This window comes from Apodemus sylvaticus, chromosome 19, assembly GCF_947179515.1.
Source record: "Apodemus sylvaticus chromosome 19, mApoSyl1.1, whole genome shotgun sequence".
Lineage (NCBI taxonomy): Eukaryota > Metazoa > Chordata > Mammalia > Rodentia > Muridae > Apodemus > Apodemus sylvaticus.
Genome location: NC_067490.1, coordinates 30,142,279 through 30,214,367, shown reverse-complemented (window position 1 = coordinate 30,214,367; position 72,089 = coordinate 30,142,279).

Genomic DNA, 72,089 nt, shown 5'->3' with positions numbered 1-72,089 from the left:
AATAGAAACAGAAGGAACACTACGAAATTCATTCTATGAAGCCACAATTACTCTGATACCTAAACCATGCAACGACCCTACAAAGAAGGAGAACTTTAGACCAATTCCCCTTATGAATATCGATGCAAATATACTCAGTAAAATTCTCGCAAACCGGATCCAAGAACACATCAAAACCATCATCCATCATGATCAATTAGGCTTGATCCCAGGAATGCAGGGATGGTTCAATATATTAAAAGCCATCAATATAATCCACTGCAAAAATGAACTCAAAGAAAAAAACCACATGATTGTTTCATTAGATGCTGAAAAAGCATTTAACAAAATCCAACACTCCTTCATGATAAAAGTCTTTAGAAAGCTCAGGAATTCAAGGCCCATACCTGAACATAGTAAAAGCAATGTACAGCAAACATACCCAACATCAAAATACATGGAGAGAAACTTGAAACAATCCCACTAAAATCAGGGACTAGACAAGGCTGCCCTCTTTCTCCATATCTATTAAATATAGTACTTGAAGTTCTAGCTAGAGCAAGTAGACAACAAAAGTAGGTCAAAGGGATACAAATCGGAAAAGAAGAAGTCAAACTATCACTGTTTGCAGATGATATGATAATATATATACTTCAGTGACCCCAAAGCTCCACCAAAGAACTCATACAGCTGATAAACAACTTCAGCAAAGTGGCTGGATATAAAATTAACTCAAACAAATCAGTATCATTCCTATACTCAAAGGATAAAAAGGCTGACAAAGAAATTAGAGAAATGACACTCTTCACAATATTCACAAACTATATAAAGTATCTTGGTGTGACTCTAACCAAACAAGTGAAAGATCTGTATGGCAAGTCTCTGAAGAAATAAATCAAAGAAAACCTCAGAATATGGAAAGATCTACCATGCTTGTGGACTGGCAGGAGTAATATAGTAAAAATGGCCATCTTGCCAAAAGCAATCTACAGATTCAATGCAATCCCCATAAAATTTCAACTCAATTCTTCATAGAGTTAGAAAGAGCAATTCTCAAATTCATCTGGAATAACAAAAGACCCAGTATAGCTAAAACTATTCTCAACAATAAAAGAACTTCTAGTGGAATCACCATCCCTGACTTCAACCTGTACTACAAAGCAATTGTGATTAAAAACTGCATAGAACTGGTATAGGCAGGTGGATCAATGGAATATAATTGTAGACCCAGAAATGAACCCACACACCTGTGGTCTCTTGATCTTTGACAAAGGAGCTAAAACCAGCCAGTGGGGAAAAAAGGTAGCCTTTTCAACAAATGGTGCTGGTTCAACTGGTGGTTAACACGCAGAAGAATGCAAATTGATCCATTCTTATCTCCTTGAACAAACATCAAGTCCAAATGGATCAAGGACCTCCACATAAAACCAGACACACTGAAACTAATAGAAAAGAAGGTGGGGAAGAGCCTCAAGCACAAGGGAAAAATTCTTGAACAGAACATCAATAGCTTATGCTTTAAGATCAAGAATTGACAAATGGAATCTCATAAAATTACAGTTGTGTAACATTCTTGAAATCTAGGATTTCAAAACTTAATGGGAATAGTAATCCCAGAGAATGGTAGCTCAGATGGCAGGTAAATGAAACAGAAAGAAAGCTTTAATAGTAAGACACAAAGCCACACAGTGGTTGTTAGACACGGGGACATCATGGAACAGTTTTTGGGAATAAACCGCAATATACTGATTTCCATTACAGAAAATAACTTTGAAGTATTTATGTGAAAATTCACTTTAATGAAAGAATTCATTCCCCTGATATACTTGGTATTTTGAAAAATAAAGTATTTCTTCATTCACTTGGCTCCAACAGTAGGCAATGAATTTGCATTTGCTTTGTCAATCCAGTGGCAAGTGTCTATACTTAGATCCAACTACTAGACAGGTCATTAAAATTTCTTTAGTCAGCCAGAATAAAATTTTCATTTACCTCTGATTCTGAAAATAGTAAGTAGACTCAAATAAAATCCCTCAGTTCATTCCATAAAGTTCTTTATCAGTGGCCAAATGGATTTTGGAAAAAGAATCTAAAATATTAACTACCAAAGGAAAAAATCTCAAATTTACATTTTCCTTCTCTCAGTGCTGAGTGATAATATACTGAGACTATTTAGAGTATAATAAATACATTATGTCTACATGGGTCATAGAACAACTTAATTAAGTCTATGACTTAAACTTTCAGAAAAAAATATTTTAAGAAAGAAAACTTTGGAAGGGATCATAATGTCATAGAGTATATGCGAAGTGACATTGGCAAGCTACTTTTGTGAAGACATTTCTGTGTTGAACCAACAGCCATCTTACAGCCCTCACTTTGGAAAACTGAACTAAACAAAACAAAACAACAACAAAATAGTAAAACCACTTTCTAAATTATCTGCCAGTGACTGACTAGAAGCAAAAGATAATACAGAAATGCCACACCAGAAAAATACTGTGAAAGTTTCTGTAAATATAACTTTTATTTCCTGAGATGAAGTGATGAGAACTGTTCCAAAACTGTTCAAATACACAACTTAGGCTATTCCCAGAACATGTCCATCTCTGTTCTAACTATCCCTAGCTGGCTTCCATACAATCTAATCTTCCAACCTGACTGGTGCCAGATGTAAAAGTAACGTTTATTCATTAGATGTAGTTGTTATCACAGAGGCTTACTGCTGAATATGCTCACATTTTCTAGTCTTTCTGAACTCTGGCTGGCTGTTCTGACCCATATTTATCTCCAAGCTGACTGATTCAGTCTGGCTTCTCTTGGCTTCTTCACTAAATTGTTCTGTTTGACCACAAACTACTTCTTATAATCTGTTCTAATTTTATGACTCCTTCCATTAGAAATCACTTTTAAATATGGCTGCTTCCTTTTATAAACTGACCTTACTTTCATTGTGTGGGATTAAATGTAGCTACCAAGTGCATCTCTCTATTCCAGCCTCCAGGAGGTGTTTGCATTTCAGCCAGATCACATGGATCTAGAAATCTTTGGATAGGATCTCTTTCCAGAGTAGCTATGTTGCTAGACTAAAAATTCCCCTCTATAAGTTTCCATTCATCCAACTTGAATGTATCTGTTATGTGATGATCCCTTAACAATTTTCAGTGTGCAAGACAAGTATTGATGAGAGACAAGACCTAAAAAAAAAAAAATAACTCTTGAATTTGTAGATTTAACATCACCATCCATAAAACTATGACCTAATTTCTTTTTTTTTAATTTTTTTATTCGATATAATTTATTTACATTTCAAATGATTTCCCCTTTTCTAGCCCCCCCCCACTCCCCGAAAGTCCCGTAAGCCCCCTTCTCTTCCCCTGTCCTCCCTCCCACCCCTTCCCAGTTCCCCGTTCTGGTTTTGCCGAATACTGTTTCACTGAGTCTTTCCAGAACCAGGGACCACTCCTCCTTTCTTCTTGTATCTCATTTGATGTGTGGATTATGTTTTGGGTATTCCAGTTTTCTAGGTTAATAACCACTTATTAGTGAGTGCATACCATGATTCACCTTTTGAGTCTGGGTTACCTCACTTAGTATGATGTTCTCTAGCTCCATCCATTTGCCTAAGAATTTCATGAATTCATTGTTTCTAATGGCTGAATAGTACTCCATTGTGTAGATAATACCACAATTTTTGCATCCACTCTTCTGTTGAGGGATACCTGGGTTCTTTCCAGCATCTGGCAATTATAAATAGGGCTGCTATGAACATAGTAGAGCATGTATCCTTATTACATTGTGGGGAATCCTCTGGGTATATGCCCAGGAGTGGTATAGCAGGATCTTCTGGAAGTGAGGTGCCCAGTTTTCGGAGGAACCGCCAGACTGCTTTCCAGAGTGGTTGTACCAATTTGCAACCCCACCAGCAGTGGAGGAGTGTTCCTCTTTCTCCACACCCTCTCCAACACCTGCTGTCTCCTGAATTTTTAATCTTAGCCATTCTGACTGGTGTAAGATGAAATCTTAGGGTTGTTTTGATTTGCATTTCCCTAATGACTAATGAAGTTGAGCATTTTTTAAGATGCTTCTCTGCCACCCGAAGTTCTTCAGGTGAGAATTCTTTGTTTAACTCTGTACCCCATTTTTTAATAGGGTTGTTCAGTTTTCTGGAGTCTAACTTCTTGAGTTCTTTATATATATTGGATATTAGCCCTCTATCTGATGTAGGATTGGTGAAGATCTTTTCCCAATTTGTTGGTTGCCGATCTGTCCTCTTGATGGTGTCCTTTGCCTTACAGAAACTCTGTAACCTTATGAGGTCCCATTTGTCAATTCTTGCTCTTAGAGCATACGCTATTGGTGTTCTGTTCAGAAACTTTCTCCCTGTACCGATGTCCTCAAGGGTCTTCCCCAGTTTCTTTTCTATTAGCTTCAGAGTGTCTGGCTTTATGTGGAGGTCCTTGATCCATTTGGATTTGAGCTTAGTACAAGGAGACAAGGATGAATCAATTCGCATTCTGCATGCTGACCTCCAGTTGAACCAGCACCATTTGTTAAAAAGGCTATCTTTTTCCATTGGATGTTTTCAGCCTCTTTGTCGAGGATCAAGTGGCCATAGGTGTGTGGGTTCATTTCTGGATCTTCAATCCTGTTCCATTGATGCTCCTGCCTGTCACTGTACCAATACCATGCAGTTTTTAACACTATTGCTCTGTAGTATTGCTTGAGGTCAGGGATACTGATTCCCCCAAATTTTCTTTTGTTGCTGAGAATAGTTTTAGCTATCCTGGGTTTTTTGTTGTTCCAGATGAATTTGATAATTGCTCTTTCTAACTCTGTGAAGAATTGAGTTGGGATTTTGATGGATATTGCATTGAATCTGTATATTGCTTTTGGCAAAATGGCCATTTTAACTATATTGATTCTACGGATCCATGAGCATGGGAGGTTTTCCCATTTTTTGAGGTCTTCTTCCATTTCCTTCTTCAGAGTCTTGAAGTTCTTGTCATACAGATCTTTCACATGTTTGGTAAGAGTCACCCCAAGATACTTTATACTGTTTGTGGCTATTGTGAAGGGGGTCATTTCCCTAATTTCTTTCTCAGCCTGCTTATCCTTTGAGTATAGGAAGGCCACTGATTTGCTTGAGTTGATTTTATAACCTGCCACTTTGCTGAAGTTGTTTATCAGCTGTAGGAGCTCTCTAGTGGAGTTTTTTGGGTCACTTAGGTAGACTATCATGTCGTCTGCAAATAATGATAGTTTGACTTCCTCCTTTCCAATTTGTATCCCTTTGACCTCCTTATGTTGTCGAATTGCCCGAGCTAGTACCTCAAGTACAATATTGAAAAGATTAGGAGAAAGGGGGCAGCCTTGTCTGGTCCCTGATTTCAGTGGGATTGCTTCAAGTTTCTCTCCATTTAGTTTGATGCTGGCTACCAGTTTGCTGTATATTGCTTTTACTATGTTTAGGTATGGGCCTTGAATTCCTGTTCTCTCCAAGACTTTAAGCATGAAAGGATGCTGAATTTTGTCAAATGCTTTTTCAGCATCCAATGAAATGACCATGTGGTTTTGTTCTTTGAGTTTGTTTATGTACTGGATTGTATTGATGGATTTCCGTATATTGAACCAACCCTGCATTCCCGGGATAAAGCCTACTTGATCATGGTGGATGATCGTTTTGATGTGTTCTTGGATTCGGTTGGCAAGAATTTTATTGAGTATTTTTGCATCGATGTTCATAAGGGAAATTGGTCTGAAGTTCTCTTTCTTTGTTGGATCTTTGTCTGGCTTTGGTATCAGCGTAATTGTGGCTTCGTAGAAGGAATTGGGTTGTGTTCCTTCTGTTTCTATTTTGTGGAATAGTTTGAAGAGTATTGGTGTTAACTCTTCTTTGAAGGTCTGGTAGAATTCTGCACTGAAACCATCTGGTCCTGTGCTCTTTTTGGTTGGAAGACTTTCTATGACTCCTTCTATTTCTTTAGGCTTTATGGGACTGTTTAGATGGTCTAGTTGGTCCTGATTTAATTTTGGTATTTGGTATCTGTCAAGGAAATTGTCCATTTCCTCCAGATTCTCCAGTTGTGTTGAGTACAGGCTCTTGTAGTAGGATCTGATGATTTTTTGGATTTCCTCAGTTTCCGTTGTTATATCTCCCTTTTCATTTCTAAGTTTGTTAATTTGGATACTTTCTCTGTGCCCTTTGGTCAGTCTGGCTAAGGGTTTATCTATCTTGTTGATTTTCTCAAAGAACCAACTCCTGGTTTTGTTGATTTTTTGTATGGTTCTCTTTGTTTCTACTTGATTGATTTCGGCCCTGAGTTTGATGATTCCCTGCCTTCTACTCCTCCTGGGTGAAATAGCTTCTTTTTGTTCTAGGGCTTTCAGGTGTGTCATTAAGCTGGTAATGTATGCTCTCTCCATTTTCTTTTTGGAGGCACTCAGGGCTATGAGTTTTCCTCTTAGCACTGCTTTCATTGTGTCCCATAGATTTGGGTATGTTGTGTTTTCATTTTCATTGTGTTCTAAAAAGTCTTTAATTTCTTTCTTTATTTCTTCCTTGACCAAGGTATCATTGAGTAGTGTATTGTTCAATTTCCACGTGTATGTGGGTTTTCTACTGTTTCTGTTGCTATCGAAGACCACTTTTACTCCATAGTGATCAGATAGGAGGCATGGGATTAGTTCTATCTTCTTATATTTGTTGAGGTCTGTCTTGTGACCAATTATATGGTTGATTTTGGAGAAGGTACCATGAGGTGCTGAAAAAAAAGGTATATTCTTTTGTTTTAGGATAGAATGTTCTATATATATCAGTTAAATCTAATTGGTCCAAAGCTTCAATTAGTTTCATTGTGTCCTTCTTTAGTTTCTGTTTTCCTGATCGTTCCATTGAGGAAAGTGCAGTGTTGAAGTCACCCACAATTATTGTGTTAGGTGCAATGTGTGCTTTGAGTTTTAATAAATTTTCTTTTATGGAAGAGGGTGCCCTTGCATTTGGAGCATAGATGTTCAGGATTGAGAGTTCTTCTTGCTGTATTTTTCCTTTGACCAGCAAGAAGTGTCCCTCAGAGTCTCTTTTGATGACTTTGGGTTGAAAGTCAATTTTATCTGATATTAAAATGGCTACTCCAGCTTGTTTCCTGAGACCATTTGCTTGTAAAATTGTCTTCCAGCCTTTTACTCTAAGGTAGTGTTTGTCTTTGACCCTGAGGTGTGTTTCCTGTAAGCAGCAAAATGTAGGGTCCTGTTTATGTATCCAGTCAGTTAGTCTGTGTCTTTTTATTGGGGCATTAAGTCCATTGATGTTAAGAGATATTAAGGAATAGTGATTGTTACTTCCTATCATTTTTGACGTTATTTTTTAAATTTGATTGCTTAACTTCTTTTGGGTTTGATGAAAGGTTACTATCTTGCTTTTTCCAGGGTGAAGTTTCCCTCCTTGTATTGGTGTTGTCCTCCTATTATCCTTTGTAGGGCTGGGTTTGTGGATAGATATTGGGTAAACTTGGTTTTGTTGGGAAATATCTTAGTTTCTCCATCTATGGTGATTGAGAGTTTTGCTGGATATAGTAGTTTTGGTTGGCATTTGTGTTCTCTTAGAGTCTGCATGAGATCTGCCCAGGACCTTCTAGCCTTCATAGTCTCAGGTGAAAAGTCTGCTGTGATTCTGATAGGTCTTCCTTTATATGTTACTTGGCCTTTTTCTCTTACTGCCTTTAATATTCTTTCTTTGTTTAGAACATTTGGTGTTTTGATTATTATGTGACGGGAAGTATTTCTGTTCTGGTCCAGTCTGTTTGGAGTTCTGTAGGCTTCTTGTATATTCATGGGCATCTCTCTCTTTAGGTTAGGGAAGTTTTCTTCCATAATTTTATTGAAGATATTTGCTGGCCCTTTAAGTTGTAAATCTTCACTCTCATCTATGCCTATAATCCTTAGGTTTGGTCTTCTCATTGTGTCCTGGATTTCCTGGATATTTTGGGTTACAAGCTTTTTGCATTTTGCATTTTCTTTAACTGTTGAGTCCATGGTTTCTATGGAATCTTCAGCATCTGAGATTCTTTCTTCTATTTCTTGTATTCTGTTGTTAATATTTGCATCTCTGTCCCCTGATTTCTTCCCAAGGCTTTCTATCTCCAAAGTTGTCTCCCTTTGAGTTTTCTTAGTTGTTTCTACTTCTGATTTTAGATCCTGGATGGTTTTGCTTAGCTCCTTCACTTGCTTGTTTGTGCTTTCCTGTAATTCTTTAAGAGATTTTTGTGTTTTCTCTTTCATGACCTCAGCCTGTTGACCAAAGTTCTCCTGTATTTCTTTAAGAGATTTTTGTGTTTCGTCTTTCATGACCTCAGCCTGTTGACCAAAGTTCTCCTGTCTTTCTTTAAGTGTTTTTTGCATTTCCTCCTTGTTGGCTTTTGTATTCTCCTGGATTTCTTTCAATGATTTTTGTTTTTCCCTTGCAAGGGCTTCTAACTTTTGATCCATTTTCTCCTGAATTTCTTTAAGTATGTCCTTCATGTGTTCCTGTACCAGCATCATGACCAGTGATTTTAAATCCAGATCTTGTTTTACTGTTGTGATGGGGTATCCAGGACATGCTGGTAGAGGAGAATTGGGTTCAGATGTTGCCATATTGCCTTGATTTCTGTTAGTGACGTTCCTGCGTTTGCCTTTTGCCATCTAGCTCTCACTGGTGTTACTTGGTCTTGTCAGTGCTGGACTCACCAGTGCAAGCTGCCCCTTCCCCGTTGGCCTCTGGTGCACAGCTTACACCCTGCACTGCCTGTAGACAGGGTGCTGCTGTCCAGGCTGTTCAGATCCAGAAGCAGTCACCTGAAGGCTCCCGCTGGGGCCCGCAGGATTTACCGTCGCACACCGACTTCTCCCAGCTGGCTGTCCGGAAGCCCCCCCCCCCGCTAGCCTCTTGAGGGACCTGGAGATGTGGTGCGGCCTCCCAGGCTGATCTGAAGCGGAGAGAGTTGAGCTGAGGGCTTCCGCCTGAGGCCTTGCTCCAGATTGTGTCTGTGGACCAGACGGAGCCCGTGTGCACCCCCAGGGAGCGCTGAAGGTGTATGCTGCTGTGACCTCCCCTGTGTTCCGCTCACTCCGCTGGGCAGCCGATTCCCCAACCGGGCTGGCGCACACAAGGTTAGCCTGGTCGCCCAGTCCCTGAGTCCAGGCAAAAGCCTGGGAGGCCAAGGTCCGAGCAAAGCTCCCCTAGGGCTATGACTGTTAATTGGGTCCGCCAAGTGACCCAGATGGCCGGCGTGCGCGTGCGCGTTCCCCGAAAGCACCGGGAGAGTCTGTTGTGCTAACAACCTCCTGGGCGGGTTGACACACAGATGGCCCACCAAGCCGCCCAGTTCTTGGGGTCAGTCCTGTGCCTTTTGGGGCCTAGACCCCCGTTTTGTTAGCCTCAGGCTACGCTTGTTAGCTGTCTCTCAAAACTATGACCTAATTTCTATTTCAAAGATAAACACTTAATTTTCAAGGATTAAGTCACATCAGGAATCTCTACTTCACATTTATCTTTGATTAATATAATATAACAATCCAGGAATTATCTGAAAATATCAATAATAACCACAGACAAGCAAGCCTTTAATTACACATGGAAACTCTAGAGCAGTCGTTCTTAACCTAAAGACTTCAACCTATGGAGGTCAAATGACCCTTTCACAGGAATCACCTAAGCTCATCAGGAAACATATGTTTACATTATAACAGTAGCAAAATTATAGCAATGAAGTAGCTACAAAAATAACTTTATGGTTGAGGTCACCACATTAGGAACTCGGATCAGAAGGTATCAGCATTAGGAAGGTTAAGAACTACTGCTCTATAGTTACCATTAATTTCCATTGTCCCATTTCATTTTTCATTGTTCATTCTTATACTTGGGGGGTTATTATTTTATTACTGTAAGTGTGCATATGGGAAGTTCAGTGAATGAACAAGAAGATAAAACAGCTGTTAATGAATTTATTGCTGTATCTTTTTTACCAGTCATAAATCTATTTACAAAGTTCACAGCTCCCAATGGATGTGTGAGTGGAAAAAAATGTTTGAAAAGCAATAAAATACCTACTGTCCTACATACTCTACACTTGGCATGAAACAAGGGAAAATGCTCTCTAAGACAATAAATCCATCTTTAAAGCTGAATCAAATTTTATAGCCAAAAGGAAACTTTTTGATACTATAGTAATTCTTCAATTAAAAACAATAGTAGAGGTGTTGATAGATATCATCAGAAACAGGATGTTGGGCTCAAATACAATTCAACATATCCATTCTTTCCCAATTAAAAGCTACATACTGCAAAGGATATGTTGTTTCCAGTGTGCATCAGACTTCATAATTCATATAGTATTCCTAATAATTCTGAAATTCAGTTGAATTTTGCAATGCTTATCATATACTAAAGATGTAGATTTCAGGTAAGCATTTTAAGAATTGTAAACAGGCCAGTCTGGTAACCAGGTGGAGGTCTCCAGAAACCTGAGCTGAGATTGCAGTGGAAATGTCATCTTTAGTGGAGAGGGAACATGGAATTAAGCTGGCTTATGTGAGTCTCTGCTAGAGTTAAAGAATATTCTTAACTAACGTGTGCATTTGTATGAGATTGTTGGTGTAAGGTGTTTTGTTCTCTCCATCTTGAGGTCAAAGGAGTTTAGAGTAGCATTACAAGATCATTAAATCCACACTTAAATACATGGCTAAAATATCCTCAGTTCCAAAAGCTTTCGCAATAAGTGCATAAGGAAGTGGTGGACTAAAGGCTTCAAAAGAGAGTATCTAATTCTACATTGCTTAGATGAGGAAAACAAACAATAGAAAGAAATTGAACTGTGTTCTTACAATGAAATGAATATTTCCCAGAACAAAAATGATGAGTGGGAATTCCTTCTACATTCTCTTCGTCCATGGACAACTGGTCACGTTCCCCAAATCTATTTTTATGTCCTTTATTCCTTCCTTTCTTCCTTCTTTCTCCCTCCCTCCCTTCCTTCTTTCCTTTCTCTCTCTCTCCTTCCTAATCCCTCCCTCCTTCCCTCCTTCCTTCTGTTTGAATTTTATTCACTTTATTAACTTGTGTTTTTGCATACAAATGACTCAACCTACTAAAGCAGACACTCACACTGGATGTAAACAAAGCCTCTAATCAGAAGCCAGCATCATGGTCCCCACCTGGGAAAGACACAAGGAGTGAATGAACTGAGGAAAGAAATATTTGTAAGAAAAATGAGTGTGTTGTGGTTTCCATATGCTTGGCCCATGGGAAGTGGCACTATTAGTAGTTCTGTTTTTATTGGAGGAGTTGTAGCTTTGTCAGATGAAGAGTATCACTGTGAAGGCATAGCTTTGAGGTCTCATATATATGCTCAAGTCTGGCCAGTATGATCCAGAATCTCTTCTTAGCTGATTGCTGAAAACAATCCCCTTCTGTTGCCTGGAAATTAAAACATAGTGCTCTCAGCTCCATGTGTCCATGTTGCCATGCTTTCTAACATAATGCTAATGAACTAAACATCTGAAACTGTAAGTCAACCCCAATTAAATGTTTTCCTTTATTAGAGTTGTCTTGGTCATAGTGTCTCTTCAAAACAATGAAACCCTAAGACAGAGGAGGACCACAGTCAGTATTCATCTCATGGAAGTAGCAGAAGTGGGAGCTTTAGGCAAATTTTATAGTGATAGACATGGAAATTAGCATCCTCACACAAATTTCTCAACTGTGAAGCTGGGCATTTCTCTGACTTCTCATATTTACTCCATGAACAGTGTCTTAAGATTAGTATGACCAAAAGTTGCTTAGGGAAGAAAGGGTTTATTTCCCTCATAGTTTCATATAAGAGTTCCTGATCAAAAGCAGTGAGGGCACGAATTCAATCAGGAACCTGGAGGCAAGAGCTGATACAAAGGCCATGACAGAGTACTGCCTACTGGCTTGCTTCCTTTGGCTTTCTCACCCTGATTTGTTATAGAGAATCTGGGATCACCAGCCCAGTGCTGGTTCCACCCACAATGGACTAGGCCCTCCCCCATGAATAAATAATAAAGAAAATACCCACATCGTAAAGATAGAACCTTACTTACTGTTCTATCTTATGAAGACATTTTCTCAATTGAAGTTCCCTCCTCTCTGATAACTATAGCTTGGGTCAAGTAGATATAAAACTAACCAGCACAAATTTCCTTACACTTATCTCCACCCACCTCATCACAGAGCTGCATAATGGGTGTGGTTCTACTAAAAATTGCAAGTAAATTAGCAAGCCTGTTGTGGTTTATCAGTCCTTCAAGATAGATGTCTTCTCTCCACCAGAGTTCCAATTATTAAGTTTCACAAGAGGGTATTTTTTGATGAGTCCCATTTTATCCTGGTTAATTTTCTGGACTTATCTGAGAACAGTATAACCCCTGATTCCCCCCGAAAATTGTACAGCTGTGACACTTATCCCTCAATACTTCAGCTTTCCCTAAAATGATGCCAACCACCTCCCCAAATCTTTATCCAGAGTGCTTACCTATCATGATTGCCACCTCTATCTCCATGTACCGTATTATATTAAACTGTCAGATCTGGAAACTACCCAGAATTGGATTTGAGTAATTTTCATAAATTAGTAACTTAGGACCTCATGAAGATTATACAATTGCTGCTCCAAAATTTCTTCCCATACAAAACAAGAAAGGCAAGTGCTGTTCATAAATCAAATAACAGATTGTCTCCTGAGAAAACAAAGCACAAAGCATATGTGGAAAGAAAGAAAGAAAGAAAGAAAGAAAGAAAGAAAGAAAGAAAGAAAGAAAGAAAGAAAGAAAGAAAGAAAGAAAGAAAGAAAGAAAGAAAGAAAGAAAGAAAGAAAGAAAGAAAGGAAGGAAGGAAGGAAGGAAGGAAGGAAGGAAGGAAGGAAGGAAGGAAGGAAGGAAAGAAGGAAGGAAAGAAGGAAGGAAAGAAGGAAGGAAGGAAGGAGAGTCAGAAAAGAGAAGAAAAGAGAAGAAAAGAAAAGAAAAGAAAAGAAAAGAAAAGAAAAGAAAAGAAAAGAAAAGAAAAGAAAAGAAAAGAAAAGAAAAGAAAAGTTTCCTGGTCCACCACCATGAAAAAGCTCTGGAAGAAAGAACACACATCTCTTTAAAAGAAGACTTTCCTGATGTGAACTCCAGCCTTTATACATGCTAGCTTTATGTTTTTGGGGCTTCAGACTCTTGTCTTCTGTTTTTTATTAGTAAAATGGAGATGATATAATAAGAAAGTTTTGTGGATTAGACAAGCACCTCTCCTCTTATCTGTCAACAGTAGTTTCACCACCCGGAATATTCTCTCTACACCTATGAGAATATGCTGGCAATGGTACTTAACCTTCACATCACTCCTGAACAACCCTTTCACTGTGGGTAATAGCATCAATCTTCAACTCAGGTACAACACCTTACATGTCTATGAAGATACTGTCAAATCCTAATTCTTACTGCTTTAGGGATTGTTAAGGCTCAATAATGTGCCAAGGGATGAGTAACAAATAAAAAAAAATGAGGAAATTTTCAACTCTAGTTGGCATTTACTTATAATACATGAAGATAAGTAATAATTGCCCATCTCTTTTGACATTTATGAAGGACATATGATGAGTTAATTATTTGCATATCCATATTCAGCTTGCAACTACTAGGAATGAAAAACACCTCATATACCTAGCATAATTCATACCACATAGCTACAACAACCTTGGCTATTAGGTAGACGCATATTCTTATTTTAAGTAATTGTTTATCTTTATGAATGTTTTACTTGTGCACATGAAATTGCCTCACACATTTGCAGTACGCTCAGAGACTAACAGAGGCCAACAGATCCTATGGAACTAGAATTATGAATGGTGTGAGCCACCATATGGGTGGTAGATACTGAACTCAAATCTGCTACAAAAGCAGCAAGTGCAAGGAACCACTGAGCAATCCCTCCAGCTCCAAGTATACCCATCCTCAAAGAAATGCAACTATGTCTTACAGTGCCTCAAAAGATGTCTAGAGTCATCAAAGATAGAGGTGGAGCCACCTTTAAATAAATGTGATTATCAAGGTATAACATCATACCTATGATCTATAATGGCAGTCTGGAAACAGGGGCAGCAGGATTAGGTGGTCTAAGTGAGCCTCACTTAAATAGGGAGTATGAGATCAGTCTGGGTTATGTGAGATCTTGTCTCAAAAGACACAGTCATGCAGAAGAGGGGAGGTCTGCTAGTGTCCATTTTTTTTTCTTATGTGAGGACATCACATACTTTTCTGAATGCTGTACTAAACTGCCTACAGCTTTAAATGTGGAGGTTTGGTCTGTTGCTCCCTAATGTAATGTTGACTTTGTGCCCCGCCCCAAGACCTGATTGCCCCAGAGACTGTAGATAGACTCAAGTGACACTATGTGACCTCCCTCCAACACCACCAAGTTATTTCTGATTAGTAAATAAAGACACCTACACCCTATAACTTGGCAGAATTGGGATAGTTAGAACTTGGTGTTCCTGACCAGGGAATTGAAGAAGACCACAAGGGTGAAGAAGGAGAGGAGGAAGAAAAGCATGCCATTGGTTAGGAGTCAAGAGAACATGGCCCTGACGGATAGTCAACTGGAGTCCAGAGCAGCCCAGATGAAACAAAATAAGTAGTAATACAGGGTTATCAACAGAAAAGTAGATTCTAATAGTATAAAAAGTAGAACTCTGCCCAGTTCTAGGACTGATCAAGACTGGCAAATATAAAGGTTGTGTGTGTCTTTTATCTGAGAACTAAATGATCAAAGGCTACTAGAAACCTGGGATTGGGATTAAATTTTCTGGGTTATCTTGACTTTATATTTAAAACAGTATTATTATACTTTGGTTGTATGTGTGCACGTGCATGTTTGTGTGACCTGTGTAGAGGTCAAAAAACAACCTCTGGGAGTCGACGCCTCAACATCTGGCAAAAAAAAAATTACTTTTAAAAAGTAATTAATTTCAGATTCCTGAATGAAAGACATATGTTGTCCCTTTAAAATTAAGAGGCAGGGAGAATTGGTTTCTTAGCAAAGTTTGTTTTTTCCCAAACCTTGCTGTTTTTTTCCCAAATCATGTGATTTGGGATTGAAACAAGGGATAAAGTCTGTACTAATTTGGAGTGCATAATTCTGGGGTTCATAGCATATGCTAAGACACAGTTTTGCTCCCAAACCAAACAACATCCTAAGCAGCAGGCTTGAACCTCAGCTGGGGTCTTCTCAAGTGCAGCTTAGTCAAGGAATGCTACAAGCCCCTTCTGTGCAATGCTTTGCTAAATGCTGTACCAAAAAGTGCCTATAGCTTTAAGAATTTGCCATACCACTCTGAAGAAGAGTCAACTGAATGTCATGACTTAGCAACAGGATTCAGTCAAGTTATCCAAGGGCTGGCTTAGTGCATAAACATGCTAGACACAGAAGCCAGACAACCTGAACTTGATTAAGAAATCTTATATAAGAAATTGGATGCAGTGGCATGTGTCTATAATTCCATAACTCATACAGAGAGATGAGAGAGGGATAGAGATAGGAGAACTGGCTGTAGAGTCATGAGTCAGTCAGCCTGAAGAATACAGTGGCAGAAACAAGAGACACTACCACAGCAAGGCAGAAGGTAAGTCCCAACTCCCAGAGGTTGCTATTTGACCTCTACAGAGGTCAAATAACAGGCACACATATGCACAAACACAGTATAATAAAACTGTTTTAAATACAAAGTCACGATAACCCAGAGAAGAAATCCGTGTGCCTGGCTCCTAACATCAGTTTAGGAATCCATGTCATAATGGTCAGAGTAGCCTTTGAAGTAATTTTCAAGTCCATAAAATGGAATCAGAGCTCTTTCCAGAACTGACTCCATCTTGTCACTGATGTGTCCAAATTTAGTAAACACTAATAGTTCTGAGACTTTAACAGGCCAGTGATGCCTTGTGAAACTGTGTGATAATATTCAAATACTTTACTTACAGGCAAGATGTAAGCTTTAATCTTACATCTGAATAAACAAATGTATGACTAAACATACAAACACAGAGGTCTAAAGTGGCACGCTTAAACATTATAGAAATGCTGGCTCTGTTTCTGACATTGAAGTTTAGAGAGAAAATTCTGTTTCATAATTATATTATAATTGTTGATAATGGGAATATTATATTGTTTTTAAACAGGACAAACGTGCTATCACCTAGGGCATGACTAGTCATAAATCTGTTTCTAGGAAGTAAGTATTTAAAAAAACTTGAGCTAAGTAAAAGTGTACTTTCCCATGTTCTTTTGTTTTTTCCCCTATTTAAGGCTCAAAAGTGGTTCCAGTCACTTGGAAGACCCTTGTGAGATCTACCTTTGCAAGTCCGATTAGAAAATTTTTAACAATCTCACAAAAATAAGCAACAAAAGTGAAATCCATTGAATAACAGAATCCTTTCCTCCAAATTATTTTTCCAAATACCCTGCCAGAGCAAACACATGGTCTGTATTAGTCAGCTGGGTCCGCATCAATGTGTCAGCTGTCTGAGCTGCTCGGAATCCTTTGCCAAATCTATTACACTAAATCCCACTGTTTTTAAACCTAACTCCAAACATCCTTTTAAGTTCACAGAGCATTCTAAATGTAGCATAAATGTACAACATTCTAAACCGTCTCCATTTTAGAAACGTTTGAGATTGTTCCTCTTGAATAAATCTCACCCTGGACTTCTTTAGGTACCTGCTGACAGAAAAGAACAGAAACCATTGCCTTTTGGCACAATGGAGAGAGACATGAGCAAGCTTTCTTGCCTTCCTTCTTTCTTCCTTTCTTCCTTTCTTTCTTTGTCAATATATTTTTCAAGTATCCCCTAAGGCAATGGGAGATATTAAAGTAATTCGACAAGAAATGTTATCAGATACTTTAAATGTGTTATTTGAAAGCACAAGTATGTGTTTCACATTTTCTCCTTCGATCGTGTCACTGGGGAAGTCCCTTGTGCTGTCAAAGAACACCCATACCTTTCTAGCCCATGATGCTTTCTTTGACTTGCACTCAAACAATAGTACGCGAGGTAGCATATCTTATTTTCAAATATGAGGTTGATTGTGATCAAAAATTTCCTTATTTCTGAGACATAAAAGGAGAAAAGTACCTTCCTTGTGTATCAGCATTACTTTGACTATAAGAAAAACAATGCAGCTAATTAACCATGTTGTCAACCTACTACAACCCCTAAAAGGCCAATGCCTCATATTCCAGGCATTAATTGAACAAGACAAAATATATGTGGTTTCCCACTTACTTTATATTTAGAGTTCCATGTAGCCGTGCATAAACATTTCACTTTCAGTGAGGGAGAACATCAGAGAACACATCTACAAATACTCAGCTATCACACACAAACACACACACACACAAACACACCTTTTCTACCTACTATGTTTGATCTTGGGTTAAAACAGAAACACTGCTCCTCTCTTCATGCAATGCTCCCAGCAAGCCCAGCGTCTTCACTAAAACTCTAATCTAACCTGCTCTCTACAACACCTAAGCATTATCTCCCATGACAAAAATTTTCCCTTATTCAAGGTTATTCCATCAATGTAAAAAAATGACTTTTATGAAACTAGATATGGCTCATTGGTAAAGAATGTGTATTGTTCATGAAGAGGTCCTTAGTTTGAATATCAACACACACATTAAACAATGTACAATACAAGTACCTGAACTACACAAGCATGTGCGCACGCACACACTCACACACACACACACACACACACACACAGAGAGAGAGACAGAGAGACAGAGACAGAGAGACAGAGAGATAATCAGACAGACAGACAGACAGACAGAAGTCACTCTGGTCTCCTTGGTATGCCTGAGGTACACTGCCATCTTCCACCTGAGGATCTCTGTACTTTTTTCTCTTAGAATGCTCATTCCCTCAGTAGCCATAACAAATAATCTTTGGCTAGCCCCTTTGAGTTTAAACTTAACATGTTGCCTTCTCAGAATTGTTTCTCTGAGTGCCTTTCATAAAATTGCAAACCCTCACCCTCCTTCTTTCTTCCCTGCTTTCTCTTTGACATCATAATCCTTACCACCACACTGCATGCATTCTCACTTGCAATCTGTCACAGGGCAGGAGGCTTTGTGCAGGTCCTTTGCCTCTGTAGCACCAGTGTCTTCGATGTCTAGCACGAGCTCAGTAAGCACTTGTGACATAATTTCCCAAATGAGAAGTGAAATCGTATGATCATTAACAGCGCAGATGGCAGAATGGGGAAGTCCTGAATGTGAGCCCTGGCTCATTCTCTTACTGATAAAGCAATTCTCCTTAGATAATTAATGTCTCTTATAAGATGGGTGTAATGTTGCCTAGCTCTGAAAATGCTTTCTTATCAACCTGATTAGAAATAATAACATATAAACAATATTACCCCAAAATTCTAATGGCAGTGAGTCATAGTCACCATTAGCAAAAAGTATTAAGGAACGATTTCCCAAACAGATATAGCAATGTTTAAATTAGTGAGTAAGTTAATTACTTTAATCAATTCAGTTTTAATAAAAAAAATGACTTTTCATTAAATAGTGCCATTTGGTACTAATTAAAAGATAATTAAGAAAATCACAGTATGAGCTTCTAACTGGTGTTTAATCATATAATCTAATTTTCTAAATGAAATCTAATTATATAGATATAATTTTTATAAGGAGGTCTTTGGTTTTCACATATACATATAGCACTCAACAAATAATTTTTATAAGGAGGTCTTTGGTTTTCACATATACATATAGCACTCAACAACAGCATTGTAAATATTCTTATATTAATTATTCCCGTTATTAGGAATTATGTCAGCTTTTAAGTAGTAGCCTTTGTTTTACCTGATAATTTCCAGCAATTGTTCTGTATGGTGGTTTGAATATTCTTGGCCCAGGAAGTAGCACTATTAGGAGGCATGGCCTTCTCTGAGTAAGTGTGTCACTGCGGGGTAGTCATTGAGGTCCTCCTCCTAGCTGCCTGAGGAGTCAATATTCTCCTGTTTGCCTTCATAACAAGATGCAGAACTCTCAGCTCCTCCAGTGACATGCCTGCCTAGATGCTAACATGCTCTAGCCTTGATGGTGATGGACTGAACCTCTGAGCCTGTAAGTCACTCCCTATCAAATTTTGTCCCTTATAAGAGATGCCTTGGTCATGCTGTCTCTTCACAGCAATGAAACCCTAACTAAGACAATCTGATATCAGAAAATATAGTATTTTACTTTTTAACTGTGTTATTTCTTTACTTAACCACTTTTCATGGCTCAGGCAAAATGGTTACTATGTTCAAAGTTTTTTGATGTACAAATGAGTTATTTATATATGTTCCACTTACATGCTTTATAGACTGATATACAAAACTTCCCAGTGTCAAATGTATTTGTCTCACATAGAACACTCAGAATTGCTTAACAAGGAGAAAAATTAAGTACACATTTACAAATGAAGAATAAAACCTATTGTCCCAAAACAACATAATTTGATTTTCTTTTAATTTGGTGATGTTAGATTCCATTTGAACAAGAGAGATGTGTAAGGATAGAGTAAATAAATGTTACAAAGTCAATAGATAATGGTAAGCAAATTTCACTGAAATTAAGTAATCTAACACTTATCTAAAGGATTTGAAGGAATTTTATGAGAAGTATAAAATTTGCCATTTCTTCCTTTTCCCTCCAACTATGCAAGATTTCCAAATATAAGAAGGCCAAAGAAGAATGTGGTCTCAGAACCTGTTACCTTGAAGAAATAAGAGGTCAAAAAGTGTTAGGTCTTCATTTGAGAAAAAAACTAAGTAAGTACTCTGGTATTGGATAGGCAATCCAGCTCAAAGGAGACCTACCTCCTTCATCAAGCCACCTGGCTACGTATGGCTCAAGGGTCAGAAGGTTATCCTGGTGTACCTGGTAGAAAGTACCTCCTCTAACTGACCAGTTCACAAGACCTTAAACCATCAAACATCTACCAAGTATACCTACAAATACAGTCCAGAGTCAGAGCATGAAACATTGAGGCTGTTGTCACATGCCAAGGAAAAAGGTGATGTTGAAAGGGACAACCCAATGAGAAACAACCTATCCTTCAAGCAGCGGTTAGCAGTATGACTACCTCCGTGGAAAACAAAAAGGCTCACTGGTGATGATTGCTCATGATATACACGCCATCAAACTTGTGGTCTTTCTGCCTTCTAAGTTTATAAGCTTGGAGTCCCTTGTTCTATCAAGAGGAAGGATAAGCTATGACAAGTGGCCCATGGAAAGATACTCACTAATATTATCTTCACACAGCTTAACAGAGATGACAAAGGCACGCTGGCCAGGCTGGTGGTAGATATTAGGACCATAGACATGAGAAGATCCATCCTCACTGGGGAGATTAAAGTCCTATGCCCAAAATATGTGACTGCATTGCTGGAATAGGAAAGCCAAAAGCAACAGAGCTTGTCACCAAATTGGGCTAAAAGTACTTTGCTGAGTTTTCTATATATATGTATAATTTAACCATTGCCCTTCAAAAAAGGAAGGTATAAAGCTGAAATTTTGTTTAGATTATTTGGATCACTAAATTAGTATAAAAGAAAACATTTGGGCTTCAACTTATTATGTATATGGAAAATTTTGCTGTAGTTTCATAGAAAAATATAGACTTTAATTTAAAAATGGAAAAAAAAGACCAAATTGTCACTTAGTGCAGGATGAATTTTGCCAAGAGTCATCTAGGAAAAGCTAAAAAACTAGCAGGTGACCTTCCTGAGATGGTTCTACCATGTACTGTAAAGTTAACGATGGATTTGCATCTTTAGGCTAACTAAGGATATCACATTTGAAGAAAGATTCCTGCTATTAATGCACTTTTCTTTGCCATTATTAAATATGTTACAATTACTAGGTATTATACCATTCTTTGGAGCATATATCTGCAGAACAAGGAAGATGTACTTCTTGTAGTGATGCTATATATACAAATAGATGATTTCTTAATTCTTGATGATCATAAGAACTCCCCAAATTATATTAGTAATTATTAAGATCTTTTATAATACGACTACTAATAATTATTTTCCTATGTCAAAACTTCAATGAGAACTCTGCCAGTCTTCAAGTGTCACTAGTTAATTGCTTCTGAGATAACAAGGAAGCATCTATAACTTAGAGCACATTCCAAGAGGTTGTAAAACAACCAAAGGTCATTAAAAGGGAACCAAAGATTTATCATCAATGTAAGGACAGAAAGTAAAATATTGGCTGGGCTTGTCTTTACTAAACTCCAATAATACCTTAGCCACAAAAATTATGGTTTTTTAACTTTTAGTGAACTTGATGAGCTTGTGATAGATAGTGAATGTTTAGCCAGGTAGTTACTCTAAATGGACATGAATGTAAACATTGTCTGTTGTAAACTTATTGTGCTAGCTGGCTTTGTGTGTCAACTTCACACCAGCTGGAGTTATCACAGAGAAAGGAGCTTCAGTTGGGGAAGTGCCTCCATGAGATCCAACTGTGGGGCATTTTCTGAATTATGATCAAGGGGGGAGGGTCCCGTGTGTGTGTGTGTGGTACCACCCACTGGGCTAGTATTCTTGGGTTCTATAAGAAAGCAGACTGAGCAAGCCAGAGGAAGCAAGCCAGTAAGAAACATCCCTCCATGGCCTCTGCATCAGCTCCTGCTTCCTGACCTGCTTGAGGTCCAGTCCTGACTTCCTTTAGTGATGAACAGCAGTGTGGAAGTGTAAGCTCAATAAACCCTTTCCTGCCCAAATTGCTTCTTGGTCATGATGTTTGTGCAGGAATAGAAACCCTGACTAAGACACTTATTAGTCTATTTATTATTTGAATTTATGTGTAAATTTTTGTGTACTTTTTACCGTGTGATCATGTATTCTGAAAGATGTGTAAGTGCTGACGACAAAAAGAGAGAACTTTTTAAACAGAACTCAAGAAAGTACCGTGTGGAGAGAATGTGGGGGAAAAGGAACTCTTCTCCATTGTTAGTGGGATTGCAAGCTGGTAAAACCACTCTGGAAATCAGTTTGGCGATTCCCCAGAAAATTAGACATAGTACTACCAGTGGACCCAGCTATACCACTCCTGGGCATATACCCAGAAGACGTTCCTACATGTAATAAGGATACATGCTCCATTATGTTCATAGCTGCCTTGTTCATAACAGCCAGAAGCTGGAAAAAACCCAGATGTCCCTCAACAGAGGAATGGATACAGAAACTATTGTATATATACACAATGGAGTGCTATTCAGCTATTAAAAACAATGGATTCATGAAATTCTTAGGCAAATGGATGGAACTAGAAAGTGTCATCCTGAGTGAGGCAACCCAATCACAAAAGAATACAATGGTATGCACTCACTAATAAGCAGATGTTAGCCCAAAAGCTCAAAATAAACAAGTTACAATTCACCAAGCTCAAGAAGAAGGAGAATGTGAGGGTGCTTTGGTTCCTCTAAGAAAAGGAACAAAATGGTCACAGGAGCAATAAGGGAGACAATGTGTGGAGCAGAGACTGAAATAAAGGCCACCCAGAGACTGCCCTACCTGGGGATTCATCCTATAAACAGTCAACAAACCCTGACACAATATGGACTACAAAAAGTGTATATCAAAAGGAGCATGCCATGGTTGCTTCTGGAGTGGCCCTTCCAGAGCCTTACAAATACAGAGGCAGATGCTAACAATCAACTATTGGACTGGGCATGGGGTCCCCAATGGAGGTGCTGGAGGATGGTCCAGAAGAACTGAAGGGGTTTACAGCCCCATGGGAAGAGCAATGACTTTGGCCACCCAGACACCCCAAGACTCCCAGGGACTGAACCATCAACCAAGGGGCACACATGGTTCCAGACAAAAATGTGGCAGAGGAAGGAGTTGTTGGGCATCAGTGGGAATAATGGTCCTTGGTCCAGTAAAGGCTCAACAGAGGCCTGAACAAAGGGAAATGGGGGGGGGGGAGTGTTGTTGGGTGGAAAGGCATATACTGGAGGCAGGGGGAAGGAGGAAAGGGAAGGGGTGAGGGTCTCAGGGGAGGGGAGATATCGGGAAAGGTTTTACCATTGGCAATGTAAATGAAGATGATATTCAATAAAAATAAACAAATTTTAAAAAAAGAAAGTACCATGTAGAGAGGAGGTTTTAGAAAAGAACTTTCTTAGAAAACTTTCATAGAAAAATTTTTAAGTAAACTTAGAAATAACGATTAAAATCACTTCTCCAAGTGTCTCTTTTCCTTTGTGTGATTTCAACTAGCAAGCTGGGAGTTAGAGCTGCACAGTTCCTGTGGAGATAGAACAAAGTCTAATTTACTTAGTTCTACCCTGAGGTGCTAAATCCCAGAGACAATAGTTTCTGACCTCATAGAAACTCAGGCAGGGTCAGCTACAGCAGCAAAGTGACTTAGAATTAAGATAGATAAATGTTTCATTGTTAAACAGCAACCCTGAGTATCTTGCAAGACCAAGTCTTGCCCATGCTGATGCTCTTCCCCCTCAGCCTACCTCAAGAGAGAACCAGGAAAAAAATGCTTGGGCTGGTCCCTGGCAGAATTTAAGGGAACAGAAATTGAAGTGTTCATAGAAAACATATGTTACCTGCAGTAAGACAAACTTCTCAGTACATAATGAATATTAACAGTGAAGTACACACACTGAGATATAGAGGATTACCTACCTCAACATGTGAGAAATAAATTTATGTAGTCAAGTTATCAAAATTACACCAATTCATGGTATAGTACAAATGGAAACTGGGGAAGACATGAGTGATATTCAAATGAAATTAATTATGAGTAATGGTCTACAAACTGGAAAACAGGAGCAGCACACGAAATTGTATGTGCAATGGTGCCAAATACCATCCTTGACATACATAGGACAGCATCTAGAAACATGCCTCTGGGTTTCACACATCATAGCAGACTTCCTGGAAAAGACATTGTTACAACTATTGTCATCTTCGTTTTCACTGTTTAACTGCAAAAGGAGCCAACTCCTTATATCCCCATCTTCAAGTAATCTTCATTCTTAAATTCATCACAATGGTTTCTGTTTTTCCTCATTATCCCAATGTCCAATCAATAATACTTCATAAATAAAATACAATACAAGAAAGTCACCAAAAAGATATTTGCCTAATTTCTTTCCTTCACACACACACACACACACACACACACACACACACACACACACACACAAATATATATATATTTGTTTTCTTCTGCTTTAAAAGACTGTTCATAGATGGTTCACATTTTAACAATCTGTAGACTACTAAGCTAAATATTGCTGCTACTTAAATATACTCATAAAAACTGAATACAGGGTGGGATTTACTGAAGGATACAAGTAGTTAGAATGAAGACAATTGATATCCTGAGTTTTAAATGAATTTACTTGAAGGAAAAATATCTCAGTATTCTTTTTTTAATTCAATATATTTTTTATTTACATTTCAAATGATTTCCCCTTTTCTAGCCCCCCACTCCCCGAAAGTCCCATAAGCCCCCTTCTTTCCCCCTGTCCTCCCACCCACCCCTTCCCGCTTCCCCGTTCTGGTTTTGCCGAATACTGCTTCACTGAGTCTTTCCAGAACAAGGGGCCACTCTTCCTTTCTTCTTATACCTCATTTGATGTGTGGATTATGTTTTGGGTATTCCAGTTTTCTAGGTTAATAACCACTTATTAGTGAGTGCATACCATGATTCACCTTTTGAGTCTGGGTTACCTCACTTAGTATGATGTTCTCTAGCTCCATCCATTTGCCTAAGAATTTCATGAATTCATTGTTCCTAATGGCTGAATAGTACTCCATTGTGTATATATACCACATTTTTTGCATCCACTCTTCTGTTGAGGGATACCTGTGTTCTTTCCAGCATCTGGCAATTATAAATAGGGCTGCTATGAACATAGTAGAGCATGTATCCTTATTACATGGTGGGGAATCCTCTGGGTATATGCCCAGGAGTGGTATAGCAGGATCTTCTGGAAGTGAGGTGCCCAGTTTTCAGAGGAACCGCCAGACTGATTTCCAGGGTGGTTGTACCAATTTGCAACCCCACCAGCAGTGGAGGAGTGTTCCTCTTTCTCCACACCCTCTCCAACACCTGCTGTCCCCTGAATTTTTAATCTTAGCCATTCTGACTGGTGTAAGATGAAATCTCAGGGTTGTTTTGATTTGCATTTCCCTAATGACTAATGAAGTTGAGCATTTTTTAAGATGCTTCTGCACCATCCGAAGTTCTTCAGGTGAGAATGCTTTGTTTAACTCTGTACCCCATTTTTAATAGGGTTGTTTGGCTTTCTGGAGTCTAACTTCTTGAGTTCTTTATATATATTCGATATTAGTCCTCTATCTGATGTAGGATTGGTGAAGATCTTTTCCCAATTTGTTGGTTGCTGATTTGTCCACTTGATGGTGTCCTTTGCCTTACAGAAACTTTGTAATTTTATGAGGTCCCATTTGTCAATTCTTGATCTTAGAGCATACACTATTGGTGTTCTGTTCAGAAACTTTCTCCCTGTACCGATGTCCTCAAGGGTCTTCCCCAGTTTCTTTTCTATTAGCTTCAGAGTGTCTGGCTTTATGTGGAGGTCCTTGATCCATTTGGATTTGAGCTTAGTACAAGGAGACAAGGATGGATCAGTTCGCATTCTTCTGCATGCTGACCTCCAGTTGAACCAGCACCATTTGTTGAAAAGGCTATCTTTTTTCTATTGGATGTTTTCAGCCCCTTTGTCGAGGATCAAGTGGCCATAGGTATGTGGGTTCATTTCTGGATCTTCAATCCTGTCCCATTGATCTGCCTGCCTGTCACTGTACCAATACCATGCAGTTTTTAACACTATTGCTCTGTAGTATTGCTTGAGGTCAGGGATACTGATTCCCCCAGAATTTCTTTTGTTGCTAAGAATAGTTTTAGCTATCCTGGGTTTTTTTGTTATTCCAGATGAATTTGAGAATTGCTCTTTCTAACTCTGTGAAGAATTGAGTTGGGATTTTGATGGGTATTGCATTGAATCCGTATATTGCTATTGGCAAAATGACCACCCGGAAGCCCCTCTTGCCTCTTGCAGGACCTGGAGATGTGGTGTTGCTGCCCAGGCTGATCTGGATCCGGAAGCGGAGAGATCTGAGGGCTTCCACCAGAGGCCTCAGGACTGGAACCTAAGCTCCGTGCCACAGGAGCAAGTGAGCTGTGAGCTCCCAGACTGCCTCTGGGTGCACACCAGGTTTCCCTCACTTCCTGGAGACCGAGTGCCAGTGGCCCAGGCTGTTCAGATCCCAAAGCAGGCACTTGAAGGCTCCTGCTGGGGCCCGCTGGATTCACCGGAGCACACCGACCTCTCCCAGCTGGCCGCCCAGAAGCCCCTCTTATATCTCAGTATTCTTATGTAAAACTAACTACTTTTCCTCTGTTTTGTAAATAAAAAAGTGTTCAAAATAACCATGTGAATTGTAACATAATATTTTGAAGTGTATTATAGTTCATTATAATAACAATGCTATTCAAATGAGAAACAATGCGTAAAATTTATATTTTATCTAAATATAAATAAGGTAAATAATCATTATTGCTCACTATATAATTTTTCTTGTATTTTCTTGCTATATATAAAGAAAACAAGCATGTATAACATGTTACAACTATATGCATGACAAATGCATATAATAAAGTTATATGTATAAATTATTTAAAATAATATATAAAACACCAAAGACTTTTCCCATTCAGACTTAAATAATTTTTCTGTATGGAAGTCCAGGTTAAGTAAATTATATATTTCTATTTATAACTTGTCGGTTAACAACATAGAAATAAATGTGTTCAGTCTTTTCAGTAACTGTAGAAGGCAGAGCATTGTTCATTGAAAAACACAGTGGGGGACATCTTGACAGAACACGCAAGCATCTTACACATTTGATTTGATAATAATGGATACTGTCTATGTTTTCAAGGGTCTCCATGAAAGCAAATCATTATTGCCCGTTCTAAATTCCGTAGTTAGCATTATACTTCCTCACCACTTTGCACACATCCCCTAATGATCCAGGGCTATTGCATATTTATTATGCTGCAGTGCACAAGATGAAAGGGAAAAAAATGTCAGAAAGTCTTTTATCACCATCAGAGTCCTATTTAGTAGAATAAATTACATTCTGCATATTGCTATCAAAACTCTATTTTGTCACATTTCTTCAAATTCAATTCATAAACCCTCTAGTAATTTTAGGCAGGATTCATAATTTAAATAAACATGCATTAAAATAAGCTCGTTTCAAATAGATAATCTATAGGATGTTATAGAAGTATCTTTGCACAAAACACGAGGAAAATAAAAAGAAAAATGTCCCCAGGTTTTCAAAGAAATATAAAAAACTAAAACTAGTATGTTAGATGGTTAATAGCATGCCAGATGTTAATGAATAAAACTATTTTCAAAAGTCATGTGATGTGTGACAGATTTATAATAATAGATTTACTAGGTAATAATTTTCATTAGAGTTTGAGTGCTCACTTTCTCTAACTGTTTAACGATAACTGACGGACACAAGCATTGCAGCAAACGTTTAGATTCATGTTTCGTTAGTTGTGATAGATTATTATTGAGTCAGCAACAATCCCTTCATCTCACCACTCTTTATAAATGGTGTGTGCATAGGACAGGGCCAGACAGAAGCGCCAGAGAGAGGGTTTTTGTGGTAACGCAGACTACAGGTTGTTTCTCAGAGGAAACAGCAGCATGCTTGGAAAAGGGTTTTTGAATGTGAGCTTATCTGTAATTTCTTAGCTTAATCATCTCCCCAAAAGTTACCAAATAGATAAATATGAAATTTAGACTTACCTTTATTGTTAGCCCTTTCATGCTTATAGATGTGACAATATTTTACAGAAACAAGCTTCTGTTAGGAAATTAATACCACAAAACCTACTAACTTACTATTTTAATTTACTATGAAAATATGATGTTGATCAAACATGATTTAAAAAATGTTAGTCTTTTGCCTTCTTAAGAATCCAAAGAATTGTGTTTAATTTTTCAAGAAAGTTTTAAAATATGCTTGTAAGACAAATAAAGAAAATTAGTTCTATTTCTGCCTGATATGAAATTAATTCATTGAGGTAGGTGTGGAAATATTAAATGGCATTGCTCTCTCCAGGAATTGATTGTTTAAGAGACAACTGATTCTAAAATGTATTTGTGGTACTTGTTAAAAAATAATTATAAAGGCTAAGTTATTAAACAGTATTTATGTCTAAATTTATGATTTTATCTACATGTTTACTTTTGCTTGTATATGCACCATAATATTCAGATGTGTTTTAGTATAAATGATAAGCATATTCTAGTAGTTTCTTGCTTTCCCCCATTGAATGTGGATAACATTAAGCATTTTATAATAGATAGTGAAGTTTAAGTGGAATAAATTACACTTATACTACTTGACAGTGGAACTTGACACTTTCAAGTTTTTATTATTCACAGGAATTTGATTTTTCTGAATTCGTATTTTCAAGTGTTCTTACTACACAACTCTGTTTACAGTAAAAAGATTAATCTTAGGAAAAAATAAGGGAAATTAAATTTCAAAACAGCTATACCTCTCTTCTAAGTACAAAATATCTACAAAGCTAGAAATTATATATATATATATATATATGTATATATATGCACATAGACATCACACATATATACACATATGCAAATATGTGACACACATAAATATAATATCATATGTAGTCTCAAAAGAAATCCACAAACTGTATTCTCTCAGTTGAATCAAAATAAATGACAAAAGATCAAAAGAATAATAATTTAAGATCAGTTAGATAAGCATCATTTTGTCAGTGTCTATTCTATACGTATTTTTAGTGGTCAGTCACAAAGTAAATTAAACAATCTGTGTAGTCCTTTTCTGTAAGTGAAAACTCTAGGGCTTTCTAAGTACTCATTCAGATTTAGAGAAGAAGACTAACACTCTCCAACATTTTAAATGTTCTATCAAAAATGTATTTTCAAAGTGCTCGTATTCATGGACATTCTTTGCTTCTTTACGAATATATTAAACTATGTACTTCATTTTATTTTTAAAATGTAAAGAACTCTAACACCACAGAATAAACAAAAGAAAATTTTTAATTATGTCTCCAAAAGTACTCATATCTGAGTTCTACCACAAATAATTCACTTTGACATGTCTGTGTCCTTTGTGGCCTAGAACACAATGAAGGTTTTGAAAATGTGAATCATTAAAGGAAGCAAAAATGATTTGAGAATAAGCATTCCAAGAGATCAAGTTTCTCTAATATGCCAAGTGTCTATGAATCAAAAAAAAAAATGAACACGTGCAACCCATGTTAAGGTCATCTGGGGATTCCAAATGTTTTCCTAACACTTTGAAATTTCAAATCTAAGTCTAATCAGCCAGCGACACATGAAGGCCCATCTCTAAAAGTCACCATTGTGACAGTCCTTCAGGTGGTTTGTGGAAATCAAATCAAAGAAATAAATGTGTGTGTGTGTGTGTGTGTGTGTGTGTGTATGTCTGTGTGTCTGTGTGTGTCTGTGTATCTGTATGTCTGTGTGTGTATATTCAATATTTACCAAGTGGTAGAAATCCTTTAAGAAAAATAACAACTCTAAAGTCTAATATGAACAACAAAAATCATTATTTTATCCTTGAAACCAGGAGGAAAAAGATCTTCTTCCTTCCAATAATGTAACAGGGACAGGGATTATGATTTGAAGCGCCAGGAACTGGTTTAAATCAAAAGAGAGGAGGGAAAGATAAGACTTGATCGTTTTATGATGCATTGGCTATATGAGCCACTGGGCATGAATATCTTGAATATAAAATGGAACTGGAGCAGAATGTGCTTAGTAATCAAGCCAGAACCACTGAAAAGGCACTGCAAATGCCCTTTAATATCTGTTACAGGCAAGAAAAAGGAGAGGCCTATTCCTACAACCTGGAAATTAAAACACACTAATCTCTGACTGAAACTAGTTTTTAAAAAAAAAGACAGAATCTTGACATATTCCCCATGCAATTATCTTCAAGCATCCTGCATTCATGTAGGAAAAATGCAATCTGATGTTTAGTCTACACAACACAGAAACATTCAATGACATCTTTGAAGTCCTGTTTAACTGAGCTAACCTTTCATTTGGATATTACTTCCTCTTTTACAGGGAAAAGTCAAAGCATAAGGATCAAGCTCCTGTAATTTTTACCAGATTTTCTAAGAAACTGAAATGTCTTCAAATAGATAAAATACTCAAAAATCTTAAGACATATTTTGAGTGAGCTATTTGCTTCCACTTTTGTCTTAAAAATTCTAAACATTGTCTTAAGGTTATCTTTTATTTTCTTGGAAGTTAATTTTAGAATTTAATATTTAATAATAAATTAATATGTGATAATACTTTAATATTTAATAATATGTAATATTTAATCATTTTATCATAACATGTAAGATTATAGATCCTGTACTTTGAAATATAAGACTAGCTAGGTGGTGGTGGTGCACGCCTTTAATCCCAGCACTGGGAGGCAGAGGCAGGCAGATTTCTGAGTTCTAAGCCAGCCTGGTCTATGGAGTGAGTTCCAGGACAGCCAGGGCTACACAGAGAAACCCTGTCTTGAAAGAGAAGAAGAAGAAAAAGAAGAAGAAGAAGAAGAAGAAGAAGAAGAGAAGAAGAAGAAGAAGAAGAAGAAGAAGAGGAGGAGGAGGAGGAGGAGGAGGAGGAGGAGGAGGAGGAGGAGGAGGAGGAGGAGGAGGAGGAGGAGGAGGAGGAGGAGGAGGAGGAAGAAAGAAAGAAAGAAAGAAAGAAAGAAAGAAAGAAAGAAAGAAAGAAAGAAAGAAAGAAAGAAAGAAAGAAAGAAAGAAAGAAAGAAAGAAAAAAAGAAAGAAAGAAAGAAAGAAAGAAAGAAGAAAGAAAAAAGAAAGAAAGAAAAAGAAAAAAGAAACATAAGATTAAAACATTCAGGTTATACTGATTACATTTAGTAACAAAGGAATACTGGTAATACATAAAATCATTTGGGTTTTTTGTTGGTTTTTTGTTTGTTTGTTTGTTTGTTTGTTTGTTTCTTTTGGGTTTTTTTTCCTTGTTTGTTTTTTCGAGATAGGGTTTCTCTGTGTAGCCCTGGCTGTCCTGGAACTCACTCTATAGACCAGGCTGACCTCAAACTCAGAAATCTGCCTGCCTTTGCCTCCCAAGTACTGGGATTAAATGCTTGCACCACCACTGCTTTGCTAAAATCGTTGGTTTTGTTTGTAATAATTATGTCCCACTCTCCAAATTACTATCATAGTGTTTTCTAGTCACTTAGTATTTTTTAATTTATTCTGATGATGTAAACTCCCTACCTTTTCATCTAGTATCATTTTAGGAATTGTGTAGCTTATCTATCAAAGCTTAAGCCAAAAAATGAACCATGTCTCACAACTGGAAATCTAGAGGCATGAATGTTTGGGCCAATACATCCTCACCTAAACAGAAAATTGGGAAGGATTCTACAGTTCCCAAACCTCTGCTCCTCCTCCCTATCCTCTCCTCTCTCTAAGACACCTCTCTTTTTTCCCCTTTTTATTATTTTTTTATTTACATTTCAAATGTTATCCCCTTTCCATGTTTCCCCTCCAAAAACCCCCTATCCCATCACCCCTCCACCTGTTCACCAACCCACCCACTCCTGCTTCCTCGTCCTGACATTCCCTTACACTGGGGCAATGAGCCTTCATAGGACCAAGGTCCTCTCCTGTCACTGATGTCCAACAAGGCCATCCTCTCCTACATATGTGGCTGGAAACATGGGTCCCTCAATGTGTAATCTTTGGTTGGTGATTGAGTCCCTGGAAGCTCTGGGAGTACTGATTGTTTCATATTGTTGTTCCTCCTATGGGACTGCGAGCTCCTTCAGCTCCTTCAGCTCCTTCAGTCTTTTCTGTAGCTCCTCCATTGGGGACTCTGTGCTCAGTCCAATGGTATTTGTCTCAGTAGACAGCTATATCAGGCTCCTGTCGGCAAGTGCTTGTTGGCATCCACAGTAGTGTCTGGGCTTGGTGATTATATGGGCTAGATCCCCAGATGGAAGAGCCTCTAGATGGCCTTTCCTTCAGTCTCTACTGCACACTTTGTCTCTGTATCTCCTCCCATAGGTATTTCACTCTTCCTTCCAAGAAGGACTGAAGTATCCGCACTTTGGTCTTCCTTCTTCTTGAGCTTCATGTGGTGTGTGAATTGTATCTTGAATATTCTGAACTTTCTGTGCTAATATCCATTTACCAGTGAGTGTACCTGTCTCTTATCCTCCCCTTACCTTCTCTGAAGGTACTGTGAAGTCATCACTCTTGTCTTCTTGGTGTACACTCAGTGCCACACTGATGCCTAAGCTACTCTCCTTCCTCTCCCTCACAGCAAAATCTCCCCGTGTGGCCTCTCACACACTGCTTCCTTCTCCCAATCTTCTGTCTCCTACATCTTTCTCCCCAGCCCTCTGTGTCAACACTTTCTCTGCATTCTTCACAAAATGCCCAAGAGATCAGACTTCTGCTTGGCTTCTATTATCCTTGATATTTCCACAGGATAAAATCAAAGAACTTTGCACTTATACTTGAAACATTTTTTTCTTCACTTTAGTGACTCTTGGTTACCAATGTCTCCCCACATTTTGTGCTTCAGAGTTCTCATGCCAAGTCGTTCTTTTCTGCCCAGGCTTTCTGTTTTAGATTCAATAACACAAGGTCGAATACCTTAATCCTTTCCTTCTTTAAGCCACATTAGTTTAATCTTCTAACATTAATGAGTTTCTTGACATTAGACAGGTTAAAAAACTGACTTTTTATCCAAAACAAACAAAGAAACAAACCAATGCGAGACTCAGAGTGTCCAGTCAGTGATTTACTGAGTCTAATAAATGATCAGAAGGAAAAATATATATTCAGCCACACCCACTTGTCCTCTATTCTTGGCATTTGTTATGACCTGCTTCTTTATGCTATAAAATGTAAAGACAGCCCTCACATGGAAAGCGTCTCAATTTCTAGCTGTCCTTGGATTGGGTAACCATGATAGAGCTTGCAGTCTGAGGCTGCCTCCTAGAACAGAAGGCTTACAGTCAAGTTCTGTAACAACGTGGAGAAATAAAGCGATTAATTTTGTTTCTTTCTCTTTGAAACTTTCATTTTTCAATTGATTAGAAAAACAGATTGAGAAAATGATCTTGATTCACTAATTTCTATAGTTCTTGGTCTACTACCACACAGATATATACAACTATACTTTTAAAGATCTTTGTGACTGATGAAAGAAAAATAATTAAATTTATATAATTTAGAAAAATCTCACTCTTATGCTCTCAAAATAGGCAAATATTTGATATTACATGTATTGCAAAGAAGGACATTAACTGATGATTGGTTGTTGAACAAAATAAGAACCATGAATCCACATGGACAGCCAGCACACTGATAGGTAAACAGAAGGCCAAAGGGAATGTTCAATCTTCATGAACAATGTCAAATAATAGAAGAAAAAAATGGTGATACTAAAAATCACTGTTCCTCGAATGTCAAAGAAATTTTTGTTTAGGCAAAAATTGTCTATGAATAGTAATTCCAGGAATGATTGCTGAATGCATGATTCTGTAGAGAAATGAGTATTTACACAAAGCAGACCACTTGCTCCTTGATTTCCTAGCTACCAGGGCAGTAGAGGGCACACACAGAAGGTGTGTCCTCATGATCATTCATATGATTCTAATCCTCCCAGGACCTAGAAGACAAGCCTGTGGACCCTGCTGAGAGGGAGTTTCCAGGCTGTGGTAAACACCTAGACCCATGTTAACTTGGGGCAGCACCATTTGGTGACCTCGGGCCTCTGACTGAGTCAAAGGAGAAAGCCAGCTGAGTTGACACAATATTACTAACTGCTTGTCCCTCTTACCACATCTCCTCTACCAACATACTGTACCCTAGACTGAAAGTCAAAATTAGGCCTCTTTTCCTTAAGTTACTTTATTTAGTCACTGCAATGAGAAAAGTAGCAAATACAACCAGTAGTCTGGCAGTGGCATTACTGAGCACCTACTATGTTTCAGAAGCATTGCTAATATATGAATGGATACCAATTTAGGTTAGAATGATTTTTTAAAACATTGTAAATGCAATTATCTTTTCAATTCAAAGAGTTTCAAATATTAATATTAGTGTGAAGCTAGGTTACCAGTTTTTAACAGAAAATATGCCTTAAAATTGTGTTAAAAAATGAGAGGGTGGAGAGATAGCTCAGAGGTTAAGAGCCCTGGCTACTCTTCAGAGGATCTGGATTCAATTCCCAGCACCCATATGGCAGCTCACAAATGTCTGTAAATCGAGTTTTAGATCTGAGACACTCACACAGACATACATGCAGGCAAAACACCAATGTACATAGAATAAAATGTTGGAGGATAGACCAGGAGGGGCTAATGACTGGACTGTAAGAAAAAATTTCTTGGAAGCATATTCGTGGAGGCAGGGGGTGGGAGGATGGGGTGGGGGTTTTGGGGGAGGGGGAAATTGGGAAGAAGTATAACATTTTAAATGTAAATGAAGAATATATTCAATACAAAAGAAAAAACTGAAGACAATTATAAATAAAGAAATAAGGCTGCTATGAGAAAAACAAAAATTTAAAAATAAAAAGAATTTAAAAAAAAAGAAACACCATTCAGAAAAAGTAGCCTGGGTCACCATCATATAATAGTCATAATTCTGTAAATTACAAACATAATTATCAAAAACTGGGAACATATTTTCATTATACACAAATACTTAATTTAATCTTTCTGTTGGAATAGTTAGTTATTAGAAATAGCATTATTTTCTACAACAATTAGTCCCCTTTAATTCAAATATTTTGTCTTTTTAAGGTATAACTTTGTGTCGAGACCCATTTAAATATCTTTTAGATGACTGAGTCTTCCTAGGAAATCTCTACCTACTTGTTCTCTGGTGGCATCTGAGGAGATGAGAGACTGGGGGATGAAGGACTATCTCATAATGACCTCAGTAAACATTTATGTAATCAAAAAGTCCCTACTATGTGACTAGGTGACAAATATGTAACCCGAGTTCTACAGGATGGTAACTTTTCAGAAGAAAGGATCACTCTGTCTAGTCTTTTTCATTAACTCTATCTAATACTCTTTTATACTAAGGTTCTCTAAAGAAACAGCTGATAGAACAACATATATGTAGTATATGCATTAACAAGTATTTATTAAATCAGTTTACAGGTTATGTCCATGTAAGTAGTTCACCATGGCTGTCTCACACTGGAGTGTCCTACAGTCCAGAAGGTGTTCAGTTCATGAGGTTGGATGGATATGTCTGTAGTAACAATCTAGCACTGAAATGGAGGATTCTGGAAGAGCTGCTGCTCTTCAGTGCATATTGGAATCCTGAAGAAATTGGTCCTAATATCAGTGAAAGAATGCCACAGCAACGGGACAGATGAGCTGGCCAGTAAGAGACAGAATAAGCAGGCAATTAGCAGTTTTCTTAATCCTTTTAACTGGGCTGCCGCCAATAGGTGCTGGCCACATTACCAATGAGCCTTTCAGCTTCAAATACTCTGATCAAGAATATCTCTCAAAACAAAAACATCATGAAATTTGCAGGCAAATGAATGGAATTTGAGTATATCATCCTGAGTGAGGTAACATAGACCCAGAGAGCCACACATGTTATGTGCTCACTTACAATCAGACATTAACCATAAAGTACATGATAACCATGCTACAAAACTCAGACCCAACGAAGCTAAGTAATAAGGAGGACCCAAGGTAGGAGGCTTGAATATTAATAAAAGGGGAAAATAGACCACTGAGTTGGATGGAGGGAGTGAACTCAATGGAGAGTGGGGAGAGGGATGAGAATGGGGATCAGGTGGGGTAGAAGTGGGCTGTGACAGAGAACAGAAATCAGCGGAGGGGGGTTGCATCTCTAGGAGTAGCCTAAGATCTGGGACTGGAGAAGCTCCTGGGATTCTGTGAGGGTGGCTCTAGCTGAGACTTTAAGCAGCTGGGGATATGAGGACTGAAGTGGCCAACTTCTGTAATCAGACAGAACTTTCAGTAGAGGGAGAAGGACACCAACCCACTCACAAAACTTTTACCCAAATTTTGTCCTGCCTACAAGATGCACAGGGATAAAGAGGGAACAGCCAATCAATGACTGGCTCAACTTGAGACCTATCCCACAGGAGATATCCAACCCCTGACAATATTAATAACTCTAGTATACTTGCAGATGGGAGCCTAACATAACTGTCTCTTGAGAGGGTTCATCTAGCAGCTGGTGGAAGCAGATACAGAGATCCACGTCCAAACATTAGGCAGAGCTCAGGGAGTCTTGTGGAAGAGTAGGGGATAGGATTGATCAAGCTGGAGAGGATCAAGGACGCCACAAGAAGACCTAAAGAGTCAACTAACCTGGGCCCAAGGAGGCTCACAGAGACTGAACCACCAACCAAAGAGCATGCAAGGGCCGGACATAAGCTCCATACACATTTGGAGCAGATGTGAAGCTTTGTTTTTATAGCTTGGGCCTCAGTGGGAGAGGGGACACTTAGTCCTACTGTAACTCTATGTCCCAGGATGGGGTGGTACGCTTCTCAGAAGGGGAGGGGTTAAGTGAGGGATATTTAGGGTGGGACTGGCAGGAGAGGAGGAGGGGACAATGACTGGGATATAATGTAAATAAATAAATTAATGAAGAAGAAGGAGAATGAGGAAGAGGAGGATGAAGAAGAAGAAGAAGAAGAAGAAGAAGAAGAAGAAGAAGAAGAAGAAGAAGAAGAAGAAGAAGAAGAAGAAGGAAGAGGAGGAGGAGGAGGAGGAGGAGGAGGAGGAGGAGGAGGAGGAGGAGGAGGAGGAGGAGGAGGAGGAGGAGGAGGAGGAGGAGAAGGAAGAGGAGGAGGAGGAAGAGGAGGAGGAGAAGGAGGAGAAGGAGAAGGGGAAGAGGGGAAGGGGAAGGAGAAGAAGGGGAAGGAGAAGGAGAAGGAGAAGAAGGAGAAGAAGAAGAGGAAGAAGAAGAAGAAGAAGAAGAAGAAGAAGAAGAAGAAGAAGAAGAAGAAGAAGAAGAAGAAGAAGAAGAAGAGAGAGGAGGAGGAGGAGGAGGAGGAGGAGGAGGAGGAGGAGGAGGAGGAGGAGGAGGAGGAGGAGGAGGAGGAGGAGGAGGAGGAGGAGGAGGAGAAGGAGGAGAAGGAGAAGGGGAAGGGGAAGGGGAAGGGGAAGGGGAAGGAGAAGAAGGGGAAGGAGAAGGAGAAGGAGAAGAAGGAGAAGAGGAAGAGGAAGAAGAAGAAGAAGAAGAAAGAAGAAGAAGAAGAAGAAGAAGAAGAAGAAGAAGAAGAAGAAGAAGAAGAAGAAGAAGAAGAAGAAGAAGAAGAAGAAGAAGAAGATCATTTATAAGAGTGCTTCTCTTATAACAACAGCTTTGCTTTAGTTGATTTCAGATACAGTCTAGTTAATGATAAAATTAGCCATCACACACCTTAAGTCTACAGCAGATGGAGATTTAGAGTTGAGAGAGGAATATTGTCATCCTCTGCCATTACTAGTTCTGTGATTCTTTCCTGATCAATTTACTATAACATAAATAGGTAGGCGACTGCTATTCCAGCACCATGGAGAGGGGGTGTTAATGTGTGGGTGTGAGTGTGTATACATGCTCATGGGGGCACACATGCCTTTCCTGGATATGGATGTTCAGAAATAAACTACAATTCATTCAGCAAGTGCTGGTTCCATAAGCTAAACACAATGATGCATCTCAGCTAATGTTATTCTAAGACCTATAATTGATTGTAGCAGTTGGAATGCTTTTGCCTGCAAGAAGCAAATTATTCCAATTAAGTAACTAAAACATCCATGAGCAGACTTGCATTCACATGTAATAGCTAAGCCTAGAGCTCTAAAGTACTAAGTTTACTTAAACTCTAAGTTTACTAAGTGGAAACGTTGGTTAATAATGCTGCAGTACTGAAATTTTCCTGAGCAGATTTTGTGAATATGACCCCTTCTCATATAACAGTAAGTAGAAATATAAATCAAGTTGCCTACCATAACCATTTTGGAATGCACAATATATTAGACATTATTGGATGCCTTTAAAATAACTTGTTTACCCTGTCTGCATGTAAAAGCAAAAGAGGAATTTTGAGTTTTCTTGTAAACATTTGATTTTTTGTTACCAGTGTCCCCTAAAAGGTCAAAGACATTTAAGCTCAAAATGCAATGAAATCTAACAACGATCATATAAAAATAAACAGAGAAACTGGTCCCCCAACTTCCTCTCCATCTTGGAACACAAAATATGATTATGTATGACAGGAGCATGCATGAGGATACCATTCCTATCACCTCATAGAGTAGGGACGCTAAATTGTACCAAGAATCTTTATCCCATATGGATTGCACTTACATCTACAACTTTCATGCATTCTTTATACAAGTTCCTCTTTTCCATGTCTACACTTTGTTTAAATATGTGTTCATAAAATTTTTACTAATTCCATAGTTAAAAACTAAAGAAAATCCTTAACCATGCAGCAAAATGATTAGTAAATATGCATCCTAATCAAGTTTAGACTAAGACCTAAGACACTGAATGCAGGACCCTTCTTCTGGTGTTGTTTTGTTTTGTTTTGTCTTTATGATCTTTGATTCCATCTGCTTCAATCTTCTGGATACACATAAAAGTATTCCTAGTCAAAGAGAATCATATCATAAGAAATTTAATACAGCTTTTCAGAAGACAGTAAAATGTAAAACACAATAGAAAGCTAAATATCAAAAAAATTTTTAAAAAGAAAGTTAAATATCATATCATGAAATCAAATCCCAGTTGTGGAGAGGGAGATCAGAAAAAACTAACAAAGTTCTGGAAGTAAGGAAAGGCCATGTGTGGATGAAAATAAATAAAAGTGTGTGTCCTTTTAACTCTGTATCTTAACATAATCTCTGATCATCTGCACAGATTCCATATCCTTTAATCAAAAATCTTCAGTATACACTTTTAAAAAGATCTGTAATCTTTGAATTGGAAAGTATGTTTCTTAAGTCCTGGGTTTGGTGGAAGAAAAGTGATGTTGTACTGATACTAAAACATAAAAGTCAATCACATTTTAGGGGCAAGTGAATTCTAAAATTAATTCTAAAGTTTTAGTTCTAAGGATCCATCCCATATACAGTTACCAAAACCAGACACTATTGTGGATGCCAACAAATACTTGCTGACAGAAGCCTGATATAGCTGTCTCCTGAGAGGATTTGGCAATGTCTAACAAATACAGAGGTGGGTGCTCACAGCCAACCATTGGACTGAGCAAAAGGTCCCCAATGGAGAAGCTAAAGAAAGGACCCAAAGAGCTGGAGGAGCTTGCAGCCACATAAGAGGAACAACAATATGAACCACCCAGTACCCCCAGAGCTCCCAGGGACTAAACCACTAACCAAAGAGTACACCTGGAGGGACCCATGGCTCCAGATGCATATGTGGTACAGGATGGCCTTGTTGAACATCAAAGGGAGGAGAGGCCCCTCGTCCTGAGAAGGCTCAATGCCCCATTATAGGGTAATGCCAGGACAGGGAAGCAGGAGTAAGTGGGTTGGTGATCAGGGGGAGTGGGGATAGGATAGGGGGTTTTCAGAGGGGAAACCAGGAAAGGGGATAACATTTGAAATATAAAGAAAATATCCAATAAAAATTCTAATTCTAAACTCAATGTGTATTATCAGCATCTTTAAATTACTATTGTGTGTTCTCTTTTTTATTTTCCTTTGAGGAACAGACTTATAAGACACAACAAAGGAATACTTATTCTTACACATCCTGTTAAAATTAAGATAAATGTATGATGCAAATTGATATTCTGAATCTCCTTGGGCTTTCATAGGAAAATGCTGTGCTTTTGCATCTTAACAAGAATTTAATTTTTTTGTTTACAGTTCTGGGAGTGTTCAAGTCCAAGAGCATAAGGGTTTCCTTCATAGCCTTTAGATGGAATTCTTTTGGTTGTATTCTTTTTTTTTTTATTCGAAATAATTTTATTTACATTTCAAATGATTTCCCCTTTTCTAGCCCCCCACTCCCTGAAAGTCCCGTAAGCCCCCTTCTCTTCCCCTGTCCTCCCACGCAACCCTTCCCACTTCCCCGTTCTGGTTTTGCTGAATACTGCTTCACTGAGTCTTTCCAGAACCAGGGGCCACTCCTCCTTTCTTCTTGTACCTCATTTGATGTGTGGATTATGTTTTGGGTATTCCAGTTTTCTAGGTTAATATCCACTTATTAATGAGTGCATACCATGATTCACCTTTTGAGTCTGGGTTACCTCACTTAGTATAATGTTCTCTAGCTCCATCCATTTGCCTAAGAATTTCATGAATTCATTGTTTCTAATGGCTGAATAGTACTCCATTGTGTAGATATACCACATTTTTTGCATCGACTCTTCTGTTGAGGGATACCTGGGTTCTTTCCAGCATCTGGCAATTATAAATAGGGCTGCTATGAACATAGTAGAGCATGTATCCTTATTACATGGTGGGGAATCCTCTGGGTATATACCCAGGAGTGGTATAGCAGGATCTTCTGGAAGTGAGGTGCCCAGTTTTCAGAGGAACCGCCAGACTGATTTCCAGAGTGGTTGCACCAATTTGCAACCCCACCAGCAGTGGAGGAGTGTTCCTCTTTCTCCACAGCCTCTCCAACACCTGCTGTCCCCTGAATTTTTAATCTTAGCCATTCTCACTGGTATAAGGTGAAATCTCAGGGTTGTTTTGATTTGCATTTCCCTAAAGACTAATGAAGTTGAACATTTTTTAAGATGCTTCTCCGCCATCCGAAGTTCTTCAGGTGAGAATTCTTTGTTTAACTCTGTACCCTATTTTTTAATAGGGTTGTTTGGTTTTCTGGAGTCTAACTTCTTGAGTTCTTTATATATATTGGATATTAGCCCTCTATCTGATGTAGGATTGGTGAAGATCTTTTCCCAATTGTTGGTTGCCGATTTGTCCTCTTGATGGTGCCTTTGCCTTACAGAAACTTTGTAATTTTATGAGGTCCCATTTGTCAATTCTTGCTCTTAGAGCATACGCTATTGGTGTTCTGTTCAGAAACTTTCTCCCTGTACCGATGTCCTCAAGGGTCTTCCCCAGTTTCTTTTCTATTAGCTTCAGAGTGTCTGGCTTTATGTGGAGGTCCTTGATCCATTTGGATTTGAGCTTAGTACAAGGAGACAAGGATGGATCAATTCGCATTCTTCTGCATGCTGACCTCCAGTTGAACCAGCACCATTTGTTGAAACGGCTATCTTTTTTCCATTGGATGTTTTCAGCTTCTTTGTCGAGGATCAAGTGGCCATAGGTGTGTGGGTTCATTTCTGGATCTTCAGTCCTGTTCCATTGATCCTCCTGCCTGTCACTGTACCAATACCATGCAGTTTTTAACACTATTGCTCTGTAGTATTGCTTGAGGTCAGGGATACTGATTCCCCCAAACTTTCTTTTGTTGCTGAGAATAGTTTTAGCTATCCTGGGTTTTTTGTTGTTCCAGATGAATTTGATAATTGCTCTTTCTAACTCTGTGAAGAATTGAGTTGGGATTTTGAAGGGTATTGCATTGAATCTGTATATTGCTTTTGGCAAAATGGCCATTTTAACTATATTGATTCTACCGATCCATGAGCATGGGAGGTTTTCCCATTTTTGAGGTCTTCTTCCATTTCCTTCTTCAGAGTCTTGAAGTTCTTGTCATACAGATCTTTCGCATGTTTGGTAAGAGTCACCCCAAGATACTTTATACTGTTTGTGGCTATTGTGAAGGGGGTCATTTCCCTAATTTCTTTCTCAGCCTGCTTATCCTTTGAGTATAGGAAGGCCACTGATTTGCTTGAGTTGATTTTATAACCTGCCACATTGCTGAAGTTGTTTATCAGCTGTTGGAGCTCTCTAGTGGAGTTTTTTGGTTCACTTAGGCAGACTATCATGTCGTCTGCAAATAATGATAGTTTGACTTCTTCCTTTCCAATTTGTATCCCTTTGACCTCCTTATGTTGTCGAATTGCTCCAGCTAGTACCTCAAGTACAATATTGAAAAGATAAGGAGAAAGGGGGAAGCGTTGTCTGGTCCCTGATTTCAGGGGGATTGCTTCAAGTTTCTCTCCATTTAGTTTGATGCTGGCTACCGGTTTGCTGTATATTGCTTTTACTATGTTTAGGTATGGGCCTTGAATTCCTGTTCTCTCCAAGACTTTAAGCATGAAAGGATGCTGAATTTTGTCAAATGCTTTTTCAGCATCCAATGAAATGACCATGTGGTTTTGTTCTTTGAGTTTGTTTATGTAGTGGATTGCATTGATGGATTTCCGTATATTGAACCAACCCTGCATTCCCGGGATAAAGCCTACTTGATCATGGTGGATGATCGTTTTGATGTGCTCTTGGATTCGGTTGGCAAGAATTTTATTGAGTATTTTTCCATCAATGTTCATAAGGGAAATTGGTCTGAAGTTCCCTTTCTTTGTTGGATCTTTGTGTGTTTTGGTATCAGCGTAATTGTGGCTTCGTAGAAGGAATTGGGTAGTGTTCCTTCTGTTTCTATTTTGTGGAATAGTTTGAAGAGTATTGGTGTTAACTCTTCTTTGAAGGTCTGATAGAATTCTGCACTGAAACCATCTGGTCCTGTGCTTTTTTTTTTGGTTGGAAGACTTTCTATGACTCCTTCTATTTCTTTAGGCATTATGGGACTGTTTAGATGGTCTAGTTGGTCCTGATTTAATTTTGGTATTTGGTATCTGTCAAGGAAATTGTCCATTTCCTCCAGATTCTCCAGTTGTGTTGAGTACAGGCTCTTGTAGTAGGATCTGATGATTTTTTGGATTTCCTCAGTTCCCATTGTTATATCTCCCTTTTCATTTCTAAGTTTGTTAATTTGGATACTTTCTCTGTGCCCTTTGGTCAGTCTGGCTAAGGGTTTATCTATCTTGTTGATTTTCTCAAAGAACCAGCTCCTGGTTTTGTTGATTCTTTGTATGGTTCTCTTTGTTTCTACTTGATTGATTTGGCCCTGAGTTTGATGATTTCCTGCCTTCTGCTCCTCCTGGGTGAAATAGCTTCTTTTTGTTCCAGGGCTTTCAGGTGTGTTATTAAGCTGGTAATGTATGCTCTCTCCATTTTCTTTTTGGAGGCACTCAGGGCTATGAGTTTTCCTCTTAGCACTGCTTTCATTGTGTTCCATAGATTTGGGTATGTTGTGTTTTCATTTTCATTGTGTTCTAAAAAGTCTTTAATTTCTTTCCTTATTTCTTCCTTGACCAAGGTATAATTGAGTAGAATATTGTTCAGTTTCCACGTGTATGTGGGTTTTCTGTTGTTTTTGTTGCTATTGAAGACCACTTTTACTCCATAGTGATCTGATAGGAGGCATGGGATTAGTTCTATGTTCTTATATTTGTTGAGGTCTGTCTTGTGACCAATTATATGGTCGATTTTGGAGAAGGTACCATGAGGTGCTGAGAAAAAGGTATATTCTTTTGTTTTAGGATAGAATGTTCTATATATATCTGTTAAATCTAATTGGTCCAAAGCTTCAATTAGTTTCATTATGTCCCTGTTTAGTTTCTGTTTTCCTGATCGGTCCATTGAGGAAAGTGCAGTGTTGAAGTCACCCACAATTATTGTGTTAGGTGCAATGTGTGCTTTGAGCTTTAATAAACTTTCTTTTTACGAAAGATGGTGCCCTTGCATTTGGAGCATAGATGTTCAGGATTGAGAGTTCTTCTTGTTGTATTTTTCCTTTGACCAGCAAGAAGTGTCCCTCAGAATCTCTTTTGATGATTTTGGGTTGAAAGTCAATTTTATCTGATATTAAAATGGCTTCTCCAGCTTGTTTCCTGAGACCATTTACTTGTAAAATTGTCTTCCAGCCTTTTACTCTAAGGTAGTGTTTGTCTTTGACCCTGAGGTGTGTTTCCTGTAAGCAGCAAAATGCAGGGTCCTGTTTACGTATCCAGTCAGTTAGTCTGTGTCTTTTTATTGGGGCATTAAGTCCATTGATGTTAAGAGATATTAAGGAATAGTGATTGTTACTTCCTATCATTTTTGACGTTATTTTTTAAATTTGATTGCTTAACTTCTTTTGGGTTTGATTAAAGGTTACTATCTTGCTTTTTCCAGAGTGAAGTTTCCCTCCTTGTATTGGTGTTTTCCTCATATTATCCTTTGTAGGGCTGGGTTTGTGGATAGATATTGGGTAAACTTGGTTTTGTCATGAAATATCTTAGTTTCTCCATCTACGGTGATTGAGAGTTTTGCTGAATATAGTAGTTTTGGCTGGCATTTGTGTTCTCTTAGAGTCTGCATGAGATCTGCCCAGGACCTTCTAGCCTTCATAGTCTCAGGTGAAAAGTCTGCTGTGATTCTGATAGGTCTTCCTTTATATGTTACTTGGCCTTTTTCTCTTACTGCCTTTAATATTCTTTCTTTGTTTAGAACATTTGGTGTTTTGATTATTATGTGATGGGAAGTATTTCTGTTCTGGTCCAGTCTGTTTGGAGTTCTGTAGACTTCTTGTATATTCATGGGCATCTCTCTCTTTAGGTTAGGGAAGTTTTCTTCCATAATTTTATTGAAGATATTTGCTGGCCCTTTAAGTTGTAAATCTTCACTCTCATCTATGCCTATAATCCTTAGGTTTGGTCTTCTCATTGTGTCCTGGATTTCCTGGATATTTTGTGTTACAAGCTTTTTGCATTTTGCATTTTCTTTAACTGTTGAGTCCATGGTTTCTATAGAATCTTCAGCATCTGAGATTCTTTCTTCTATCTCTTGTATTCTGTTGTTGATATTTGCATCTCTGTCCCCTGATTTCTTCCCAAGGCTTTCTATCTCCAAAGTTTTCTCCCTTTGAGTTTTCTTAGTTGTTTCTATTTCTGATTTTTGATCCTGGATGGTTTTGCTTAGCTCCTTCACTCGCTTGTTTGTGCTTTCCTCTAATTCTTTAAGAGATTTTTCTGTTTTCTCTTTCATAACCTCAGCCTGTTTGGGACATTGTAATTAGTTATGAGGTCATTGATAAGATATGTATGAGGTCTTCATATCTGAAAATTTAATGTCAACATACTTTTTTTCTCCACTGTATTTTTTAATCCAATGTTAAAATCCCTATGGATTACCAAAAAAAAAAAAAAAGTCTACTGAGTTTATTTTGACAACAGGAGTTGGTTTTTCCACATCATGAAGTCGACTGTCTTTATTGAATGCCAGAAATCATCATACCATAGTCAAATATTGGCAGAAGCATGTGAGGAAGATTTTTTAGTTAAATTCACTAGGAAAACAATCAGTAAATAAATTCATGTTAGTCTCAATAGACATAGCATTGCTGTCATGTTCATTGGGATAACTCTGTAAGAAAAAAATATGCTAACAGAAATTAGCCAATTCTAAATGTTGAAATGTTTAAATAAAGGTTGACTTTTAAGTAATATTAAATTATTTTCCAGTAATAAGCTATGTCAAACCTTAAATTATTTTGTTAATTTAAATTCAAATGAAATAATTTTCTCTCTGGTGACTGTGCAGGCAGGTATGGCCAGGAGCACAGGAAACACAGGAGAGACAGAACAGCTGAGACAGGTGCTTCATCTGCACCCAGGAGCTGGGCCAATGCCACAGCCATCTGTTCACCTATCCTGCCAGGGGAGAACGGGTCTCCAGGGAGTGCTTTGACTCCCAGGTTTGGAGGTGAGACCACCATTTACTCTCCAGTGACTGTGCAAGCATGTACAGCCAGGAGCACAAGGAACACAGGAGAGGCAGAGCAGCTGGGACAGGGTCCTTCTGGGCTCCATCTGAACCCAGTAGCTGGGCTGAGCAACAGCCCTCTATGCCACAGGAGAACAAACCTAAGAATAACATGTATAGGAGAGAGTGAAGATTCCCAATTTAAAGGGCCAGTAAATATCTTCAACAAAATTATAGAAGAACTTCCCTAACCTAAAGAATGAGATGCCCAAAATCCACACATCAAATGGGGTACAAGAAGAATGGAGGAGTGGCCCTTGTTCTGGAAAGACTCAGTGAAGCAGTATAGAACAAAATCAGAACAGGGAAGTAGGAAGGGTTGGGTGGGAAAACAGGGGGAGGGAAGGGGACTGATGGGACTTTCGGGGAGTGGGGGTGTTGGTTGCCAGTGTTGGTTTCTGGGTCTGTTGACTTCTGTAGCCGCTGCCACTGGCCGGCACAAACGTGCGCACCCCGGGCGCCGGGCCACGGACCGCGGTGGAGCCGGGAACCGCAATGAGGCACGCTAGACCAAATGGTTCCACGTGGAGTTTATTTAAGAAAGGAGGGGTAGCCGGCGGGAAAGGGAGTGAGAAGGGAAGGAAAGAGAGAGCGGAAAGGAGCGCTGCTAGGTTATATAGGGGTGGTGACGTAATTACAGGTAAAGGTGGGCTATGGAATTCTGGGTAGATGGCAGCCGTTGCCTGGGCAACGGACCTATACATTGCTTTGCATGGTGTCCCAGGCCTTAGGTACCTACAGGGGGTCCAGAAAAGGGGATATCATTTGAAATGTAAATAAATATATCAATAAAAAAAAAAGAGGCCGACAGAACTCCAGATAGATTGGACCAGAAATGAAATTCCTCCTATCACATAATAGGCAAAACACTAAGTGCACAAAACAAAGAAAGAATATTAAAAGCAGTAAGGAAAAAAGGTCAAGTTACATATAATGGCAGACCTATCAGAGTTACACTAGAATTCTCAACAGAGACTATGAAAGCTAGAAGATCCTGGGAAGATGCCATACAGACCCTAAGAGAACACAAAGGGCAGCCCAGGTTACTATACCCAGTAAAACTCTCAATCACCACAAATGGAGAAACCAAGATATTCCATGACAAAGAAAAATTTATACAATATCTTTCCATAAATCCAACCCTACAAAGGATAGTAGATGGAAAACACTGACACAAGGAGGGAAACTGCAGCATAGAAAAAGCAAGAAAAAATCTTCTTTCAACAAATGCAAAAGGAGATAGTCATACAAACATAAAAATAACACCAAAATAATAGAAAGCAATAATCACTTTTTCTTAATATCTCTTAATATAAATGGACTCAATTCTCCAATAAAAAGACATAGACAACAGACTGGATACGTAAACAGAACCCATCATTTTGTTTCATATAGGAAACACACCTCAGTGTCAAAGACAGACACTACCTCAGAGTAAAGGGCTGGAAAACAATTGTCCAAGTAAATGGTCCCAGGAAACAAGCTGGAGTAATGATGCTAATATCAAATAAAAGCAACTTTCGACCAAAAGTTATTCAAAAGGACACTGCATACTCATCAAAGGAAAAATATTCCAAAAAGTGCTCTCAGTTCTGAACATCTATGCTACAAATGCAAGGGCACCCACATTCATGAAAGAAACCTTGCTAAAGCTCAAAATACATATTGCACCTCACACAATAATAGTGGGAGACTTCAACACCCCACTCTCATTAATGGACAGATCATGGAAACAGAAAACAAACAGTGACATAGTGGAACTAACAGAACTTATAAACCAAATGGATTTAACCATTATCTATAGAACACATATCTATATGAATATATCTTCTTCTTATCACCTCATGGTACCTTCTCCAAAACTGACCATATAATTAGTCACAAAACAGACCTCAACACATATAAAAAGATTGAAATAATCCCATGCCTCCTATCAGATCACTACAGATTAAGTCTGGTCTTCAATAGCAATGAAAATAACAGAAATCCCACATATACATGGAAGCTGAATAATGCTCTATTCAGTGATAACTTGGTCATGGAAGAAATAAAGAAAGAAATTAAAGACTATTGTGGATGCTGGGAAGTGCTTGCTGATGAGAACCTTATATAGCCGTCTCCTGAGAGGCTCTGCCAGAGCCTGACAAATGCAGAGGTAGAGGTTCACAGCCAACCATTGGACTGAGCACAGGGTCCCCAATGGAGGAGTTGTAGAAGGGACTGAAGAAGCTGGGGGAGGGGGGAGGTTGCAATCCCATGGGAAGATCAACAGTGTCAACCAGCCAGCCCGCGGAGCTCCTGGGGACTGGACCACCAACCAAAGAGTACACATGGTGTGACCCATGGCTCCAGCTGCATATGAGACAGAGGATAGCCTTGTTGGACATCAGTGGGAGGAGCGACCCTTGGGCCTGAGGGGTTTCAGTGCCCCAGTGTAGGGGAATGTCAGAGCTTGAAGATGAGAGTAGGTGAGTGGATGGGGAGCCCCTCATAGAGGTAGGGGGAGGAGGGATGTGGTAGGGAGTTTCCAAATGGGGGATGTGGAAAGAGGAAAACCTTCGAAATGTAAATAATGAAAATATCCAAGAAAAAAAGGAAAAAACAGAATAAATTTTAAAAAGAAGTTTTAATAAAGTATCCCCTACTTTTTAAGAATCACTGTTGCAAGAAACATTTTTTTTTGTAATACTAAATCTAATAGTCCATCCTGATGCTTAGGTGATTTCTTCATTTCCTTTTAGCTTTCATTGTGTATAGACTCAAATTCAAATAAAGATGGAGGAGCATAAAATAGTAGATCATTGTTTTATTTCGCTAATTTATAAAAAGCCCTTGTAACAGAACAGCTGTATTGAATTTCAGTGAAATTTTTGTACTTTTTGTGGATACATTTCCATCCTATCAATTAAGTGAACCAAATCCTTGGGGTGATTCCAGTTAAAAGTAGTAGCTCAATTTGCTCTGTTGCTCCAAAACACATTTAGATTTAAGAGAACTTCCACATATATTAACAACTAATCACCAAACATCAGTCTTATAATAGAGAACTCTGTGTGGATGTGTGGGTGTGTGTGTTCAGCACTGAGTGTCATAGATATGAATGTAAAGACAATATTTCTCATATTTTCACAGACATAGATAGCAATATGTGTTTTTCAGTTTAAGGTCAGCAGCTGAGAGGGATAGCTTTAACAAAATGTATCTCAAATAACCTGTAAGCCCAGGCATTATTTGTGCAACATTTGAAGGAGGTGAGCAGCAACCGTTTTTTAAAGACAGCTACAAGCAAAGTCAGCTCAGCAATTATTTAAATATACATGAGTTGAACTATGCAACAACAAAAAAATAACTTTATTTAGCACTGTGTCTTCTGCACTTGTCCCTTCCCCCACAGCACTGAGCTGGCTGGCAGCCCCCACTCTTCCTCTGGTGTTATCTCCGGCCCTTGTTCCTTGGGAACAATAAGGCGCTTTCACCTTGATGACCAAGACTGCCTCAGGGCAGTCTCACCTGGAGGCCAGCAGAGACCCACCAGACTGGAAGCAAGCAACCCGCTGAGAATTGGAGCCAAGGAGTTCTCGGCCTGCTCCTTGATGTTGGGGGTCAGGGTTGTTTCCTAAAGACTATATATCCTGGCAAAATAATATTAAAGTCAGTCTTGACCGGCAACTGTTGCCTTGACTCAATTTCTCTTTCGCCCCCTTCCCGTTTACCCCCAGAATTCTCTTCCAGGTATTCCGGTTCACATGTGGCCGCGGGCGGCTACATGCACTCTCTAGGACCATAATGCTATTAAACTATGTAGCCACTAACTGACTTTTTATTTCTTCAACTCAAATGTTGGAAAACACATATCCTCTTTTACTTAAATAAGTTGAAGACACCTTGCTATTAGAAAAGGCTGCTTGTATGCAAAATAAATGCAATATAATCTAATGCAATTTTTAAGAGGAATGATGAAATATTATTTGACCACACAGAGAGGCAATCCTCATCTGTTGAAATATAATTACAAGAGGCAAGATGCATCTGCAACGGTTTTTGATGCTCATGAGATGCTTAATGAATAAGGTAATGTTGTCCCAAAGCTGGTCACATCTGTAGGTCATGATCTAAAAGAATCCAAATGATCTCAATGAAGGTTTCCTAATAATCTGGAAGAGATTAGAATCCTTTTCTTTTTCAGTGATGACTAAATTGTAATATTAATAATAAATCTGAGCCGGGCGGTAGTGGCGCAAGCCTTTAATCCCAGCACTTGGGAGGCAGAGGCAGGTGGATTTCTAAGTTCAAGTCCAGCCTGGTCTACAGAGTGAGTTCCAGGACAGCCAGGGCTATACAGAGAAACCCTGTCTCAAAAACACAAACAAACAAATAAATAAATAAATAAATAATAATAATAATAATAATAATAATAATAAATCTGAGAATCTCAATAATATACATAATCATTGTAACAAATTTACAAAACATTGTAACAATTATGTCTGAAATATTTGAAAGTGTATTTCTTTTAACAGACAGAAGTAAAAATGGGATGGTGTTTTTCTTTTTTAAGTAAAATCCAAAAAAAAATTGCCTGTAAGCATGCAAAGGTCCTTGTGAGGAGCAAGGGTTCCAGTTTTGACACTCATAAGATTCTCAGTGTGTGAACCTCACTAAAATTGGCTTAATGGAGATAGCATTCAATCGTTTGGTAACTGTGGGACATTCCTCCATCTAAGCATGGTAATTGGTACCATTGTAAAAGCTAGAAATTGTGAAATTAGCAATTGTAAAAAAGCAAATGAAGATAAAGAAAACTGGGCAGCTTCTATGGGATGAGATACTTGTAATATTCCCCATAGAGGAAATGGTTGAAATATAAATAAGAGGAAAAGCTTCCTTCTGAAGATCATGAAGCAGTAGGGTCCAGATACAAAAAATAAGCACTCCATTAACTACATCTGTGGGTTAAGGAAGCAATATTGCAAGCCCTTAATTTCATAGTGACTAATCCATCAAAGACAAATAAGCAACACTAATCAAAAGCTTGCCTATCAGTGAACTTTTTAATATATATAATTCCTATATGAAATATCTTTGAATGTAAAGATAAGGATGATATCTTCTAAATCTAAAAGTCATATGCACTCAACTAGTTCTTAAAATCTTTTTGGAATATTAAACATGATAGAAGTAGAAAAAAATCTCTTATGCAGTCCACTATGAGAGAAAATTGTGAAAAGTAGCTGATTAGACAGAAACCATTCCATTTCCAAGGGAGAATACTCAGTGTAACTGACATTATAAAATGAATTGGGTAGTGTTTCTTCTGTTTCTATTTTGTGGAATAGTTTGAAGAGTATTGATATAAGGTTTTCTTTGAAGGTCTGATAGACTTCTGTACTAAACCCATCTGGTACTGGGCTTCTTTTCTTTTATTTATTTATTTATTTATTTATTTATTTATTTATTTATTTATTTATTCTTTTTTTTTTTTGGCTTGGGAGATTTTAATGAGTGCTTCTATTTCTTTAGAGATGGTAGGACTGTTTAGATGGTTTATCTGATCCTGATTTAACCTAGGTATTTGGTAGCTGACTAGAAAACCACCCATTTCATCCAGATTTTCCAGTTTTCTTGAATATAAGTTTTTGTAGTAGGGTCTGATGATTTTTTTAATTTCAACAGTTTCTTTTGTTATGTCTGCCTTTTCCTTTCTGTTTTTGGGAATTTGGATAGTGTCTCTGTGCCCTCTGGTTAGTCCGGCTAAGGGTTTAGCTATCTTGTTGACTTTTCTCAAAGAACCAGCACTGGTTTTGTTGATGCTTTGTAAGTTTTTTGTTCTTTGTTTCTACTTGGTTGATTTCAGCCTTGAGTTCATTTCCTGCCATCTACTCCTCTTGCTGTCAAGCTGCTAGTGTATGCTCTCTCTGGTTACTCTTTGGAGGCACTCAGAGCTATGAGTTTTCTTCTTACCACGGCTTTCATTGTGTTCTGTAAGTTTGGATATGTTGTGCCCTCATTTTCATGGTCCATAACTTCTGTTAGTTTCACTGTGTCACTGTTTAGTTATTGTTTCTATAATCTGTCTTTTGATGAGAGTGAGGTGTTGAGGTTTCCCACTATTATTGTGTGAGGTGCAAGGCTTGCTTTGAACTTAAGTAAAGTTTCTTTTATGAATGTGGTTTGCCCTTGCATTTGGAGGACAGATGTTCAGAATTGAGAGTTCTTCTTGGAATATTTTTCCTTTGATGAGTATGAAGTGTCCTTCCTTATCCTTTTTGATAACTTTTGGTTAAAAGGTGATTTTATTTGATATTAGAATAACTACTCTAGCTTGTTTCTTGGGAACATTTGTTGGAAAATTGTTCTCTAGCCCTTTACTCTGAAGTAGTGTCTGTCTTTGATATTGATGTACATTTCCTGAATGCAGTAAAATGTTTGTTCCTGTTTACTTATTCAGTCTGTTAGTCTATGTCTTTTTATTGGGGAATCTATTGATGTTAAGAGGAATGGATACAGAAAATGTGGTATATATACACAATGGAGTACTATTCAGCAATTAAAAACAATGAATTCATGAATTTTTTAGGCAAATGGATGGAACTGAAAAATATCATCCTAAGTGAGGCAATGCAATCACAAAAGAATACCCATGGAATGAAATCATTGATAAGTGGATATTAATTAGCCCTGAAGCTCTGAATACTGAAGATTCAATTAGCATATCAAATGATTCCCATGAAGAAGGAAGAAGAGGGCTCTGGAAAGGCTTGATCCAGCATAGTAGGGGAGTATCAGGACAGAGAAAAGGGAGTGGGAAAGACAGGAGAATGGATGGAGAGAAGAGGATTTATGGAACATATGGGGGGGGGGACTGGGAAAGGGGAAGGCTTCTAGAATGTAAACAAAGAATATAGAAAATAAATTTTAAAAAATTTAAAAAAAAAAGGTATTAAGGAATACTGAATGTTGCTTCCTGTTATTTTTGATGTTATTTTTATGCTTGTATGGCTGTCTTCTTTTGGGTTTGCTGAAAGATTACTTCTTGCTTTCTGTAGAGTGTAGTTTACCTACTTGTGTTGGCATTTTCTATCTATTATCCTTTGTAGGGATAGATTTGTGGAAATATATTGTATAAATTTATTTTTGTCAAGGAGTATCTTAGTTTCTCCATCTATGGTAATTGAGAGTTTTACTGGGTAGAGTAGCTTTGGCTGGCATTTGTGTTCTGTTTTAGTCTGGATGATATCTTCCCAGGATCTTCTAGCCATCTGTACCCCAGATGAGGTGAGAAGTCTAGTATAATTCTGGTGAGAAGTCTGGTATAATTCTGATAGGCCTGCCTTTATATGTTACTTGATATTTTTTTCCTTACTGCTTTTAATATTCTTTCTTTGTTTAGTTCATTTGGTGTTTTAATTATTATGTGACACAAGGAATTTCATTTCTGGTTCAATCTATTTGGAGTTCTGTAGGCTTCTTTTATGTTTGTGGGCATCTCTTTGTTTAGGTTAGGGAAGTTTTCTTCTATAATTTTGTTGGAGATGTTTACTGGCCCTTTAGTTGGAAATCTTCACTCTCATCTATATCTATTATCCTTATATTTGGTCTTCTTATTGTGTCCTGGATTTCTGGATGTTTTGGGTTACAAGTTTTTTGCATTTTCTTTGACTGTTTCATCAATGTTTTCTATGGTATCTTCTGCCCCTGAGATTCTCTTTTCTACCTCATATTTTGTTGATGATGCTTGCATCTATGACTTCTGATCTCTTTCCTAGGTTTTTTATCTCCAGGGTTGTCTCCCTTTGTGATTTCTTTATTGTTTATATTTTCATTTTTAGATCCTGAATGGTTTTGTTCAATTCCTTCACCTCTTTGGTTGTGTTTTCCTATAATTCTTAAAGGGATTTTTGTGTTTCCTCGTTAAGTGCTTCAAGCTGTTTACCTGAGTTCTCCTGCATTTCTTTAAGGGACATATTTATGTCCTTTGTAAAGTCCTCTATCATCATAATTAGATGTGACTTTCAAATCAGATTCTTGCTTTTCTGGTGTGTTGGAGTATCCAGGGCTCAGTGTGATGGGAGAAGTGGGTTCTGTTGATACCAAGTAGCCTTGGTTTCTGTGGCTTATGTTCTTGTCCTTGCCTCTTGCCAGCTGATTATCTATCGTCTTAGCTGGTCTTGCTGTCTCTGACTGTGGCTTGTCCCTACTGCAAGCCTGTGTGTCAGTTCTCCTGGGAGACCAGTTTTCTCTGAGAGGAATTTGAATATAAAGAGCTTTGGCACAAGGTCAGCCCTGGGGAAGAGATGGAAACCAGAAGTATCCTGTCCCCAGCTGTTCCTTGGTTCCTGTTTCCTGATGGCTCAGGGAGGGCCAGGAATTTGAGCAGAAATGGTGGTGTACTCACAGGTTCATCAGCACTCCTAGAAGACCGCTCTTTCCTGGCAGTACTTGGGTATGGAGCACTGTGGCTCAGGATCAGCTGATTTATCACTTTTTATACTAAACCTATTTACATGATTGCTTAACACCTGAGCTTTAAAACTATATGATGATAACTCAAATTTCTAGTGTGTCAACCCAAAATTATCAGCATAAACGTCTCTTCTCTTTCCATATAGTACTGATTGCTCGTGAGTCTAATAAAAGAAAATCAAGAGTTTTCCATGAAACTAAAATTGGAATTTGAAGTTCATACAAACACTTTAATTGATCATGTGAGGTATCATTCAGGCTGGCGAGGGTCCAGAATACTTGGATGGAAACAGCAGTCCAAAGCCATGCAACTCAGTTTCTCAGAAAATAGAGAAAGAATGAAATACTCAGATAGCAAAGGTCTGGGAAAGGGTCCTCAGTCATTTTGGTAGAAATCTAAAGAGTTATCCAAACTAATCAAGTTTCATCTAAATCAAATAGCCAAGCCTTTCATGAGTACCAGTTACTGACCAAAACTTTACTAAGTACTTAGTAATTCAGGCAATTTGTAATCACATCAGAACAATGATAATGTAATTCAGTGAGTAAATCAAGCCTGAAATCAGTTTAATAGCTTATACAAACAAAAATCTGTGTCAGAGGCAGGAGTGGCCATTCAAGAAAATAAAAGATTTTTAATCACTTATTATTTTATGCTTAAAATCACCCCAATTAATTTTAAAGGCTAAGAAAATCAAATTTCATGAAACAGAGTGATTAATAATAGCAAGAATGAGTGAGGTAACCCAGACTCAAAAGATGAATCATGGTATGCTCTCACTAATAAGTGGATATTAACCTAGAAAACTGGAATACCCAAAACATAATCCACACATCAAATGAGGTACAAGAAGAACGGAGGAGTGGCCCCTGGTTCTGGAAAGACTCAGTGAAGCAGTATAGGGCAAAACCAGAATAGGGAAGTGGGAAGGGGTGGGTGGGAAAACAGGGGGAGGGAAGGGGACTGATGGGATTTTCGGGGAGTGGGGGTCCAGAAAAGAGGAAATCATTTGGATTGTAAATAAATATATCAATAAATTTTTAAAAAAAGAAAAAATAATAATAGCAAGAATGTTAATAACTTTGCGATTATGTTTCACACTACAGCAATTACACAGTAAAAACAGTAAGATTTACTAACCATGAAATACAGACCTTTATTATCTAACCTTGTTATATCTCATAGGATTAGACAAATTTTGAACTCATGCATTAACACTTCTACTTTGATGTTAATGTATTTTAAAATCTTCTGAAACTAATGATATAACAACATTTTTAATAGGCACTCTGATGTAAATGTATAATCATGTTATAAACTAGTTTGTGGCCAATTTTCTTTTAAAAAGCTCTTTTAAAATTCCAGCTAAATGATGAAATCATTGTATTTCCATCTTCACATGCTTCATTAATTTAAATGGGCACAAGATAATTACCACAAAATACTGCTATTGACATTTTCCTGTTTTAATCAATTAATTTCTTTAAAAAAACATTCAAAATTAATGAAATGTCAAACTTGAAAAACATTTTTGTACTTGGAAATGAAATCTAGTCTCATTAGGATACATGTGTATTCCTTTCCCAATGCAAACTTCAAATCCACACTTTATAAAAGAGAAAAAACATTTGTGTCTGTGTGTGTGTAATTATGTATGCCTGTGTATGCATTTGTGTGTATGTATATATGTATGTAGTGTGTACATATGTGTGTGTATATCTGAGTGTATGTGAATTTATATGTATATGTATGTGCATGTGCATTTTGTATTTATGTGTATGTGTGTATGTATGTGTTTATGTGTATGTATGCATGCATATGTATGTACATGTCTATGCATGTGTGTAGCAAGGTATGAAATTATAAGTGAGTACTCCAACTTTTCCAGTGTTCTAAAAGGGTTTTTGCTATTATGGACCTTGACAGTTTGTTTGGAAGTTACAGTGGAGGAAGGCATCTATTCGCATGGCCTTCACTGAACAATGTCTTGGTATTTGGAAAAAGCTATTTACTCATCTTCCAATGAGCAGGCAGCTTCAAGGACACTCATGGAACATTGATCAAGGAGTGTGCCACTAGCTTATCTAGCCAGATCAACTGAATCAGCCTTGTCAAGCTACAGATGTCACAGCCAGATGGTCTTCACATTCCACTATGACTATCCTGGGTCCCTTGCATTGACAAATGAGCTATCAGACAGCTCATTAATTTGTGAAGGTAGGTAAGGAGTTCAGATTTGGCATGAGAAATCATGGATATTTTGCCATTTTAATAATATAAAATCTGTCCTATGAACTTAGAAGATACTTTTGTATATTTTTAATAATACTCTTTTAGATTTTTTTTCAATGATGCTTTGAAGTTCCCAGGTTACGATTCTTAATGTTTTGTTAAATGTATTCCTAAGTGGGGGACAATAATAGAGTAGGGAATTGATATCTTTTTCTGGCCTCCTTACAGGTCAAGCTTAGTAACAAAAACACAGCATAGACATACACCAGTGCTCACTCTCTCGCTCTCTCTCTCTCTCTCTCTCTCTCTCACACACACACACACACACACACACACATACACATATGAACAGACTACTCACCACCACCACCAGTGACAACAATAATAACTTGTTTTGATTTGTTTTGTTTTGTTTGCTTTTGAGAGAGGGTTTCTCTCTGCAGCACTGGCTGTCTTGGCACTCATTTTGTAGACCAGACTGACTTTGGACTCACAGTGGTTCACATGCCTCCTGAGTATTGTGACTGACGGCACATGCCACCATGCTCGGCAACAATAATCATAACACTTGCTTCTTAGTGCTGCTCAGTCAAGAGCAGTTATTCTTGCAGAGGACCAGCACTCAGCTTGCAGCACAAACATGGTGTTTCACAACTGTCTGGAACTCCAGTTCCAGGCCACCTAACACCCTCTTCTAGGTTTTATGGGCACCAAGCACATGCATGATAAACATACATATATGCAAGCAAAACACTCGTACACATAAAATCAAAATAAATATTTTTAAAACACTTGATTTTATACTTGTTTAATAATTAACAGGTTGTCGTCGGTTCTGAGTCAGCCAGTCTTTCTAGATAGTTGAAGCTGTCCTCAAACCCAGGATCCTCTTGCTTCTGCTTCCCAAATCATGGAATTAAAGATGTGTGTCGTTGTGTGAAAAGACTCCTTTTCAAAATCGACATCCTTAAAATTAGGCAGGGCAGAACTTCCTCTTCTCTGTTCCTTTTAAAATTTGAGTCATAGCAATATTTCTGATCAGCTGTATCAGAACATTCTCAAAGCTGGTGGTAATTCATAAATGTGTGTTATTTATAGTAATACATGTATATATACATGTATTAGTATATATAAGGCCCATGCAGCCATATGTATGTATATATATATATACATATATATGTATTACTATACACACACACATATATATATATATACATATACACACACACACATATATATATATCCTTTTTAGTTAATTCTGTCATTGTAAGCCTTGTCCATTTGAAGAGGGTAAATGATTTTTCTAGGATTATACAAAGCAAAGCACATTGTAGAAAAATCGTTCTTTCCCACAATAGTTCCACAATCTTGCCTAATTCCTATTTTGGCTTATTCTTAGAACCACAGGATTAAGCTCTAATGTTTATAGTTCTTTCATTTAATTTTATTTCTCTAGACTGCCCATAATCCCTTCTAATCATTTCAGCCAGGGAAGTCATACCCACTGAGATAATGACCACTTTCACATGGCAACTTTGTGTGTGTGGTTACAATACGACACTCACTTGGTATACATCTCGCATGCTGTCAAACATTCTGAGTGGACATTCTTTTAGCCTGGTAGTCATTAGCTTGAAGCACTCTTTGTTCTAAAATATTGTTCTTATGCAGTCTGTTCTAATTCTCTAATTTTGTGCATTATCTCTTCTTTGTCAGGGGAAAAATTCTTTAACATGAACAAAATGCAAATCAATTTATCCCTGTCTTTCAACATTATATAAAGAAGAGTGCCTAACCTGGTTTCAGAATAATGTTTATTATAAATAAGTTACTGTATAGATAGCCTAGATAGATCCTTGTCAAATAAATTCACAGAATGTATGATAATTCCATATGGGAAGGCTCTTTTAGAAGAATACCAGTACACCAATCAAGCCACAAACTTGAAAAAGTATCTAGGATACAAGATAGGAGGAAAGTTTTATTTAAAAAAAAAAACAATAATAAGCATTTGATGTTCTCAAGACACTATAGCAAATTCTGTTCAAGAGAAGCTTTTAATTTTAAATTTCAGATATATTAGAGAATCTTCTGTTTCATACTGCTATGTGAATGAACTGGCATGCTTCTTGCTGCAGAGAAATCACAAGGTGGCCCTGGAGAAGGTGGTGTTTGTAGAAATAGGTGCCTCTTGGCTTCTAGGTTGGTTTTCTCTCATCCTTGACAAGTGCCTCAAAGCAGCAACTATTGAGACTGAAACTCATGTGTTGCTTTCCGTGTGAGCACAGCCAGTACATCCAATGTTCTTCTTGCCAGTAGAGCTCTGATACTCCACCCAGGGAACACCAGAGGCTATAAAGAAAGAGGTCATTCTGAATCATTACTACCTTCTGGGATGTTTCAAAGAGACTGCTGGACAAAAGAATTAATTGTAACAAGGGTAATAACTCAGTGATTCAAAATTTCAGCACATCTAGGATTGCAATCCCCGATAAGATGATGGTAAATAAGGATGCTTCTGGTACCTCCTCAGAAAACACTGTATCCTTCAGAATTAAGAGCTGGTAATAAATGATCAATGGTAGATGTGCAGTCCTTTATTTTAATTGGCCTCAATTCTTTTGTTTTTATGTAAGAAAATTTCACAACCAAAGTGTTTTTCACATTTGAACAGCTAATCAAGCTTTAACGAAGGCCATCACCACTTAGATGACAAAACCCATAAGCCCTTTAGGACCAATTAGAAGATGTCATCCTTTGATCTCTGGGGAGGTACTCCTACACTCCAGCCTCTTTTTATTTCTGAAGCTTGAAAATCAGAGAGATCTGTCAGAGTTTGTCCTTGTAATTAAAAAAACGTTTTCGGTTTCATCTCCAAAATGTGAAGAAAACTCCCTTGGCCTTCAAAGTTCTATGTCAGTGTTCAGGAAATCTGTGAGAGAACCCCAGGGAATCTCCCGGCATAGGAAAGAGAAAGACTAGATAGGGAACCTCCAGAACGTTTTGATGATTTACCCTGCTGCTGTAGATCCCTTTAAGTATCTCTTTCCAAACAGTCCGGTCAACCTCTAGAAGGCATTCATTAAACAGCTTCCTCTTCCTCTTCCTCTTCCTCTTCCTCTTCTGCTTCCGCTTCCGCTTCTGCTTCTGCTTTTTCCTCCTCCTCCTCCTCCTCCTCCTCCTCCTCCTCCTCCTCCTCCTCCTCCTCCTCCTCCTCCTCCTTCTTCTCCTGGCTTTTATGAACTGATCATCAACCCATATAATGTTTTGCAGTAATGATAACATGTGGAGGGATGTGGCTGTGACCCATTTTGTGGTCAAGAAATGGCAGTGACCTTTGGAATCCAGTCAAAGACTGGGTGCTGCCTGTACCCCTCTCATGACTAATCAGCCTGGGACTCAGACCATCCCGACCCCATCATGACAGTTGGAACACACAGATACTATGTGAAGGAATAAACACTTTTAATTCCTTGCTCAGAAGATGCAATCATTTCACAATAAATGGATATAAATGACTCATTTTAAGGAGCAAAGTAGTATAGTATCTACAAGTGGGATTTGTTATTAGATTTTCAGTATTTTCTTGCTGATCTAATGATTGTTTGGTTGAAACAAGGCAAGATGCTAGATCAGCTTAGAAAACGAGTAATAAATAGGTCTTTTAACCAGGCCAGTGCTATAAACTCCTATGAAAATTGACTCCAAGAATCATGTTTAGTACCCAAATTTGCATCATTTACATTGAAAACCTGGAGTAACAGGCTCTGAGTATCCACTAGCTCTTTTCTTTCCAATAAAAGTCATTGTTATTATGAAGAGTAACAAAACTGTACTTTAAGAAGAAATTAACATGTTTTGTTCTCACATACATGACCAGAAAACCAATTTTCCCAGCTTTAATTTTACTCTTTAATTTGTTTTCTCTTTAATTGACACATGATGATCCATGTTTTAGATTGATAGACGTTTTTAACTAAATTTATACCATGAATAGAATAAATTTTATCTCATGTCAAAACAGTTATCAGTTCCTTGTTTATATAGGACTTAAGATCTCCTTACTAGTGATCTTGGATGTAAAACTGCTTGCTGTCAACCCTCCCTTGCTGTCCTGCAGAATGGTCAAAGTCATACTCATCTCCAGCTATGCTCCTTGTATCTGCTACCCATTTTCTTTCCATAAACCCCACTTCCACATTTCCCAAGTTCTAGCAATGGATACTTTCCTCTTTTTATATGATCTCAATTTCCTGCCATAAATAAGACTACACAGTGTTTGTCATTTTGTGCCTGATGCTGCATGTAATTTGATGCCCTAAAAATCCTCCATATTATTACAGGTGACATTAATTCATTCATTTTATGGTTACGTGTATTAATGTATAGATAGAAGGAAGGGTTTTTCAGTAGCCACTCTCTCATAGACACTTAGTTTGATTCTGTATCTTAGCTACTGAGAACCACCTTTCCAAACAAAGTTACTAATATTTGTAAAGTAATAAAGCACCATTTTTGTAATCTTCAAACCTCAAAAGTAGAAGTATTTGTTACTATAATGTATAAATTAATTAAAACCAGTTTCATATTTCAGAAATTACTGAGATTAAATTTCAAGTAATCCTACCAAAAATAAAAGTTTATTAGCTTATCAATGTATTAATTAGCTGGATTTAGTTATTCCACATTGCATTCAGGAATCTTTGTGTTTCTTTATACCCTGTACATACATATATACAACTATAATTTGTTAATTAAAATTTGTCATTTTTGGCACCAGGGAGCTAGGCCGCTCTACAGCCTTCTGTTCACAACCTGCCAGGAGAGAGTGATCTTCCAGTAGTGCTTTCACTTCTGAGCTCAGACATGAGCTCTCCACATTCTCTCTGGAGGGAAACAGCTAGGAGTGCACAGGACATATGATCAGTGGAGCTGTTGGAACAGGAGTCTTCCCTTCTGGCCTCCATTTACACCAGGGAGTGAGGTAGCTCCACAGCCTTCTGTGCACAGACCTTACCAGAAGAGAGTGATCTCCCAGCAGCGCTTTCACTTCTGAGCTTGGAGGTGAGATCTCCACCTTCTCTCTGGAAGGGAAGAGCTAGGAGCACACAGGGCATTTAATCAGTGGAGCTGTTGGGACAGGAGTCTTCCCTTCCATCTGCAATTTACACCAGTGAGCCAGGTGACTCCACAGCCTTCTGTGCACAGACCCTACCAGAAGGGAGTTGCTCTCCCAGGAGTATGGACACAGACTTACAGGCCCATAGGAGGAACAAGCTCCAGCCAAAGACCGCAATACCAACTAACACCAGAGATTAATATGTTGAAAGGCAAGTGCAAGAACCAACAGAAACCAAGGCTACTTGGCAACATCAGAACGCAGTTCTCCCACCACAGTGAGTCCCAAATACCCCAACACATTGGAAAAGCAACAGTTTGATTTAAAATCTCATCTCATGATGCTGATAGAGGACTTCAAGAAGGACATAAATAATTCCCTTAAAGAAATACAGAAGAACATGGGTCAACAGGTAAAAGATCTTTAAGAGGAAAGACAAAATCCCTTAAAGAAATACAGGAAAGCACAAACAAACAAGTGAAGGAATGGAACAAAACCATCCAGGATCGAAAAGTGGAATTATAAACAATAAAGAAATCACAAAGTGAGACATCTCTGGAGATAGAAAACCTTGGAAAGAATTCAGGAGCCAGAGAAGCAAACATCAACAACAGAATACAAGAGATAAAAGGAAGAATCTCAGGAGCTGAAGATACCATAGAAAACAATGACACAAAAGTCAAAGAAATGCAAAATGCAAAAAGCTCCTAACCCAAAACATCCAAGAAATCCAGGACACAATGAAAAGATCAAACCTAAGGATTATAGGTATAGAAGAAAGTGAAGATTTACAACGTAAAGGGCCAGTAAATATCTTCAACAAAATTATAGAAGAAAACTTCCCTAACCTAAAGAAAGAGATGCCCATGAACATACAAGAAGCCTACAGAACTTAAAACACACTGGACCAGAACAGAAAGTCCTCCTACCACATAATAAACAAGACACCAAATGCACTAAACAAAGAAAAAATATTAAAAGCAGTAAAGGAAAAAGGGCAAGTAACTTATAAAGGCAGGCCTATCAGAATTACACCAGATTCTCAGAGCATACGCTATTGGTGTTCTGTTCAGAAACTTTCCCCCTGTACCGATGTCCTCAAGGGTCTTCCCCAGTTTCTTTTCTATTAGCTTCAGAGTGTCTGGCTTTATGTGGAGGTCCTTGATCCATTTGGATTTGAGCTTAGTACAAGGAGACAAGGATGGATCAATTTGCATGGGACCTCATAAAATTACAAAGTTTCTGTAAGGCAAAGGGCACCATCAAGAGGACAAATCGGCAACCAACAAATTGGGAAAAGATCTTCACCAATCCTACATCAGATAGAGGGCTAATATCCAATATATAAAAAGAACTCAAGAAATTAGACTCCAGAAAACCAAACAACCCTATTAAAAAATGGGGTACAGAGTTAAACAAAGAATTCTCACCTGAAGAACTTCGGATGGCAGAGAAGCATCTTAAAAAATGCTCAACTTCATTAGTCATTAGGGAAATGCAAATCAAAACAACCCTGAGATTTCACCTTACACCAGTCAGAATAGCTAAGATTGAAAATTCAGGAAACAGCAGGTGTTGGAGAGGGTGTGGAGAAAGAGGAACACTCCTCCACTGCTGGTGGGGTTGCAAATTGGTACAACCACTCTGGAAATCAGTCTGGCGGTTCCTCTGAAAACTGGGCACCTCACTTCCAGAAGATCCTGCTATACCACTCCTGGGCATATACCCAGAGGATTCCCCACCATGTAATAAGGATACATGCTCTACTATGTTCATAGCAGCCCTATGTATAATCGCCAGATGCTGGAAAGATCCCAGATATCCCTCAACAGAAGAGTGGATGCAAAAAATGTGGTATATCTACACAATGGAGTACTATTCAGCCATTAGAAACAATGAATTCATGAAATTCTTAGGCAAATGGATAAAGCTAGAGAACATCATACTAAGTGAGGTAACCCAGACTCAAAAGGTGAATCATGGTATGTACTCACTAATAAGTGGATATTAACCTAGAAAACTGGAATACCCAAAACATAATCCACACATCAAATGAGGTACAAGAAGAAAGGAGGAGTGGCCCCTTGTTCTGGAAAGACTCAGTGAAGCAGTATTCAGCAAAACCAGAACAGGGAAGTGGGAAGGGGTGGGTGGGAGGACAGGGGGAGAGAAGGGGGCTTATGGGACATTCGGGGAGTGGGGGGCTAGAAAAGGGGAAATCATTTGGAATGTAAATAAAAAATATATTGAATAAAAAAATAAATAAATAAAAATATTCTTTAGATCATAAACAGGGGCTTAAAAAAAAAGAATTACACCAGATTCTCACCAGAGACTATGAAATCTAGAAGATCCTGGGCAGATCTCATACAGACCATAAGAGAACACAAATGCCAGCCAAAACTACTGTACCCAGCAAAACTCTCAATCACCATAGATGGAGAAACAAAGATATTCCATGATAAAAACAAATTTACACAATATCTTTCCACAAATTCAGCCCTACAAAGGATAATAGATGAAAAATGCCAACATAAGTACGGAAACTACACCCTAGAAAAAGCAAAAAGGTAATCTTCCAACAAGCCCAAAAGAAAGTAACCACACAAATATAAAAATAACAACAAATATAACATGAAGCAACAATAACTATTCCTTAATATTTCTTAATATCAATAGACTCAATTCCCCAATAAAAAGACATAAACTAACAAATATTTTTCATGTAAATCTTCAATTTTATCAGAAAATGTTTATAATTCCTCTTTCAATTAATTTAGTAATGTTTTTATGTCTACAATTTTGTCTGTATTATTTTTCACAATAAACCTCAATTTTAACATGTTTTCTATATATTTCTTCAATTTTATCAAAAAATATTTTCCATGTAGATGCATAACTCTGAGTGCCTCCAAAAAGAAGCTGGACAGAGCATACATTAGCAGCTTAACAGCACACCTGAACTTTGGAACAGAAAGAGGCTAATACACCCAAGAGGAGTTGAAGACAGGAAATCATCAAACACAGGGCTGAAATCCACCCAGTAGAAACAAAAAGAACTATTAAAAGAATCAACAAAACCAGTAGCTGGTTCTTTGGGAAAATCAACAAGATAGATAAACCCTTAACCAGACTAACCAGAGGGCAAAGAGACAGTATCCAAATTAACAAAATCAGAAAGGAAAGGGGAGATATAGCAACAGAAACTGAGGAAATTCAAAAAATCCTCAGATCCTACTACAAAAGCCTATATTCAACACAACTGGAAAATCTGGATGAAATGGACCACTTCCTAGACAGATACCAAATATCAAAGTTAAATCAGGATCAGATAAACCATCTAAACAGTCCCATAACACCTAAAAATTAAAAGCAGTCATTGAAAGTCTCCCAACCAAAAAAAAAAAAGGACCAGATGGTTTCAGTGCAGAATTCTACCAGACCTTCAAAGAAGACCTAACACCAATACTCTTCAAACTATTCCACAAAATAGAAACATTACCCAACTCCTTCTATGAAGCCACAATTATGCTGATACCAAAACCACACAAAGATCCAACAAAGAAAGAAAATTTCAGACCAATTTCCCTTATGATTATCAATGCAAAAATACTCATTAAAATTCTTGCCAACTGAATCCAAGAACACATCAAAATGATCATTCACTATGATCAAGTACGCTTCATCCCAGGGATGCAGGGATGGTTTAATATACGGAAATCCATCAATATAATCCACTACATAAACAAACTCAAAGAAAAAAACCACATGGTCATTTCATTAGATGCTGAAAAAGCATTTGACAAAATTCAGCATCCTTTCATGTTAAAAGTCTTGGAAAGAACAGGAAGTCAAGGCCCATACCTAAACATAGTAAAAGTAATATACAGCAAACCAGTAGGCAACATCAAACTAAATTGAGAGGAACTTGAAACAATCCCACTAAAATCAGGGACTAGACAAAGCTGCCCTCTCGCTCCATATTTATTCAATATAGTACTTGAAGTTCTAGCTAGAGTAATTAAACAACAAAAGGAGGCTAAAGGGATACATACAAATTGGCAAGGATGAAGTCAAATTATCACTATTTGCGGATGATATGATAGTATATTTAAGCAACCTTAAAAAAACTCCACCAGAGAACTCCTACAGCTGATAAACATCATCAAAGAGGCTGGATATAAAATTAACTCAAAGAAACCAGTAGCCTTCCCATACTCAAAGGATAAATAGGCTGAGGAAAAAAATAGGGAAATGACACCATTCAAAATAGTCACAAACAATATAAAGTATCTTAATGCAACTCAAATCAAACAAGTGAAGGATCTGTAGGACAAGAGCTTCAAGTCTCTGAAGAAAGAAATCGAAGAAGACCTCAGAAGATGGAAAGATCTCCCATGCTCAGAGATTGGCAGGATTAATATAGTAAAAATGGCCATCTTGCCAAAAGCAATATACAGATTCAATGCAATCCCCATCAAAATCCCAACTCCAGGAATATGGAATGGTGGATAGGCACCTAAAGAAATGTTCGATTATCCTTAGTCATCAAGGAAATGCAAATCAGAAAAACCCTGAGATTTCACCTCACACCAGTCAAAATGGCTAAGATCAAAAACTCAGGAGACAGCAGGTGCTGGCTAGGATGTGGAGAAAGAGGAACACTCCTCCACTGCTAGTGGGATTGCAAACTGGTTGCCTGGGAGGCTTTGTTAGTGCATGACAAATACAGAGGGGGACACTCTTAGCCAGCCATTGAACTGAGCACAGGGTCCCCAATGGGAGAGTTAGAGAAAGGACCCAAGGAGATGAAGGAGTTTGCAGTGCCATAGGAGGAGCAGCAACATGAGCCACCTTGTACTCCCAGAGCTCCCAGGGACAAAACCATCAATCAGAGAGTACACATGGCATAGGCAGACGCATAGGCAGCAGAGAATGGCCTTTGTTGGACATCAAAGGGAAGAGAGGCCCTTGGTCATGGAAAAGTTTGATGCAGCAATGCAGGGGAATATCAAGACAGGGGAGTGGGAGTGGGGTGATTGGGGAACAGGGGGAGGAGGGGAGATGAATTATGGGATATTCTCGGGAGGGGGGGTGGGGGGGAAGGGACCTGGAAAGAGGAAATAACTTGAAATGTAATAAAAGAATATATCTAATGAAAAAATTTTAAAAAACAAAGTAATATTTTATGTCTACCATTTTATGTATATTATTTTCCATGATAATCTTCAATTTTATCAGAAATATTTTCCATGTATTCTTCAGTTTTATCAGAAAGTGTTTATAATTCCACTTTCAATCAACTTAGAAATATTTTTAGGCCTACGATTTTATCTATATAATTTTCCATGATAATCTTTCATTTTAATGTTTTTCTATATATTTCTTCAAATTTATCAGACATATTTTCCATGTAAATCTTCAATTTTATCAGAAAATGTTTATAATTCCACTTTCAATCAACTTAGAAATATTTGCATGCCTACCATTTTATCTGTAATTTTCCAAGTTAATCTTCAAATTTAACATGTTATCCATATTTTTCTACAATTTTATCAGAAATATTTTCCACATAAATCTTTAATTCTATCATAAACTGTTTCTATTTCCTTTTTCAATTAATTTAGCAATGTTGTTATGTCCATCATTTTACTCTTTAATTTTCCATGAAATTTCTCAACTTTAATGTTTTGTATGTATATCTTCAATTTTGTCAGAAATATTTTCCATGTAAATCTTCAATTTTATCATGTTTTTACTTCCTTTTTCAATGAAAAAGAATGAAAATTGTCATTTAAAAAAATGACTTAGCAAAAAATGCTCAACTTCATTAGTCATTAGGGAAATGCAAATCAAAACAACCCTAAGATTTCATCTTACACCAGTCAGAATGGCTAAGATTAAAAATTCAGGAGACAGCAGGTGTTGGAGAGGGTGTGGAGAAAGAGGAACACTCCTCCACTGCTGGTGGGGTTGCAAATTGGTACAACCACTCTGGAAATCAGTCTGGCGGTTCCTCCGAAAACTGGGCACCTTACTTCCAGAAGATCCTGCTATACCACTCCTGGGCATATACCCAGAAGACTCCCCACCATGTAATAAGGATACATGTTCTACTATGTTCATAGCAGCCCTATTTGTAATTGCCAGATGCTGGAAACAACCCAGGTATCCCTCAACAGAAGAGTGGATGCAAAAAATGTGGTATATCTACACAATGGAGTACTATTCAGCCATTAGAAACAATGAATTCATGAAATTCTTAGGCAAATGGATGGAGCTAGAGAATATCATACTAAGTGAGGTAACCCAGACTCAAAAGGTGAATCATGGTATGCACTCACTAATAAGTGGATATTAACCTAGAAAACTGGAATACCCAAAACATAATCCACACATCAAATGAGGTACAAGAAGAAAGGAGGAGTGGCCCCTGGTTCTGGAAAGACTCAGTGAAACAGTATTCAGCAAAACCAGAACGGGGAAGTGGGAAGGGGTGGGTGGGAGGACAGGGGAAGAGAAGGGGGCTTGCGGGACTTTCGGGGAGTGGGGGGGCTAGAAAAGGGGAAATCATTTGAAATGTAAATAAATTATATCGAATAATAAAAAAAAAAATGACTTAGCTTTTTTTTTAATTTGCTCTTTTTTTTCATTTTTTTATTCGATATAATTTATTTACATTTCAAATGATTTCCCCTTTTCTAGCCCCCCCACTCCCCGAAAATCCCGTAAGCCCCCTTCTCTTCCCCTGTCCTTCCACCCACCCCTTCCCACTTCCCCATTCTGGTTTTGCCGAATACTGCTTCACTGAGTCTTTCCAGAACAAGGGGCCACTCCTCCTTTCTTCTTGTACCTCATTTGATGTATGGATTATGTTTGGGGTATTCCAGTTTTCTAGGTTAATATCCACTTATTAGTGAGTGCATACCATGATTCACCTTTTGAGTCTGGGTTACCTCACTTAGTATGATGTTCTCTAGCTCCATCCATTTGCCTAAGAATTTCATGAATTCATTGTTTCTAATGGCTGAATAGTACTCCATTGTGTAGATATACCACATTTTTTGCATCCACTCTTCTGTTGAGGGATATCTGGGTTCTTTCCAGCATCTGGCGATTATAAATAGGGCTGCTATGAACATAGTAGAGCATGTATCCTTATTACATGGTGGGGAGTCTTCTGGGTATATGCCCAGGAGTGGTATAGCAGGATCTTCTGGAAGTGAGGTGCCCAGTTTTCGGAGGAACCGCCAGACTGATTTCCAGAGTGGTTGTACCAATTTGCAACCCCACCAGCAGTGGAGGAGTGTTCCTCTTTCTCCACACCCTCTCCAACACCTACTGTCTCCTGAATTCAAGAGCCTGTACTCAACACAACTGGAGAATCTGGAGGAAATGGACAATTTCCTTGACAGATACCAAATACCAAAATTAAATCAGGACCAACTAGACCATCTAAACAGTCCCATAATGCCTAAAGAAATAGAAGGAGTCATAGAAAGTCTTCCAACCAAAAAAAGCACAGGACCAGATGGCTTCAGTGCAGAATTCTACCAGACCTTCAAAGAAGAGTTAACACCAATACTCTTCAAACTATTCCACAAAATAGAAACAGAAGGAACACTACCCAATTCCTTCTATGAAGCCACAATTACGCTGATACCAAAGCCACACAAAGATCCAACAAAGAAAGAGAACTTCAGACCAATTTCCCTTATGAACATCGATGCAAAAATACTCAATAAAATTCTTGCCAACCGAATCCAAGAACATATCAAAACGATCATCCACCATGATCAAGTAGCCTTTATCCCGGGAATGCAGGGTTGGTTCAATATACGGAAATCCATCAATACAATCCACTACATAAACAAACTCAAAGAACAAAACCACATGGTCATTCATTGGATGCTGAAAAAGCATTTGACAAAATTCAGCATCCTTTCATGCTTAAAGTCTTGGAGAGAACAGGAATTCAAGGCCCATACCTAAACATAGTAAAAGCAATATACAGCAAACCGGTAGCCAGCATCAAACTAAATGGAGAGAAACTTGAAGCAATCCCACTGAAATCAGGGACCAGACAAGGCTGCCCCCTTTCTCCTTATCTTTTCAATATTGTACTTGAGGTACTAGCTCGGGCAATTCGACAACATAAGGAGGTCAAAGGGATACAAATTGGAAAGGAAGAAGTCAAACTATCATTATTTGCAGACGACATGATAGTCTACCTAAGTGACCCAAAAAACTCCACTAGTGAGCTCCTACAGCTGATAAACAACTTCAGCAAAGTGGCAGGTTATAAAATCAACTCAAGCAAATCAGTGGCCTTCCTATACTCAAAGGATAAGCAGGCTGAGAAAGAAATTAGGGAAATGACCCCCTTCACAATAGCCACAAACAGTATAAAGTATCTTGGGGTGACTCTTACCAAACATGTGAAAGATCTGTATGACAAGAACTTCAAGACTCTGAAGAAGGAAATGGAAGAAGACCTCAAAAAATGGGGAAACCTCCCATGCTCATGGATCGGTAGAATCAATATAGTTAAAATGGCCATTTTGCCAAAAGCAATATACAGATTCAATGCAATACCCATCAAAATCCCAACTCAATTCTTCACAGAGTTAGAAAGAGCAATTTTCAAATTCATCTGGAACAACAAAAAACCCAGGATGGCTTAGCTTTTTAACAAATGCTCACAATTGACATCATTAAAGAGAGTTTGTCCATGCTCTAATAACCACATAGATAACACAAATTGAACTGTTAATTTTAATTTTAATTTTAATTTTGTGTGAGAGCAGGGAGGTTACATGGGTAGGGGACAGACATGAAAGGTCTGGTAAATAAGTGTAGTCCTGGCACATGATGTGACATTCCCAAAGAACTAATAAAGATATTATGCTGAAAAAAAGAGAAATAAAAGCTAAAAATATTCCCTGTTACCTTCTGCACAATAGACATTCATTAAGTTTGACCTAAATCACAGAAAATACCTACAAACTTGTTTCTATACCTCCCTTTTGGACTGCCTAAATAGAAAACATATTCAAATAAGTACTGTATAACACGCCTAAATACCATTGGCAGTGAAGAAATTATAGAGCAGCATGGATGTACTCACCTATTTGGGCGCTGTGAACTTTGTGAGAGAAATAGTAAAACATGTGCCCGGAATGATCCAACTCTATGCTCTACTTTGTAGAGTGCAAGACAACACCAAGCACGAGAACAGAAAACACCGGAAAGTTGAAAGCATAGACTGTAATTCTAAAAACCAGAGAAATGTCATTAGATCTCATGTAGCTGTGTAAGAATGATGACTTGTGAACCTTCCCAGCTGTGTGTGTGTGTGTGTGTGTGTGTGTGTGTGTGTGTGTGTGCGCGCGCGTGTGTGTGTGTGTGTGTGCGCGCGTGTGTGTGTGTGTGTGTGTGTGCGCGCGCACAGCATGCACTGTAGGGACTTTACAGACATACTCCAAGTGAGAAATAAGATGGAATTAATTTCACTTCATATTAAAGCATTCCGTAAAGTTACTACAATTAAAGATGGTGTTGATATAAGATCAGATTCATCAATAAAGTAGGACATATACTAAAAAAATATTTTATATTATTTTATCTTTAATGATATCATACATAATTTTAAAAATAAAAAACCTGATTGCTGTACATTGTTCTCTGACCACCACTTGGGAACTATAGCCTGCATACCCATTCCCACACACTACATTGAAATAAAATGTAAATGAAATACCAGAAGAAACTGAAATATCTTTACTAAGAGCAGAAAGGACACCATTTTCTTGTGTAAATGATAGAAATCACAAAGGGGCAGCAGAAGTAGATTTGAGAGTATAAAAAGGTCAAATTTCAGTTCAAAAGGAAAGTAAAACAGGTAAACTGAATCAATACTTTATAACGATTGAAATGTCTTTCAACAGAGCAGATTAATTATTCTTCCAGATGCTGAAAGATTAAGCTTTGTCACCAAGTTTATTCCTCTGTTTCTGGGAAGAGGATTTCCATTTCACATTAACGGTTCCCAGTTTTCCACAGATAAAGAATGTAGAGATCAAAGTAGGGGTTCTGAGAAATCCCTCAAGTAGAATAAACAATATTTTTTTACTGATTTAAAATTGATCTTCAAAATTGGCAGATAAATGAAAGAGTATATATTAAGAAGATATACCAAAAAATTTTTATTTAATCAATAGAAATATTTCTAATAATACATGATGCTTAATTAATAATAATTAGTATTTACTGAAAAGAATATATTTCTGGAATCTTAGTTTAAAATAGTCTAAACATAGGTGTGTTGATTAATTTCTGTGTCCTCTATTCAGCTCCATGGTTTACAA